Source organism: Solea solea, chromosome 14, assembly GCF_958295425.1.
Source record: "Solea solea chromosome 14, fSolSol10.1, whole genome shotgun sequence".
Taxonomy (NCBI): Eukaryota; Metazoa; Chordata; class Actinopteri; order Pleuronectiformes; family Soleidae; genus Solea; species Solea solea.
In genome coordinates this window covers 12042042-12098772 of record NC_081147.1, presented here as the reverse complement: position 1 = coordinate 12098772, position 56731 = coordinate 12042042, and the positions used below count along the sequence as shown (strand labels likewise).

General features: G+C 39.8%; 3 protein-coding genes across 5 annotated transcripts; 2 read left to right on the top strand and 1 right to left on the bottom strand.

The window, feature by feature from the left end:
- Positions 1–1702: 1702 nt before the first annotated feature.
- Positions 1703–9152, bottom strand: hdac3 (histone deacetylase 3). Of its 2 annotated transcripts, none has more exons than XM_058650494.1 (15): positions 9130–9152; positions 8124–8206; positions 7766–7908; positions 7396–7477; positions 7083–7139; positions 6939–6994; positions 6702–6835; positions 5729–5809; positions 5565–5638; positions 5401–5465; positions 5044–5133; positions 3452–3510; positions 3249–3328; positions 2933–3090; positions 1703–2830 (listed from the first exon to the last, which is right to left on the bottom strand). In XM_058650494.1, the coding sequence occupies exons 2-15, from the start codon at positions 8190–8192 to the stop codon at positions 2761–2763; spliced, it is 1218 nt and encodes a 405-aa protein (XP_058506477.1). In that variant the 5' UTR covers positions 8193–8206; positions 9130–9152; the 3' UTR covers positions 1703–2760. The 2 variants fall into 2 exon arrangements, with proteins under 2 accessions (XP_058506477.1, XP_058506476.1); XM_058650493.1 differs by lacking the exon at positions 9130–9152 and adding an exon at positions 8939–9116.
- Positions 9153–19538: 10386 nt separating this feature from the next.
- si:ch211-159i8.4 (matrix-remodeling-associated protein 5) lies at positions 19539–44721 on the top strand. Of its 2 annotated transcripts, none has more exons than XM_058649312.1 (17): positions 19539–19943; positions 27226–27351; positions 28003–28130; positions 32108–32237; positions 32456–32694; positions 32814–32965; positions 33096–36287; positions 36482–36747; positions 36996–37281; positions 37394–37591; positions 37715–38233; positions 38358–38529; positions 39250–39519; positions 40192–40318; positions 40474–40554; positions 41279–42425; positions 43072–44721. In XM_058649312.1, the coding sequence occupies exons 2-17, from the start codon at positions 27265–27267 to the stop codon at positions 43623–43625; spliced, it is 7548 nt and encodes a 2515-aa protein (XP_058505295.1). In that variant the 5' UTR covers positions 19539–19943; positions 27226–27264; the 3' UTR covers positions 43626–44721. The 2 variants fall into 2 exon arrangements, with proteins under 2 accessions (XP_058505295.1, XP_058505294.1); XM_058649311.1 differs by having other exon boundaries at positions 37391–37591.
- A 930-nt stretch (positions 44722–45651) lies between these two features.
- rab33a (RAB33A, member RAS oncogene family) lies at positions 45652–54069 on the top strand. The gene is made up of 5 exons (XM_058649313.1): positions 45652–45739; positions 47195–47725; positions 50645–50785; positions 52477–52557; positions 52636–54069. The coding sequence occupies exons 2-5, from the start codon at positions 47363–47365 to the stop codon at positions 52858–52860; spliced, it is 810 nt and encodes a 269-aa protein (XP_058505296.1). The 5' UTR covers positions 45652–45739; positions 47195–47362; the 3' UTR covers positions 52861–54069.
- Positions 54070–56731: the final 2662 nt, after the last annotated feature.

The window sequence follows — 56731 nt, the reverse complement described above, 5'->3', positions numbered from 1 at the left end:
GACAAATGAAACCACTTGTTAAAGCCTCACACTGTACATACATGTGCAGTTAGGACAACAGAGGTGTAACAACATATGCACAGAAGCCTTTTAATAGAGTTTGGGGGCAAGAGACATTTCCTCTTCCTTTGAGTACTTCAAAATGTGAACATGCTCTCACTCATTCGTTGGGCTGCTGTGGAAACATGCTAAAGGTAAAGGAAGTCCTCTGTATTAAGTACATAAAACATTCTTATTTTAAAGTAAATATACACGTGTACAAACATACTTAGGGGCAGTACATTCAATTTCTGCAAATACAACGCTCTACATTTTACACGCTGGTTACTTGTTGCCATAGTAATGATATGATTGACAGCTGAAAATGACCTGCATGCTGACAGGACGTTAATGAAGAGTAATGAAATGAATCTGGCCCCAAATGTTGGCACTGGAGGAAAAGGCAGTGATCAACAGAAGCCTGAAACAAGACAAACAGAGCCGATTCGGTTCCTAAAAATCTGAAATTTAAGGATCTGTGTCCCCTTCAGTGCGTTGGTCAATGAAGCTAATTTATGTATTGATGACTAACGATGATGGAATTATTGATAACATTCAAAAAATAAGTCCCTTGACTGTATCCAAATAGACTTTGGTTTACAACTTTAAACACATCAGTCATCAGCATGCAATATAAATGAGTGGAACATGATATAACTTTGCCAAAGACATTCGGGGAAACAGATTCTTATGTTAACTTTAATGACTTTTTAAATGAAATGTTAATTGTACTCAATGTTCAATACTGACGTGGAAAATGTCCATTTAAAAAGATCTTTAACAGGTGACAAAAAACTCACACTGGACTCCTGCTCTGCTCCACCCAAATAAGCTGACTTCACTAGATAATTCCATGGAAACTCGTTCCCTCGCAGTTTGTTCTTACACAAGTAAAACTAAACATCCATCCATCCATCATCTACCGCTTTATCCTCCACCAGAGGGTCGCGGGGGGTGCTGTGCCAATCTTGGCTACATCGGGCGATAGGCGGGGTACACCCTGGACAGTTCGCCAGTCCATCGCCATCTCAGGGCCACACACACAGATAGAGACAGACAACCATTCACTCTCAAACTCACACCTAGGGTCAATTTAGGGGGTCCAATTTACCTAATCCCCACATTGCATGTTTTTGGACTGTGGGAGGAGGAAACCCACGCACACACAGGGAGAACATGCAAACTCCATGCAGAAAGGCCCTTGTTCCAACCGGGGCTCGAACCCGGGTCTTCTCGCTGCAAGGCAAGATTGAAGGTTACATGTCATCATGTTTTATAAAGGTGATCGATTGTGTCACAGCCACGCAGGATACAAAAAAGGTACGTTCTTGACTACTATGTATTATACATTTTTATTCTTTTAATATAGTATTTCTTTGTTCATAGTATCTTAGTAGAGGCTGTGAATCTGTCATTTCCTGTTCTTGGTTTGAGTAGCTGTAACAAAAGCAATTACCCCAGAGGATCAATAAAATATTTCTGATTCTGATATATCACAGGGTGGATGAGTAATAAAGTCTGTGTGACCTTTGCTTTCCTCCTGATATGCTTTTATTCGTGAACTGACTGCACAAATTAATAAATCACGCTCTTGCACGACAGGGTTCGAGCTGTGCTTCACTGGCTGTTTGAATACTCAACACTGAAAACACAGTACAGTATGTGAATGGTTATTTTGTGTTTTTTTATTTATAAAAAAAATAATTAAAAAAAAAGGTTTGGAGACAACAATATCAAAAATCACATTAGTTCTGTTTTTGGCTAAAAGAGGACCGGAGGTGTGAGATGGTACCAAGTGTTTGTACAACAGCATCAAACATAGTCTGACTGTCACTGGTATTTGAAGACAACTACCTCCTTGTGTACAAACAACTTCCCTGCCAAACTACCAGCCACGTCACCTCTATTCCTCTTCTACATTATAAACACGCACTCACAGTACAAACATTCATACATATATATACACAAATGAGCAGAGAAAAGAATGAAAGGTAGTAGTTGCTGTTTGTATTCGATCCAAGTCAGTCACCTCATTTACCATTGTTCACCTATAGAAATCCAAATCTGTGCCAAAGTGGTGAAAAATGCCATTCTCTATGAGGGGTTGACAGTTCAGAGCTAAAAGGTAAATGAATAGTGCTTAAAACAAAATCATAGTAGTTCCCAGATGAGAATCGGAGTAAAATGACACCTCATTACTCGTGAAACATCTCTACTGGTCAATATGTGTTCAATGCTTTCATTGTCTATTGAAAATTTAATGCTGCTTGGAATTTACATGAAGTTGACCAAAATAGTAAAAAAAAAGTGATGTCATTGATATTTTCCCCATTTCCAAAGCATCTCAGTGATTACAAGTGGAAAAAAAGACATTATAAAATCTTTGTTGGTCCACTTTGAAACAGCATCTTAACCTGAAACCTCTATTTATATGAATGGAAATAACGCAGCTGCATTTTTCTGTGTCTGTAAATATGAAAACATAGACTTCTGTGTGAGTCGATTCAAACCATAAAGAAAATGTGTCTGAAAACAGACTCAGCTGCAAACCTGACAGTTTGTTATGAGGAGGCAGCCGTGTCAGAAAGAGAGAAAATGCCTTAAGGTCTTTATGTTTTTCCTTAAAAGATTGTTTTTTTTTTTTTTACATGATGCTTGACGACTGCAGGTGAGACAAACACAAGACAGCAAGCAAACTCCATTTCTCTCCATTCTTTCGGGTCAAATTTCTACATCACTCTCTTTGTCGTTGTCATGTTCGCCGTCATAAAACTCATTTGCTGCCTCTGGTCTGTGGAAGTGATAACAATGAGAGACGGTTAGAAGATTTAAAATACTGAAGTAATGCTGCAAAACACTGCACTCATTTTCAGTCCCATGCAGGAACACTGACCTGGTGTAGTTTTCCTCCGGCCCCCTCTCTTCAGGGTCCTGCTCATCGATTCGTTCGTAGCTCAGTATGTCAGAGGGAACGTCGTGAATCTGGACGCTGGGTGCATGGTTCAACATCTTCAAATTCTCAAACACAGTGTGGCGGATCTGCTCCATATACTGCACAAACACACACACACACACACACACACACAAACACAGTTCATACAACTGCACAGCTGAGGTGCTACAGCAGTATCCTCACATCTTCAAACCCAACAAACACCAATCAGCATTGAATACCAATACCACATCTCTAGAGAGTGATGTCACTTTACCTGTCTGGAGTTCTGGTTTTCTATCCTGGTGCTGACATCAGGATGCAATGTGAAGTCTGGAGCAAAGTATTCAAAATACTCTGGAGGAGCATGGGGAGAAAAAAATAAAATAAAATCACTGCTAACTCACACTACAAAGTGAGGTGTAGCATAGCTTGATGTATACAACATGTAACATACAGATTTATTTAAGTACAACTCACCGCTATAAGGCAGCTCATCGCTGATGGATTCATCCACTAACAGGGACGTCTCAAAAGTCCTACAACACAACAGCACAGAAATCAACTAATAAAAATAATAATAAATGAAATCCTATGGCCTGTAACTGTGTATTAAGATGTCCATTTTAATCCTGTTTAACAGCGTTGATGTTGTGATAACACATCACCAGTACCAATTTTGCAATTGTCAATCTTTTAACACCCAATAGAAATTCCACATTCTACTAGAGGGGATGAAAGGAACTGAAAAGAAATCATATTTATTGTCATGATACAACCGAAATTGCACAACAAAATATCAAGGTAAGATAGAGGGTTGATTCTGACCAGCACACTTGATTCTACATTTTGTGAAAAGGCTGGACAATTAATCAAAATCAAAGTCCCAATTTAAAACACATAACTCCTACTTTAAGTGACCATTCTTGAGAGATTAGAGCAGTGTTTCCCAACCCTGCATGTTTTAGATGTTGCCCTGCTCCAACACACCTGATTCAGATGAACAGCTCATTACCAGGCTTCTGCAGAGCTTGTTGATGAGCTGACCGTCTGAATCAGGGAAACATCTAAAACATGCAGGGCAGTGTTCCCTAAGGACAAGGGTTGGGAAACACTGACTTAGAGTCTAAAGTGGTTAATATTTGATGTTCTAAAGCAGTCAAGCTCGATCCTAAACACAGTGAATACTGTCACAAATTTTAAATCACAATCACAATATTTGTCAGGAAAATTGCAATTAGCAGGCTGTTGTCAAGACTGACTCGCTGTCATTTCTGGTGTGTGGGTGTTAAGCACTTTCATCTCTAATGGTTGCTGTAGAAGCCAATATATGCAACAACTGCCTCCAAAGTTGTTTTTCAACACAATTATGCAGAATCAAAAGAGCTTCAACCAGTGGCAGCTGGTGATAAAAACTTTTTTGAGTTTTAATTAAAAGAATTAAAGCTGACGCGATCAATTAGAGATCAGACATGACGCTCTGTTTGGAGCCGAGAGAGACACACAGAGTGTTGTCTCTTGCTGTGACAGTATGGTGTTTCAAACTAGTTTATAAAGACATGATGGACTCAGTCATCACCTGCTGTGGAGAAGCTGCGTGTCCACACTGACAGATCTGCAGCTGCGCACAAGAGCATGTCCCAGACTCCCAGTAGTAACATGTTTATATCCAGTTATCTGGGCCAGTCCGCTCGGCTGTGGGCAGTCTTTGGGCGCTAAATTTTGCATTGCAAAGGTGTGCCTGTGTGCATGCGTCACTATAGCAAGAGAGTCTACGGTAAAGATGTGCACGCCCTGAAGGAACCGGAAATACGTCACTCGTTGTAAATGAGCGAGAAAACGTTTTTTAAACTACACTTGCAGATTACACATGGTAGTCACAGACTGTATAATGTGTAGCTCCTTTACTTATATTTTCCATGTTTTTATAAATTATTCTAGATGATCTAATTCTTCTGCATGTGAGACTGGTGGGGCGGTGCCCTAGCGCCCTCTATGGACGGGCCACCACTGGCTTCGACTAATGGGATTAATGGGAACTTTCATGTCTCCGGTCTGTGTATCAGACTTACCAGCAGCGAGCCACGTTCCTCACAGTGTATCCTCCTCCTCCCAGGACCAGCAGAGGAATCCTAAAGCTCTTTACAAACTCCACACACTCGCTGCACGACACAAAACCACACACATGCACAGGTTACAAAAAGCCCACTATTATTAGTCTGACTTGGCTGTTAACATGAGCCCAGACAGAACGTACTGACAAAAGTACACATGATAGTTACACATAATGAACAGTCAGACGGTATAAGGTTTATAAAGAATAATAAAATTAAATGTTTTCATCTCATGCTTAAAAAAAGTAATACTTTTCTTGTTTCAGTCATGAAAACCATAATGTGTTTAACAGAGTTTAGAAACAAGACACTCACCCGTGTCCTCGTATACTGAGGTTGAAGCAGCCCAATCTGTCACAGCCCAGAGAATCTGCTCCACACTGAAAACACATTAAAAATATGTTCACTAAGATTCTGCTAATAAATTATTAATTTTACCAAAAGAATATTATTGCATCAGGTCCATATTGTGCACTGACCTGTAGAACGATGCAGGTTGGCTGGTAGAAATCCACCACCTGTTTAATAAGTGGCTGGAACAGCTGTCTGTAACCTGAAAAGGCCACAGAGCAGTAGAATGTAGTTCATACTGTGACCAACAGGCAGAACTGCTATTATTGTGTTAGTAATTTAGTAAACTCACTCTGGTCATCGATGCCATCTCTGAGAGGAACATTGAGGCAGTAGTACCGGCCGCTCTCTGCTCCCGCCTCATACATGTCACCTTCGCATAACACAAGCACAAACTATGTTAACAGATATTCTTTTTAAGTTTAAGAGAAAAAAATAACTTGTATGACTTAAGCTTAGAGCAGGGGGAACCAACTAATATTCAAAGGTCCGCAACATCATAATGCTTAACTTGCGTTATGATTTAGTTTTAGTGTGATATATACTGAAGTCGCCTAGTCGTATCAATGTCTGCATGTAATTGACAACTGACTGTCAAGTCAAATAAAATACAAAAATTCAAAAACATTACAAACACATAAATAAAACACCTCCATCAATAATGGCGTTTCACATTGCTAATTTTAATAAGTGCAATGGTCTCTGAGTATATGTTCACCTTTCTCTTTTTAGAAAGTGCCATGTGCATTTATTTTGCTTTCCCCAGCTCACTCTCCTTCCTCTCTTCTCTGCCTGTCTCACTCTCCCTCCTCACCCTGTCTCCAGCTCACTCTCCTTCCTCTCTTCTCTGCCCATCTCCGGCTCACTCTCTTCTCTCCCCGTCTCCAGCTCACTCGCCTCAGTGTTCTTTTCCTGTACTGTTCACTTATCTCTGTCTTTTCTCTCTGTATCACTAACTTACTTTGCCGTCAGTCAGGATGGTCTGTATTCAGAGTCGCAATGTTTCGCTTGTGGAATGCACACATTTGATTGGCTGAGTAGCGTCACATGGGGTGATCTAACTCCAATGCAATTGGTCTACGAGTTTCCTCGTGTGCTAAACCAGTGCCGTGAAGTCTAGAAAAGCTGCGACTCTTAAAATAGAAGTCAGAAGAAGTCAAAAATAAAAATTCTTTAATAATTTACAGAACACAGATCAGGGTCTGTATAGGACATTGTCTAGCCAGTTGGCAACCCCTGTCTTAGACGCTTAAAACAGCTTATACCTGTTCCTGGAAAAAAGTAGTTTCCATATTTGTGGAAGGACACAGTCATGACACGGTCTGTCAGGTAAAAGGCTTCCTGGACGCCGTCACCATGGTGAATGTCTATGTCTACGTACAAAACCCTTGGGTGGTATCTGTCACACACACACACACACAAATACAGAGTGTAAGATAGTTGTACAGTGAGAATAAAATTCAAGAAGATTATCATGCCTTCATCCAGAAGAGTGTTCTTACTTGAGTAGCTCCAATATACTGATGACAATGTCATTGACATAGCAAAAGCCGGACGCCTACAAACATAGAACAAAGATCGTTATTTAAGACAGAGAGACAGATGGCAGAGAGGACTAACACCATTTTACAGGATGCTATTCTTACCTCAAATTTTTTGGCATGATGCAAACCTCCGGCCCAATTGATGGCAATGTCACAGATCTGGAAAAGACAGGCAAAAATCATCATCAGCCAAATGTCACACTGCATTGGTCGTACCACAGCCATGTTGCTGCTGTGTCCACATTCACACCAACATTTTTAACTAGCAAACTTTCAAAGGAGCAGAGGAAGTTGAGGTGGCTGCAGCAGAAATAATGACAAAACTGTACTTAATCAATGCTTCACAATCTTTTTTTTTAAATCTTTGATTTTCACAGTGGCAGAATCAAAAGCTGTTTTGCATTGAATCTCTTACCTTGTGGTTGAGCTGGGTGGCTCCCTGTAAAGAGGCTCCTGTGTATCTGGAGCAGAATTCAAAAAGACCTGGAAACACAGGACTGGGACAGGAAGAGTTTTGGTCATGTTTTTGTCAGTTCTCTTCTCAGTAACTAGTAATAAACTGGATATTTCTGTGGATGCTAATGTTCTAAAGGGTTAATTACATAAATAAAACTGATTGAAGGTTTTACATTAAAATATCGTGGAGGAAATTAAATGCCCTGAAGCAGATGATGAAGCCAGGGGATATAAGACGACAATGCAATATACTGATGTATCTGTGACAATTCAAGACATTGATATTTCTTTTAAACAAACCATTTTTCATGAGAATCACTAGTACTCACCAGTCGTCTCCCACATTAAATGTGTTGAGGCATTTTGTGAAGCCCTGCATGTTGTTGGGGCTGACCTTCTGCAGAAAGTCTATGTAGTCTTCCGAGTGGAACCTACACATGTCATGCTGAGATGCTTTATATGGCTTAAACATCTGAAAACAAGTAGAGACAAAAAACAAAAACATTTTAGAGCATAACTCTACAAGTAAAGAATGGATTTAGATGAAACTTTGTCATTGCACAAGGAATGAGTTATTAGATTTTGATGGTGACGTAAGCATTGAGATATGTTGAAATGTAGCATTCTTCGGCAGATATTTGAACTCTCTGAATGCTTCCTCTAAAATGTATATACTGAACTGCTCACCATCATCTTCTTGTAGAGTCCATAGTGAAGCACCAGACTGTGTGTCAGAGACAAGCGGTGAGGTTTCATAGGGTGACCCGAACCTGGCAGACATTCACAGTTACTATACAGTTACACAAATGCATTTTGTGTGTGTGTATTACAGGGACTTTAACCCTTCTGTTACCATCCTGGAAAGCAGAGAAATAGAGCTTTTTGCCCATATATTTGTCATTATAGTTGACTCCTGACAAACAGAGTAATCAGAAAATGTCAAGAAAACCTGGAAAAGATGATGTTATCAAATGTCCACAAACCAAAAATGATTTATTGCGAATGATTTATTTGTTATGTGGAGCAAAGAAACCAGAACATATTCACATTTAAGAAGCTGAAAAATCACAGACACTAGAAAATACTCCACAGAAAGAATACGCTATATATGGTTCATACACTTGCAATAACAGTATTACAGTGTTACATGCACAATCAACTTTAGCGCTTCAGTTTTTCGTGTGTATTTTTTTAACGTTACAGCATCTGACTAGAGATAATATGCACAGGAATCATTATACATTATAATACATGTCAATGCAATTGAGAGCATGAAGCGTCAAGTTAGCAGGCTAAGCAAACCGCTACTCTAACATGTATACACATACATTACGCTGTAAATATAAGGCGGTATTGTAAAGTTTAAACTTTATATAGCGCACCGAGATGCACTGAATATTTCATGTAAAAGTAAAACACAACCCTGAAGTGGCTAGAATGTAGCTAGCTTATATTAGCATCATTCCCTTTGTAGGCCTGTTCACTACGACCGCCAAACTCACCGTAATGAAAGTTACCCACGTCTGGGTCATAAAAATAAGATGTTCTGTTGCTCATTGTGTAAAAGTATCCTCTGGCTTTCCTTCCTTTGAAAAATTGTGCGCTTAAAGCTAAAAGACTCGCATTTTTCTGCACTTAGCAGAAACCCGCCATAGTAAAAACAGTGCCGTCTGTTTTCTTCTTCTTTACTTACCGGCAGAGTCGCCACGTTCCAGGCATTACTGCCTCCCACTGGTGCGGAAGTACAACTCCCTTATCGAGTCATAATACCGACATTTTAAGAAAGCACAGGCAGCACTGTGCTTTCACAGGGCCCATACAGACAAACAACCATCCACTCTCACATTCACACCTACAGTCATACAAACGACAGTGAATCAAAACATACACAAGTGACAGTTCTCCCCTTATCCATATGAAGCAGTCTGTTGGTATTACTAAATCATTAAACAATAAACTGTGGAAATCTTCAGTAAATAAAAGATATCATAAGATCTTAGTAATGTTCACAACATCTTTTTATTCAAATATTCAGCCTGTATTCAAATAACTCAAAATTGGACCTATTCAGATATATTCAGATGATCCTTAAAATTTCAAACAATAATTTAAACTTCAAGCATTTTATTTGGTGTCCTGTTGTGACGATGTCCTGCAGGACACAAATGTGGCAAGATGTCAATGAATATTACTATGTTGGTCTTCTTTTTTCAATATCTCCCTTTAGGGGTTGCCCTACTAGATATTGCTCTTATTTAACAATAAAAAAAATAAAATAAAAAAACTCTTTAGTATCAGAAGAGCCATTTTTGATCCCTCTCCACCCAAATATAATTCATCTGGAGCCGTTAAACTGATTTAACCCAAAAACTATTTTAGATGCCATCATGTATAAAGTTTTATAACATTTGTGAAATTTAAGAACTACAAAAAATAAAACTACAAAAAAATACACTGGAGGCCTATTTCGTAATTAAACACAGACCTATTTTTGTGCTTCCATTATTTGTGATGCAGATTTTTGGTTGATGAAATATTAAAACACATTTATTTATCACCTTGATCTCTATGTAAGGTGTTCACTTTGAAATACAAAAATCTTCTTTTGAAGCTACAGGGTGCCACTGCAGGGGGGCTGAAGAGCAAGGTCATCCCTTTGTCGTCCCAGCTCACCTCCTGCACTGGCTCCTCACCTTTCTCCTCACCTTTCTCCTTACAGTTTAGTCTGCAGTTTTAGTTGCAGACCTCTGCACTAGACACTCACGAGAAGAGTAATAGCACACCTCTGCAGCGTCTTATTATCTATAATTACAGTCTCGGATGCATCAGGACCTCAAAAAATTTTGAATCCAGTAAAAAATTATGCCACAAATTCTTGAAAAGCAACACCTGTTGGTTCAAACCTGTGAACAAGATATTGCTGGAGATTTTTCCATAGACCTTACAGAATTTTCCAGATCATAAAATAATGGAAACCAGACCTTATACACGTGGCAGTGAAAAGAAGGTGAAAGGTGGACAACACAAAACAGACATGTTACCTTTCATCCAGAGGATTTAATACACACACACACATACCTATTGTGTGTGTGAGTCAGAGAGAGTCATATCAGATGTGCCCGACATGCCTATGAGCAAATCCTTATGTATACAGGCTAGACAAGAGGGTGTGAGGGTTTCATTTATAAAATTGAAAAAAGCTACAGATCTATAGTTGTGTATGTGCGACATTATTACTTTATATATAACATTTAAAGTTAACGTCAACCTTTTTCACCACCCACATTCTGCTGATTCCCTGTCTGTCTGTAGAGTATAATGCTTTGATGATACATTTGCATTTACATTCCACCATAAGGGCTACTGGGAGTGATGCTGCAAGTACAACAGAGCCATGGGAATACTGTATTATTGACATGGGGGTCGAATAGAAGCTGCAAAGGTTGCTCTGCCTTGTTTTCAAAACATGCTTCTTTCTGAAGTTACTGCAAACATGGAATTTCGTTTCTGCATGTGTGTGAAAGAGAGCGAGTGTGTGATAAAGACGCTGGCATGGATTGTAATTCACAGAGCAACACTCCTCCACGGAATGTGTGTTGGCTCGTCGGCTGTTTCACGTTTAATGTATGTCGGAGTTACTGCTTTCTTTCTTTCTCACCGACCTTGACTCACCTCCATGCTGCTCTGCTTGCAGCTAAATGGCAACCTTTCTCTGGATTGAATGCTTTATGTATGATTTATGATGTACAGTATTTGTGATATTATAGGTACAGCACAAAGTGTGTTCAACTGCAGGTGAGCATGGGACACACTATCCTCAGTCCAGCATGTGAAGGTAAACAACCAACCATGTCCCCATTCAAACCTTCAGGCACTTTCACGAATCGAGATGGCTTTAGTTGGCTTTGGTGTAAGATTTACTTAACATTTCAAACACAACATGCATAGCACGGGCATGTGCAGACATAAGTGCATTCATACACCAGTGACACAGTCTGTCATCTCACATCTTCCTTAAATCCAGAGATTAAGTGAGTCAGTAATAAAGCAACAAAATAGTTCTTACCTTTAAGTTCCTCTTCTTGGCCTCCTGTATCAGGTATGGTGAATATGAATTTAGCTTTCCAGCATGTACCTTTCTACTGTCTCAGGTGCAGCTCCTCCTTTAAAAAAAAATTAAGATTATTATTTAAAATATAAACAAGCAAAAGGGTTAAAAACACACACATAGTCCCATGTAATTTATATGATGGAGGGAGAGGGGCAGGAGAGAAAGAGAGAGAGACAAAAGTCAAGCGTCTCCAGGATCAGGAACCATCCCAGGCAGACCTTTTCGTCCAGGTCCCCAGTAAGGAGACCGCCACCTACCAGCAAGAGTGAGGGGGACCCGTCTACAACTGAATAAAAGATTTTCCTTTCTTCTATAAAGACACAGTGAAGACGTCGATTGATGAGTGTCATATATGCTGTAGATCATCTCTTTCATGATGATACAAGTTCATTCTCCCAAAGTTCACAAGAACTCCATATTCCAAATGCTAACTACTTCCACAAGGCCATCTTGTCAATAAGTCAAGCTCCTCTTTCATCACCGTCCGACTTTGTGTGCGCGCCATTTGATGCTTAGCAATTGCAATTTGCTACAATTTTTTTCCACATCAAGATAATATTTGGAGCTACTCATGTACATTTACATATGTGCACTTTAATGTTACAGGTTTGTTGCACAAAGCATCTGAATTTTTGTTGTTTCTCTAACACAATATTGGTTAAATGTTCATTTCATCCAGTTCAGGATTCATTTCTATATTAGCATAGTGACTCTATGACATATCAAGTCCTCCAGCCTACCATGTAGCAGACATACCAGATCCTCATTTCCTCCTTTGCATACTTGCTATGACTGCTATAGGTGTTGGCTAAGATTTAAATCTAACCGCATGCATGATAATAACATGCTGCTTGACCAGATGACCTGATGGAAGACAGACTATAACAGTATCCACTTGAGCTATATCAACAACATTTGGATTCTAGGTGATTCTAGGGCATTACTGTGAATGAAGAATAATTTGCTTTGTCTGGAATGAACTGGGGAGAAAAATAAAAATATTATAACAACCACAATAATCCATAGATAGGAGTGATGCTAAAAGAAACAATGGAATGTTCAATGGAAAAACTTCAACTGTTTAAATTTTGCCAACAGAGACAGGATTCATCTATATGTGACCTCTGCAGGCTGAGAATATAGTACTTTTCAAACCACTCTCATTATAAATAATCGATTAAATATTATAAATGCACAAGCGTCACAAGAGTCTGTCCAGAGATAGATAGATGCGCTGTAAAAGTGTGAGAGTTGTCATGCAAACCATTGCCAAAAACGATCCCTTCATTTGTGTGCAGTTTGCCAGCTCTGTCATGGGGAGTGAAGCGTTGATGCAGAGCAAGACAGATGTGATTTAGAGCAGTTTATAAAGTGTACTGTTCAGGAGAACAGAATGGATGTGCTGGCAAACTGACACCTCATTCTGTTTCTGTTGAATGACAAATTTATAAATAGGCAGCTTTCCTAGTTAAAAAAAACAGAACTGTGATATGAAGTGCTCAAATGTCAGCAGAGAGGTGAAGAAAGAGCAGACTCCTGTCAACAGACTCCTGGAAAGAAAAAAAACACTTCTCAATATAATCTAGTCTGTTTAATGCTGAGAATTAAAATATGCATATCTGAAGATAGTCTCATGTTTTTAATATTCTCTCCATAAAACCAAATGCAGATCCTGTTGCATTTCCTGAGGCCCTGCAGACGCTAAGAGATATAAAATGTACTAGAGAATATATCTAACACAAAAACCTAACACTTTCAAGGGATACCATAGGTGCGAGTAACACTAAGCTTTATGAAACAAAGAGAAACCTGTTGTAGCAAGCAGGACAGAATACTTTTCCCCACATCTAAAGAACCCTGCCTGTTATTTCCCCCAGGAGAATTTTATGAAAACACGTAGCAATCGCTATATCTCATCTTAAGGTTCATAAGTGCATCCAGGTATATAAAGTATTTCATGACACCCAATCAGCTGTTATTCTCTCCTTGGATAAGAACAAACACATTCTGTAACCCCTGACCCTAACCCACAGACACTGTATGATGGATAAATGTTGGCTCTAGGGTACGTGATGATCATCAGACTCTAATAATGAGATTTAAATTGTTAGAGCACATGCATCCTTAAACTACAGACACAGGTGATAATAATCAACAAACAACCATCCACTCTCACACTCCCACCTACAGTCAATTTAGAGTGTCCAATTTGCCTAATACCCACATCTACATGTTTTTGAACTGTGGGAGGAAACCGGAGAATCCGGAGAAAACCCACGCACACAATGGCGAGAATAAAATAAACTATCATCATAATATAAATTAGAATAAAATAAGAACTCCACAAGAACTCCGGTGTTAAGGTTACATTAAGGTACATTAAGACACCGGATAAAAAGTAGTCTACCATATTAAATTACAATTATCATTTTTCAACCTATAATCATCAACCTTAATTTCATCCCAGTGTTGTCCTGACGTGTTTTATAATCACGGCCAGTAGAGGGCCTTGTCACATAAACGTAAATAATGTCATATTGGAACCTTCTGCCTCACATGCCCACAAGATGTTGCTTCACAACAAAAACACAACAGTGGATCATAAAAGGTTGTTTGCATAACTGATCTACTGAGTTGTTTTTATGGCAGGATAAAAAACAACTCTTTAAATCCTGTGAAAAATGAAGAGGATGTGGTGTAAAGGGACTCTTTCTGAATGGATTTCACCTGCAGGGAGGATAGATACATGCAAAAACACCATATATCTTACTTTGCTCTGAGCTGAATTTTTTTTTATCATTTTATGTTTGACATAAAAGTCAATCCGCACAACATTCCTCTTTTAAAATATGACTATTTTTTTTTTTTAAATAATAAAAACATAGAATAGTGCAAATGGAGAACATAAGTGTTTTATGGTCCATCCACTGATGGAATCTTGGCTCTTTGAAAGACAGAACACAGAAAGTGCGTGACACGCACCAGAGAGAAATAGACGAGAGACACACAGGTCTGAGTTTGCTCTGTGTCTGTTCTCATTGCTGCTGACAAATCGAGACAGCTGCCATGAACTATCTATATACAGTACTGGAGAGCAAAAATGGACCTGAGAGCAGCAAAACATAAAGAAGAAAAACAGAGGAGGAGGAGGAAACCCATGAGAACACGCAACCATGTATCTGCGATAGATTAGGTAGAAACCTGGAATGACACGTGTTTGACTTGTCGTCACAGATATTGCACCACAGTGTTATTCATATGCACTTAGAGGCAAATGTTGGTTTCTGGAGTTTCCATGTGAAATCTATGAAAAGTGTCATTTGATGTTCTATTCTACAGTGCTAAAGTGCTATAGGTGCTCATATACTGCCATTTGAGCAGCTTCCATTTTTGTCTCTTTTACAGTTTTCTGCAATGCTTGTGGCATGTGTTCATGAGGGTCTGTCTGTCTAAATGTTCATTTGACTGAGCTTGTAACTCTTCACCGAGTTACTGCCGATGTCTGCATCTACTGCTACTGGGAGAAGATATCGCTCCCCTGTTAAGAGTCTTTCAATGAAAGCAGCAAATTATCATTTATATCTAAAACATTGAGAAAGTCACAGTGACTGATTTTAGCATGAATTCAAATGCTAAAACTGTTAAATGTATCTGCTGTTCATAAAACGTTAGGAATGCAATCTCATGATAAGTAATTATGGATTAGTCTTTTATGTCAATGTGGTGACCATGAAAGATCAACAGACTTTCTCTGTCAAGTCATTTATCATGTGAATAAATTGTAACACATAAGATTTCTCTTGATCTGCACCAGATGAATCAATACATGTGTAAAAATGTGGCTCTGGTATCTGATAAGTTGAAGTTTTTCTACACTTTACCACGAGCACCACCACTGGGATTTCTGACAATTGAGAGAAATTTCATAATTCTTGACATTCTATTATACAACGTTTGTCTAAAGTAGTTTTGTGTTAAAGGTACATGTCGTAGTATTCCTGGGGATATATGAGCAAAAATCGAATTCACTATCCATATAAGGAACACCTGTGTTATGTAATCGCTGTATAGTAATTATTGTATAATCTTCATAGCGTTTGAATAAGCCATTTATAATAACAGGGTCACGGGCCGCTACCGCAAAGTCGTCCTCAGCAGCGACACGCCATGTTTCTACAGGAGCCACACAGGGTCAAACAAAACGTCGACACCATTTGGAAAGACATAAGTCACTGACCTGCTCATTTGTTGTCCAAGTGGAATTTCTAAACAAACCTTTCCTTGTACCGGAAGTCCCGCCTCCACTGACGGTACAAGAAGCCTGAAAAAATAAATGGTCTGCATTTATTTGACCATTTAAGATTTATGATGGCTTTACACTACAGTTTTGCCATTCACCCATTCACTCACACACATTTTTCTATCACTCATCTTTCATACCCATTCACATGCTGCCTGCACAGCCGTCAGGAGCAACGTGGGTTTAAGTGTCTTGCCCAGGGTCACATGGGCATGTAGACTAGCAGAGCCGGGAACCCACAACCTTCAAATTGAAAGACAACTCGTTCTATCACTGAGCCACCGTCGCGGACATAAAACACACTGATTGCCTAAACTTGCCTCCATGGCATTGTCTGGTTTATAAACTATTAGAGGTGTCAAATATGTTGAACATTTCTCAGATGGTTCTCATAACACTGCTTTCGTTTCTTGTCCCCGTCTGGATGCACCACTCTACAGCCTGATAAAACATGTACAGTAAATGTCCTCGTGTATATTCTCACTTTCCACAAGAAAAAAGACAGACAACACAGGATTGGGGCCCACCAGCTGAGTCAAGACCCGAGTTGAGCCACAGTCAACATGTGTCTAATCTACAGGCTAATATTTGAAATGAAGCCACTCCTCCACTAAAACCATTACAAATGAACGGATGATTTCCTTTCAAAGGGGGATGTGCTTTGAAATATGTTTCTAAACCGACAGGACTGTAAAATAAAGGGGAAATCCTGTTCCATCTCACATCTTGTGAGATGGAAAGAATGACGCACACAAATAGAAATACAGAAATCAAGGTGATAAGCAGTGTGATGGTAATGTTAAGATAGAAATCACAATAAATAAAATAAAAAAATAAAATATGACCCGATAAATTGAGAAAAAGGTTTTGTGCCATAGCAGTAGCTGGAAGCATAATGTTTTCAGGTAGTCCATCCTGCCGAAAGTGATAATGCTGTGATGGAATTCCTTAAAATTTGGTTCACTGGCACTCAAAGATAAACTAATTGGATTTGGGAGGTCAAAAGCAAAAGGTTAAGTTTAAGTTCCCTGCTATAAACCTATGACAGAATACACAGAATATACTGTTTTTGATTAAATGTCAGTTAACAACATTCTTGGGAAGAAGCTTGATCTGATAAAAGCAAGAAATAAACAAAGATGAAATAATTGGGTGCACTAACAAAAATGTAATTCCAGCAAAACAGATCAGCATGAAACACGGCTGTTAAATGTCTGCAAACAGAAAAACAAAAACCTCTGTAATGAAAATAACTTATAACTTATGAAATTATAATGAACTATAAGTAGTTAATCCAACCAAAACAGCAGTATTTTAACCAGGTAGCTCTTATTAGACATAATTCAGATGCCAACAGAGAGCGCAGTGTACGCAGTGAGTAAGAACACATGAAAGAAACCTGTCAAAACAGGATACAGCGCTTGTTATCACTTACGATTACCCAGTTCTATGTGTGTGTATGTGTACGTTTATGTTTTCGTGAATGTACGCGTGTGTGTTCCATTAAGAATGTGGCGCAGGAATGCCAGCGAGACTTGGCACCGTTCGCTGTCATCACTATGAAAAGCTGATGACTGAAGCATGCACGCAAGTGTGTGTGTGTGTGTGCGTGTACATTCAAGCATCCTTGTTGATGTAAAAATAGATCCACAGTTGTCTCCATTTAGAGACAAGGATCAGAAATGAATGAATGAATGAATGAAGGAAGGAAGGAAGATAGGAAGGAAAGAAGGAGGAAAGGAAAACCTTCTTTCTACACCGTGTTCCAAATTATTATGCAAATGATATTTTTCTCGCATCATTTTCGAGTCATCAAGCGTTGTTGTGTTATTGAACAAACTTCCCAATGATAACAGTATTTTTTTTCAAAAATAAAATACAATAAAATACACTGTTCCAAATGATTACGCACAACAGAGTTTCAGATAGTTTTAAAGGTTGTAAAGAACTGAAAATGGTCATTTGTTGGATTTGCAGCATAGTTACTGAAATCAAAAGCTATTTCAATCAAAAACATCTTAGCAGGTCAAGTTACATTTTAAAAAAGGACTCCTTATTTGATAGCAGCTTCACAATTCTTGCATCCATTGAACTTGTGAGTTTTTGTGAGACTTGTGAGACTTTCTGCTTGAATTCTTTGCAGGATGTCAGAATAGCCTGACGAACTGTGAACTGCCTCCCACCCTCATAGATTATTTAGGAAAATCAGAGAAACATATCATTTGCATAATAATTTGGAACGCGGTGTACAAAATAAATGACCTGTTTGTTGCTGTATATATGCTGAATCATACACTATTCAAAAGTTTTGAATACACTATTCGAAAGTGGCTGGAAGCATGTGATATAAAGGCAAACTTACACAAAATCAGCTCAAATAAAGTGAATGATTTACATTTTAAACTGTCAAACCCAGTCAAAGAAACAACGGACTGCAGGCGAAACTTTCGTTCAAAACATATACAGCAGGGTAGGATTAGCTAAAGGATGACGATAAACCATTAATTAATGTAACACAAAAAGTAACATAAACTGAAAAACTCATAAAAAGTTGTTTTTTTTTACAAAAAGGACATTTAACAAGCTTTAGCTTGTAAACCACACATTAATGGCTGCATCTCCTTCTTTGCCCCCACTGCTGTGAAGTACATAAAAGTGATGTAAAAGGTGAAGCACCTCAACAAAAGCGCTCTGTTACAAAAGGCCTATTCATATAGGTTTGTTTAGAAATTCCACTCGAGCAACAAATGAGCAGGTCAGTGACTTAAGTGTTTCCAAATGGTGTCGACAAAAGGAACCTATTACACAGTCAAAATGCACAATAGTTCTAAGACTAAAATTCAGCTCATGCATGCAACCGGCCATGTTATGACAAGCTCAGAATTTCTTTGAGAAAGAAATTGTCTTCAATGCTGTAAACGTCTGTGTCAACACAGCCTAGTTATAGCGCCAGAGTGTGTCAACACTGCAGGTATTATGTGCAGTACCAGGGCTCACCCATTTGCCAGACAACTGGTCTGAAATAGATGACTTTATTCACTGTAAATTTGATCCTGGGAGATCAACTCAACTCTCAACTCAACGTTATTTATAAAGCGCTTTAAGCAGCCGTAGCTGAGACAAAGTGCTGTACAAGAAATAAAACAAAAAGTAAAACAATAAAAATACTAAAACAATAAAAACAATAAAACAACAAAAATGTTAAAACAAAAAAACAATAAAGATATTAAGAGAATAAAAACAATAAAACACTAAAAACAAGAGCAGAGTCTCATGCTGAGTTGAAAGCCAGGGAATAAAAATCACAGGAACACAGGAACAATACTGACTCGCTGCCAACTTTTGTAACATGTGTGCCAGCCTGTATTGCCACCGGCACAGGCTCGACATCTATAGACGGATTATTGTAATCGTCTGATCTGTATTCACAAAACTGTAATGTATCTCAGGAGGGGGAAAAGGGAGCGCGGGTGGGTGGGGTGTTTGTGGAAGCACTGTTAAAGTTGAAAGTGAGTAAAGAAGAAAAAGATAATGAAAGCAGGGATTAAGTGGAGGTATGAAGAATGGGACACAAAGGAGGGCGAAAACTTAAAAAAAAAAGGGGGAAGCGATAATGTTTCATCGGGGAGGGTGGGGAGGTGTTGAGGAGGGAGAGTTTGGCAAAGGTAAAGCAGCAGACGAGAGGGAGAGAGTGCGAGAGGAGAGGACTGGAGGAGGTGAAGGAAGGAGCGTAGGTGTAAGGGGATGGAGAAGCTGCAGCTGCATTCCTGACCACACAGTTACAGAACGGGGCAGGAAGGAGGGAAAGAAGTTAATCTGAAATCCAGATGCCAGAGGGTCAAACTGATACACACACACACACACAGACAGACAGCGCTTCATCCACTCTCTCTTTCACAGACCTCGGGACATCAGTGGCTTTACAAGTCAGCAAACATCCAGAGGACCAAAACATCAAGTGGATACTTTTTACGCCTGTTTTTCTTGTAAATCTCTGACTTTGCACCTGCAGTGAAAACTAAAAGACTTGTTTTGGAGTCTGATTTGAACTTGAACAGCGCGTGGGTTTTTTAACCCCTTCTGTGGGAATTTCCAGGTGAGTCTGTTTTTTTTTTCAACACTCCTTGGGTCGGTGCTGGGTATGAAATTTTCAATTTTCTGTGCAGAACACTAGTTTTGAAAATGGATCTCATATGTCGATGCAACAGCCCGAAAAGTAAATTGAGTGATTTTCCTCCAGGGTTTTGAGTTTAATTCCAGAAATGCGTTATGACTGGTAACTAATTGTCCTTCTTCAGAGCTGTCAGTTAAATCCCATAACTTTGTCTGTGAAGTGACAGTTTTAGATGTCGTATTTGCAACATTTGAGGAGTCATTTGACTTTGAAATCCGATTTCACACTCACTGTCATGTTGTGACAGATGGGGCCAGTGTTGCTCTAATTCATCTGTTGACTTTTTCCACCCAGAACTATTAGGAAAAGTGTGAAATAGAGCTTGTCTTCAATTTGGAACCCATTCTTCACCACCAACAACATATCATTATTTTCAGAGAGCATCTACACTTGAATCCAGGTCCGTGTTTTTTGTAATAGTAAGCAGACAGCAGAAAGTAAACTTTTAAGACTTCCTTTATATGGAGTGTATGGAGTATTTAAAGTTTGTTTGAAAGCCATATGAGCTTCTCCAACCATGTTGGAACACTGACAGATTTACTACCAGGGCTTGGACGGAAAATATGAAGGTTATCTGCCCATTAAAATTGTTTAAAATAGTTTTAAAGACTTTCATCATCCGCCCTTATACTCAGTATACATCCAAAAACATTGTACCTACGTTTTGTGTCTCTAAAAATTCAAAGATTATGAAGAAATGATGTCATCGTGTAACAACCTTAAACAAATGAATATGTCAGATAGTCGGTGGTTTGGTAAAACTCATAGAATATGTTTGTTTGTCAGAAAATTTGTCTCTTAAACAAGCAAAATAACCTTCTGGACACTGTTATTATCAAAGGATGAAGAAAGAGATTTCTGTATGAGGATATATGGACAGCACATGGAAAACATATGGGAATCATATTGTAGTCCTCTCCTGACATGTGTTATCTTGAACCAAGCAGCTGTGACTTGGCTTGCAGTCAGCGTAATGCTTTTGACATTAAGATGTATTGGCCTCACTTAGACATTCTTAAAGGAGCACACCATGTTTTGCGGCAATTGCCTTGGCTTTCCATTCGTTTGGAATAATTAACTGTAGACCCCCAAACAGCTCTCACGGTGCTGCACAATCACACTGGATGTCAGGAACCCAAGACTTATTATGAGTGCTGTCAAACGGTTCAAAAATGTAATTACGATTAATCGCATTAATGTCATAGTTAACTCGCAATTATTTTTATCTATTCTAAATGTACCTTGATTTCTTTTTGAGCCAGTTTTTCTCATTTTAATGCTCTTATCAACATAGAAACGTGGATCAGCTTGCTTTGTGCAAATGTTGTTTTTATTGAGACAATATTTCTGTCACCGCCAGCTCGCAAGCCCAAACAAGTGTGTGCAACGTGCGCGTTGTTTTGTTTCCGGTCTAGCTAGATCCGGTGTGGTGTTGTAGTTTTTCTAACGTTACTAGTTGTTGTTGTGTTAACGCCGTTAATAACACGTTTAACTGACAGCACTACTTATTATCATATTTTTCTTTATCCTTACCTTTTTCCGTCCCCGATTATGCTTATATGTTTTCAGGCAAACACAGATTCCATCATAGGTCTGACGATTGAAGTTAAACCAAAAGTTCAGCCCCCGTGGTTTGCTTATTATTTTGGTGACCCTTTAAAGCTGGGGTAGGAAACATACTGTATGTATGGTGATATTCAGCTGTAATCCCCCCAAAAAACCTTTCAGCGTACTGTAAATCAAATCATGGAGGGAACCAGGGTTCAGCGCCTCCTCTGATGTTTTTCCAGCTATAGCAGCTGAGACGGTGACCAAGCACAGGTGAGTTCAGAGAGAGTGGGCTTATAAACCGTGTTTCCATCATGATACAGTTTGGTTTGGTACAGTATGGTACGGTTTGGAATGGTTACGCCCTGGATCAGGCTTGTGTTTGGACTGAGAACAGTACCTTTACTTGGTAGGCGGGGTGTGCGTTGTGCCTGATGGCTGTGTCAGCGTGATATGTGACGTTTTGACAAAAACACAACAGACAACTGCTCAATTTGAGCCTGTTTCCTTCAGCAAGACGTCAAGCTCTGTATGAGAATACACTGCGGGCATTGAAGAAACACCGACCAAACAGCTGACTGCATACATATCATTGCTCTGGTACCCCAACGGAAGGGAACTGAAAAATGGAATGGTTGGATCGGGTTATTTTTGGCACTGTTCCTAATGGAAACATCGGTCTATGTAGAACCAGGTGGAAACATGGTTCTAGAGGCTTTAGTTTAGCCATGCATTTTATATTTTAACACATTATAAACACAGGTGTTACATGACCCTCCCTCATAATACAACTCAGAAAGGACCTAACTAAACCCAACCCAAATGCAAAAGACATTGTGTCTTCTCTGTCCAAACCCAATGCACTCCAGATGCAGTTAATGTAAGATGAGTTAATGTGAACCTGTCTGTGACATGCGACTGTTATTATAGTTACTGCTTGTTTTCTACATCTATCTGTGCACTACTGAACACATCATTGCATGGAAAAGCAACCTAAAAAGAGTCTAAAAGAGATTTGGACAAAACTGAAAGCATATCCATATCAGTGGAGCATTACAGTTGATTTCCCGGGAAAATCTGTTGTGTATGAAGTGCATCAGTCTGTCTGTCTGTGCTCATCTGGTGAGAAGGACTCAGGACAGAGAGCCACTGAGTTACCACATCCTCATAGTTCTTGCATAGTGGAGCCAGTCATCATGTTTAAAGTGCAGAATAAGAGGATGATTGTAACATGGAGATAAAGCAAAGCCATATAAAGAAAAAAAAAAACAAAGGCCAGTGAACATATGATTTTCATAAGGAGAAAGTCAGACTGTAATGCTCTGGCTCTCTTGATGGATGTACAGCACTTTATCTCTGTCAGGTGCACGTCTGTGAGAGTTACTGAGTAATTCCATAGTGCAGACACATCCTTTTCTCATCTCTCCTCATTTCTCTTTATGTTTTCAATTCTATTGGGGTTATTTTTCTTTTTGGTATCCCCTTCTGTTATCATCCTGTTCTTTCCTTGCACTGTCTCCAGTGTGTTCACTCAGGAGAGCTGGTAAAGCAATTGAAGAAGGACAGCAGGAACAGGAAACTAGCTTTCAGTTGTCATCATGATATCCCTCAAGACTGGAGTCTCACGCTGAATGGACGCCTTTATTGCTCAGTAAAAATCATAGAAGCTGTTGCAGCTACAGTTTTAGGTCCTTTCTGAGTCGTATTATGAGGGAGGGTCATGTAACACCTGTGTTTATAATGTGTTAAAATATAAAGTGCATGGCTAAACTAATGTGGACAATATGGGTTATAGGTGTAGTATATCATACGATCAGTTACTGCCGTTTTTTTTAATGTTAAGTGCAAGTTTTATGATCTTAGACACAAGGTGGAAAAGTCATTAGAGACCTGACGACCCAGGTTAAAGCTCTTGTGCCACAAAGCATCCCGCCATCTAGAGTATCCTTGACCAATGAAGAATCTCAAATAGCTCCTGCACTTACATGGTAAGGACAGGTTTCTGTGGATAAATAAAGAATTATTGTACTATTTGAATCATTATTTCACTTGCGTTGCATTTGTCCAGTGGACAGAAAGACGACTCAGTATGAACACTATCTACTGCTAGAACAAAAAGGTAAATCAGTTATTGGAGGTTTAAAGGTTCAGCATTTTTCTTTTTGCATTTCTTTATTACAATGAAACAAGTTACTTTACATTATTTTTGTCAATTTGGTAATAGTAGCCTGTTTCTTGATCACTCCAGTTGATCCACTCAACTGGAGTGATCCAGAATGAAAAATACCTGCTATTAAATATACAATTTAATCAATATAATATATTTTCAATCATTTCCCTGGGGCATGAACTGTATTGTATCATTTTCAAATATAAACGTGGAAACATTTGTGTGACATTCCAACAATTGTCAAATAAGTTCACACAACGCTGATTTGAGTATTTCAGCTCTGCCTGACTCTCTGTGTTTCTTTGTGTAACAGTGTTTTGTTCTAGTGTCGCGAGATGACATTCCTGCGCTGCGCACAGGAACTTATTAAGTTTACATCCAGACAGATGGAGGCAATAGCAACATTGTGCTTGTAAAGTGAGACAGCTGCAAATATATTGCAAAAAACACAAAGAAGCACCCACGAGAAGTTTAAGAAGTGAATTGCACTTCAAAAATCCAGGTTGTTCAGAACTTCAACAGGATAAAAGCTTCTTGCACCACCCCGGAACTGTGCTGCAGCTGTATACACACAAATGCTCCCCCAGTCAGGTTTTGCTTAACAGTAATGAAAGACACAACATACAAATAAGATGTAATCAGATGATATTTTTGCCTTTTACGATGGTTTCCATGTCAGATTATCAATCCCAGTGGCACGGATTCTTGCCTTGACTTGTTCAGAGGACTAGGACAATACAAGTATGAGCCCTCACTCACTGCACAAGTTAATCTGTAATCAGGGAGGTGGGGCGGGGGGTTGTCAATCATTACTCACCCGGTTGCCTATGTTTTTGTTTTTGAACTTTGTCGTGGTGGAGGAGGAAACAAGTGCTGTTGCCAAAGCTCAATGAAACATTATTCTGTGTCAATATTCCGCCGTATCAGAGTACTCTGTTACCATATTGGTCAACGTCCAGGAGCACATCGTAGGAGAAGTCAGTCTAGGCAGGGAAATGCTAGACTTCTTGTCTGGGTGTCACAGAGTGTTCCAGACACCAAATCTCTGTGCTTTCACTATTGTACACTACATGTTTGTTCAGTGTTTATGACATTCATAGTCAAAATCTCTTGAAAATCAGCCTGTATTTGTGAAATCTGATCCTGGCGTAAACCGAAGCAGAAATGACCCAAAGTTATGTACTTCACCTTTAAGTGTTATTTATGTCACTTTGGCTGCTAACATACTAAGATAGGCAACCTGCAGCCTACGGACACACAGAGATACAAGCATTTAAATCCCAGACAATGATTTAAACACAGCAGGAAAAAGAAAATTCTCAGTCACGCTCACATTCATCAGTGTTACCATGCAAAGCTAACCCATCCCCGTCCTCCATCTTGTAGACCACAGTGCTAAAGAAACTTGACTTTCTTGGTATTGAGACTAACATTTGTTTTTCCTCTCAGCAGCTGCCACTTGTTAGCGCAGAAAAATGAAAACTCAATGTTGGAAACAATTAATCTGAACTAAAGTGTCCCCACTGAAACTGGCAGTGAGGCTGGATGACTTCTTTGTAGGTTAATGTGTTTGTCAGAGCAGGAAGTCCAAACTCTCCCTCACACACACACACACACACACACACACATGCATGCACAGAGAGAGAGGGAGAGAGAAAGATTATCAATTTAAAATGATACATTCCCATTCATGTCCTCTCTCTACCTCTCTCTCTTATGCACACACACACACAGGAACACACAGCTGTTAGGTGAATTAGCCTCCCTCTAGAGTAGAGGAAACAGACATACAAGTGGAAACCAGAAACCCCAAATTGGCCTCTAATGACTTCAAATATGTACGTGTTTTGTTTGCTTCTACCTGCAGACACGTTTCTCTTTATCTTTTGAGTCAGTTGACGATGTGTGTGTGCGGGTGAGAGTCTGTATCAGTGACCGCGGCTGTGTGTGTAATTGACATGTAATGCCCCATAATGAGCATGTTCATCATTCAAACCAACGTCATGCCTGCCAAACCACCTGGCACTGCAGCAAACCACAGCTGCTTGTGTTGAGTGAGTATTTTACACCTTGCAATGCATTGAATTGAATTGAATCATTTTCTATTCCGTTATTTGTTAGCGCTACCAAAGTGTGACAGTTTGAGCCATTAATCCATGATACTGACAGATGATGTTTCTATTGTGAGTCTAGATTTTAACATAATTATATCGAATAGAAGAGGATTTGCATTCCACTAAGTTCCCTTAGGAAAGGTGTCACAACGAGAGGCAGGATACACATGAATGTTTATACCTCTTTGATGTGTTTTATTAACCTGGAGGGCTAATAGTTTAAGTTAAGCTCTGGAGATTTTTTTTACAGTGTTACCTTTTTACTGAGGCCAGTAAATCCTGCCATGTGATTTCTTTCTTTCTTGCAAAATGTTTGAGTGTACCAGCGCAGACTTGTGTAAAATGGTTATTATTGCAGCATAATTTGCAGGTCATTATGATAATTTTCTCTTTCATCGTGTCTTTTCAAAGCTAAAACCTAGTCCTTGCAACATCACGTTAGTTTTTGCCATTGTAATAACTCGGCATGTGTCGGAGGTCAGAGCATGAAAAGTCATGTATGGGTGCAGAAATGTGTATCAGCACAAAGAGTTTTTCAAGATGCTGCGCTTCCGAGTGTGGCTTGTTTTTTTACGAAACAAATGAAATGAACATCAAACAACTTCCCTGTGGTCCAGTTTAAATAAACAGCCAACATAAACCATTCCTGCCGTGTTATTAAATGCAAATTTTAACAAAGGATCAAATGACTAATGTGAAAGGGGTTGCTGGTAGTTATTGAAGGCATGGAGAATTATCACCAGACAACTCCTCAGGCACAGTGTCCAGCACACAACTGCAGACAGACAATTTCAGCAGCTGACTGATCAACACTGTGGTGTTTTGGAACCTTAAAAGCTAAATTTGTCCCTCAGGAGACCAGAAAATGCTCATGTTGGTCATTGCGGCTGTCTAAGCGATGTCGTGTTATCAAGTTTGCCATATAAACTTTAACGTCAGAGCTGTTTTCACACTGTCATGGTGTTTTTGGTCAGTTAATGTGATTGTATTTATTGTAGGGCTAAAAACTGCTGAGTGAAGCCTAAAGGTATTCAGAAAATACCAAGAATTAGTCTTCAATAGATAAACACGTCTAGGACATAATGTGGTTATGGAGTCATCCATTTATTAATACAAATTATCATTCTTCACGTTGCACAATCCGTATATCCACTATTTTAAAGTGCTTATCCTGTTCTGAGTTGCAGGGACTGGTGGAGTATGCACTGGATGAATGCTTGCACTCGTCAAACGTTCATGAATTTATGAGTTACACTTTTACAAGATACAACCCACTACAACAGCCCTGTCGTAAATCAAAATTTTAGGTTTCAGAGTGGCTTTTTAAACACTGTATCTCCATGCATCTAAATCACATCCTTCCTTCCTCCAGGTATTTTAATGGCGTGAGCGGTCAGACAGCCATCCAGTCATGGCGCTGTGGTGCTGCACCAAGATCCCCTGCAGGTTGTCTGCAGGGTGGTTTCCTCTGCTGCTCTCATTACTGCTATGGCAAACGGTAAATGTTCCTTGCAGAAGCACTCAGCTTCGTACAGAGGCCAGTGGTCGTTTGCTTACATCATCAAAAGCTTGACTGATTAAAGTCCCTAACAATTTGACAGTTAATCTATAAAAGAGAGACGTCTTAGCAGTGCCCTGCTTACTGTGAAGGCTATGTGGAAACATTGTAATGCTGCCAAAGTTTACCAAAGCTGATGTTTTAAGGTAAATCACAACAAAAATATTCATAATTTCAAGTAAATATATATATAAAGCTCCCCTTAAGAAATATTCCCCTTTCTGAGTAAATCAGTGTTTATTCTATCTCTTTGAGGCAGTAATGTTAATGCTAGAATTGGGCACAATTAATGTTAACACACCTGGTGTATTTGATAGAAGCCTCAGGTCTATTTATTCCACTTAGTACTGATTTCTTTCCAAAGTGTCAGTTTCCACACAGGTCTGAACTCATCCCTTTGCTGCTCCTTTTCTTATCTCACCTTCTCTGAATTCACCTCCGCTCACTGCTCTTGCATTCTTCCTTCAATACTTTCTGTCTCTGCCCTTTATCTTTCATCTCTTTCTCCCTGGAATTATTCTCCTCCTCTTCACCATTTCCTCTTACTCTGATGGTCCTTTCTTCCCTCTTGTCTCCACTTCTCTCCTGTAGATCTGCGCTGCCCCATCTTGCCCACGGATGTGCAGCTGCCCTGGCGTTAAAGAGGTCCACTGTACGTTCAGACACCTGACCATCATACCAAAAACCTTTCCTAGAGACACAGAGAGGCTCAACCTGGGGTAAGAAGACGCTATACATGTGCAAAAACACACATCTATACAAAGGCAAAGAAGCACTGTTACTCACACAAGCCCAAGGGGACGAAAACTAAACACTCTATGGAATTATGGAATGCAGTGTAGGTAATTTGTCAGAGAAATGTTTTCTTTTTCTTTTGCTTATATCAACACTTGCCTCAGATGACTCACAAACCAAAATGCTGAGCAGAGTGCATTTTGATTAGTGAGATACTATGGCTGTTTTGTTCAGACTATGTTTGAATGCATGTATCCTGCAGAGAAATGTCTTCTCTGAGGGAGAACAGACTGTCAGAATTGAAGAAGCATCTTCCAAACTTCAAGTAGCCCATGGTGTAGTTGATTTGACAAAATCTCCTTTAAACGATTTTTGCACCAGCATTTGACTTGAGAGGGACTAAATCTCATAATCAGTTCCATGTGGGTTTTTGTGCTGTGGACGGTGTTTTCACAGTTTTCCATCACAACAGAGAAATAGCACAGACTTTGTTTTTTTCATAACAAATCGGTTTGTCTTATTGTGCCAGTATTATTTGTACAGACAATGGCAAATTAAGCTTTTCCTTCCATGGCCCCTGGTACTGGAATGACTAAATTCAAACATGTGTCCCTTATAACTCATCAGAGGTAGAATAAAATAAGTAGTTACCGAGAGTTGTAGCTGCTTCAGTTAACGTATAAATCATCCCTTATTATAACTGTCTTTGTTTTATAGTCTGCATTATTGTTTTTCTGTTTAGTGATGGTATTTATTATTGTAATTGGCCATCGCTTACTTGTTGAAGAGATTTTAATCTCAATGTGACTTCCTAGTAAAATAAAGGTTTGAATGAATATTTCAGCCTGCAAGTAATCCATATTAACATTGCAAAGTGGTTAGCAGCTGTACTATTGTTCTCAGGAGGCTTCACATTGGAGCAGCTTTTGCTACAGCACATGATATTTGTGCTAAGTGTAGATCCTCGGCTCTTTACGACTGCATTTATGTGATGAGGCATGTCAGCAATTATCACAAAAGCTTATGGTGCCAAGCTTCAGTTCAGTCCACAGAAGATAAAGTGTCTCCACATGTGCGCCTACGCTATAGGACATATATCAATATGTGAATATGCTCATTCACACAGGCTAGCATCGCGAACTGTTTCACAACAGTGAGGTAAATGTGAGGTCAATAATACCTTACACCACCATCTCAGGTCTGTGAGTGACACGTACCCACAAGAGAAATGTTATAACCTTTTATTTTATTGATTTGTCTTAAACTATTATGAAGACATATTGCTGAGTGGAAACACAAACCAAAACTGATATGAAACACAATACACCAACAATACTGACAACTCATCTTAATGTCATAGTGAATCACAAAATAGCAATCCATTGTTGACATATCAGCAACAATAATGCTTCCTGTAATTTACCATTTGCTACTTTTCTCCCCAAACAGTGATTGTTTTGTCATAATTTGGGCTTTCGTGTTTGCAGGAGGATGCCATTTATAGGTCTGTTCAAAACATCAAACACAAAAGCAAATATTAAAAGGGATGGATAACAATATGCAACTGCTCTAACAAAAGCCATTACAAATCAAGGAGTTTTATAAAAAACAACACCACCATATTCATTGTGTAATATCTCCCCAATGTTTGGTAGCTCTGCTGCAATATCATCATCATCATCATCATCATCAGAGTGTATGTTCGAGCTCTGTCTGCTTTTTATTAGATTTGGAGAACTCTGTATTCCAGCAGCCAAACTTGTTACCCCAAAACATTATAAAAGCCAAACACAGTTAGTCCTCATCCTAAAAGCCTTTCCCATTGTACATAAATCTAACCGCTTTCTTGCTTGTCCAAGAACGTAATCTTTTACAGCCAGGGTATGAAGTATGAACCTGGGTTTACTAGCTCAGCAGTGCAAAACAAGATCAGTGCTTTTGCTTTTATTTTTCACAATACATACCTTTATTTCATGTGCCCATGACGTTTTCTTACATAATTGACATTTTGTCTAAGGTATTTCCTTCATTAGCAGAATTGAGATTTGGACATGAATGAAAACATTAGTGGGCGAACAGGTTCTAAACATTAGGCCATCGTGCCCACTGAGGATGATTGAGTCTCTAATGCAAACTTTTGGTATATGTTCACAACAGGCATGTTTGGATTTACTCTCATTTACTCTCTGGGGTCTGTTTTTCTTTAGTGTGAGGCTGAAGCAATGCATTCAAAAGAAAACCACTCTAATAAATGCAAGGTCGTCTCTTTTCAAAGGGACTGTTCTGCTGATTGATCAGTGAGCAGCATGGAGGATAGCAAGGACCACCTACAGGACACAACCTCCAAAACACAAGGATTTATGGTTGAGAGGAGATAAGTGTTGACATATCCAGCAGTGTGTCATATGTAGACTTCAATGGGGTTTCAATATGTGCTCAAACATGATACAGTGAAAATGAATTATGAGAAAGTGCATAGACAAATCTGGCATTAATAAAGCTGAAATCAAAATAGCTTTTACATGGCTTGTCTCCAGTGATCTCTAAACTCAACAGAACATAAAATACCAAGACTGTTAATTAGCAGTATCTGTTTAGTAAGTTGGTTCACTTGCCAGGAAAACTAGGCTAAGATGCAGGTGAAATGAACTGCTTGTGGTCTCAAAGCTCTTCCTCGCATCATTTGTGACTTACTTAAGCTGCTTTCAGACACACACTGAACTTGGGGGGGCTCTCGGGAGATTAATGTGTGAATGCAAATGCCTCAGACGTTGCTCTGGGAAATTCCCCAGCCTGATCCCTGGACTAATCTCTGGTTAATGTCCCAGAGAGCTCATGTGAGTACGCAGCAGGAGACACTGCAGAGGATCCCCAGAGAGTGAATGGGCAAGGGTCCTGCCTCCTGCATGCTCAAGCCTGGATCCTCCAAAGATCCTAGTGCTGTTGTAGCATCTCACAATATCTCACTGCTTCATTATTTCCGAACATTACTTGAAGTTCATGTCTGAAATGGCTTTAGTTATAGGTGTGCAGCTGCAAGACTAATTTGATGTAATGATTTACTGTTCTTTGCTGTATCAAGTTTCGGACTTTTGTTCAAGTTATTTAAAGACATCGCCTTGAAAAGCTAACATCCAACCTGCACCCCCTGAAAGCACAGGGGTGCAAGGGCCCATGCAGCACTGTTTGCATCTTTAATCAATAATACATTTTAATCAATTTATGCATATTAGCTAAATCCAGCATCTGCAACTATAATGAGGTGCTTTTCAAGGTTACAAATACTCTGTCTTGAAATTTGTTCTGTGGCCGTAAACTCAATACTGCAATGTAGTATATTGTGTTAGGAGTAGGCATAAATACTGCCAGGGTTTAAAGTTACCAGTTGGTAAACCTGTACTAAAAAACATTATATCACATAGCCACTCGTGGCGTCAAAAGACACTGTGGTTGAAAGTGACCTAGATCATTTATTGTGATCTGGCTATTGTATTGGTGGCAATGGAAAATGTAACAATCTCACTTATGTGTTCAGCTGGGTAGGGGATGACTGCACCCAGGGAGTGTTGCATGTTTTACAGCAGAGACTCACCAGAGAATCATACACTCAATTATATAAATTGTGCTGATTTCTGTTGGAAGGTTTGACAAACTTGGATACACTGAATGTTTAACTCTCCCTGTCTCTCTCACTGTGTGTGTGTGTGTGTGTGTGTGTGATTCATATGCACATGGTAGACTTAAAAGAATGAGCAAATTGTTGGGGGTTAAAGGTTGACTGAGGTCTCGCTGCTTTCGCTTTTACCATTCATCATTCCTTCCCTCCAGCTTTTTCCCTTCACTTGAAAGGTCACATCAACCCAGACACACTTGCTTCCTTTCATATTGACACCCACTGTTCTCTGTTTCTCTTCTATTCCTGTACAATAACTGGAGTGTTTTTTTTTCTCTTTTCTGACAGATATAACAGCCTGACTGAGGTGGAGGGGTCTGAATTCAGGCCATTACGGCAACTGGAAATGCTCATGTTGCATGGCAATGACATTAACACAGTCCACTCTGGAGCATTTTACAGCCTAAGATCACTACAGGTATTGTACATTTGAGAGTGTTGTTATTTCCAATCCAAGTCAAAACTACTCTGCCTATCCCTAAACCACATTTTTCACATCCATTCTGTTGCCTTTATTCTACGTCATCAGGGCTATTTTTCTAAGTTTGATTCCATAGATCTTCTAATTTAATAAATGCTTAGAAGAGTTTAAAAGTTAAATAAATGCAAGAGTAACAATAATTGATTTGTTTCCAGATCTTGAAGCTGAGTTACAACAAGCTGACATCAGTGAACCCTGGTTTGTTTGAGGGGCTTTTTGGTTTGATCCGTCTCCATCTGGACCATAACCTCATTAACTTTATAGAGCCATACTCCTTCTCCAGCCTGACCTCACTAAAACTTTTGCAGCTGGAGGGGAACCTCCTCAAAGATATTCACCCCCATACCTTCATAACAGTGTCACTGCTTGGAAGCTTTTGGACCTCTGGACTAAAGTAAGAAATAGTAGTGAACATTAATCTTGCATAAATCTCTGCATGTTAGGTTAGATCTCATGCCCCTGTCCCTCTGCAGACCAGTAAATGAAGAATATGATATGATGTTTTTATCTCAGGCATTTACACCTGTCAGACAATCTGTTGGAGCAGCTCCCTTCCGCAGCATTGCAGACTGCTCCGAGGCTTGAGCTCCTCTCTCTTCATGGTAATCCTTGGACCTGTGACTGTCAACTTCGCTGGTTGGTAGAATGGAGCTCCAAACATGAAGGTTTGTAATTACATTCAAATTAAATATAAATTCCAGTATTCCTTGGTCAACAAATCATTTTTAACCTGGCAAATGTGTAAACTGTTGTTTAATCACTACTGGTCTTCCTCTTACTTCTTCTCTGTCCCAGGTGTAATAAAGTGCAAAAAGGAACGTGGCTCCATTGAGACATGCCCCCAATGCTCTTCTCCTCACTCCTTGAATGGTACTCTCTTCTTAGGGTTAACCCCAAACAAGCTTACTTGTGAACGGCCAACTCTTCAATCCCCTCTCAAACAGTGGGACAATCCCATGTGGGCTGAATCTGAAACAGAGCCGGACCTGCCATACACCAGGGACTTTGAAAAACCCTTGGGCAACTTGACTTTTGTTCTCTCCGACAGCCATGGGAATCAGGCACATGTGGCGTGTAGTGTGCGCCAACCTGTGCATAATACACCTATAACCTGGACTGTAAATCCTCAGTTACCTGGGCAGTTATCTGTCAATGTATCTTTGGCGACTGTTCTTGAATGTGAGATTGATCGGGAAACATTACAAAATCTATGGCAACTAGTTGCATATTACTATGAAAGCCCTGCTATCTTGGAGAGAGGTCAACAAAGAGGAAATGCAACCTACCAGTATGTCCAAGCTATAAATGAAAATTCCCCATATTTCACAGAATTAAAAGGACATTTAGAAGCAGAACCATCATGGCTGCTTCAACCTAGAGTCACTTTGAGGCTCAACAGGCAGCAGACAACAACTAAGAAATTAGTGATGGATTTCACTACTTTAATTTCTAAGGATGTTAATAGAGGGCATAATGATAACAATGACTTCACTTCTTCCTGGGCACTGATTCAAAGAGCAACAGCAGGGCGGATTCAGACAGCAATTGAGGGTTCAAAGGTCCGTTTGGGGTGCAATGTTGCAACTTCCAATCCAGAGATGAAAGTTGAATGGATCCTTCCAGACTTGTCCATAGTAGAGGAAGCAGATACAAAAACAAACATTTTAGAAGGAGGAGAACTTTTGATTTTAAATGCCACACTGTCTGATTCTGGCCTCTATCACTGTATGGTCAGAACCAAATCTGGTGTGGATTTCATGCCCTTGAGGCTCACAATTAAAGAACTTTCACTTAGCCCCACGGCTTTCAATGGGAAGAAAATTGTCAGTGAAAAGGGCCAATCATTAGCTATTCCATGTGACGTAACTTCAGTTCAGCCCAGTCAAACTGTGTGGTACCTACCCAAAAATCACATTCTTCTCCCCACACAGAAGACAAGACGAGCAGAAGTGGTGGAAAATGGGACTTTGGTAATAAGAAAACTGACACAAGAGGATACTGGAGAATACAGCTGCTTAGCCTCAAATCTTTATGGAGTTGACATGCTATCACACAGGGTGGAAGTCACTGATGGGAAGGCTCTAGTAAAGTCTAAAGTACCAACAGAGAGAGTGGGGAAGCTCTTACCAAATAGCATGGACGAAGATGGTTCAGGGGAATATTACCAGGAAATTATACGCCCTTTTGCTACACAATTTCCAAAGAAGGTGAAAACAGAGCAAAGGAACCCCAATGGATTTTCCAAAAAAATTCAAAAAGATTCAAAAAGAAAACCCAATAAATCAGTTAAGGAATTGGATCCAAATCGTTGGGCAGAGATATTGGCAAAACACAATGTTAAGCCAAGTATTACTCTGCCTACAGAACAGTCATTAGAGGACCCCAGCATTATAATATTCAAAACGAGTACTCCAAAAGCCACTACAACAATTCCAACTACTATTGCTACAACGACCAACAACTTACCCTATACTACTACCCCTCCTGATATAACAGTAGAGTCGACAATTATTTCCCTGAACACAAGAGTTGAGCCAGAGACCCATTCTAAAAAAGAAAAAAAAGATGATATTCGTAAATACATTGAATACAATGTAACACCGAAAAGTCTCCCACCACCTCCCAGAATTATAGAAATATCTACATCTTTCACAGACCCTCCAGTAAGTGGAACCCCCCAGCCAACTAATGATTCTGAGAAGAAGCATTTTGGAGCAAGGCGAAGGAACTACAACTTTGCTCCTGGTCAGTCAAGGAGAAGACCCCCTTACAGACGTAGAATACACCCATCAAGGAGAGTTCATTCACACCTAACCCCACTCAACCATCCAGTAAACAGGCCTCAAACAACTGTTCTTCCTACAACCACTACACCGCTGCCAACAACAACCACCACTACTACCACTACAACACCTGCTCCAACCACAACACCTGCTCCAACCACAACACCTGCTCCAACCACAACACCTACTCCAACCACAACACCTGCTCCAACCACAACACCTGCTCCAACCACAATGGAAAACAATGAAAACCTATCTGCGGAGTATCAGACAGTAGAAGATGAAGATGAATACTATGAAGAATATAATTACAAGGATGGTGATAGCTTGGATGCTAAGGAAAATTTAAACAGTGAAAGTCTTCATACTACATATGAACTTGACAATCTCCTTACCACAGTCCCAACAGTTACAGGGATCACATTAAGCAGACATAACATACCTGATCCAAAGACAACCGTCACTCCAAAGATAGATAGCACCACTCATCCAACTGAAAGGACAGTTAAAGAAAAGGAGAGATTTACGGTCAATCCAAAGAAACCTGATAAGTGGAGGGTTGATATCAGAACACAGACTGAAGAAAAGGGCAGACACAATAAAAACCACGAAGAAGAGAATGAGAGGGGGGTAATAACAGAAATGGAAATACACAAAAAACACAAAACAGCCATGGAAGCAGGTGACAGTGAGACAGACAAATCTAAAAAGGAGGGGGTTCTACAGAGCTACAATACAGGGGATAGCATCCTATTAACAACACAAATTAGACCAAGACCCAACACTCGACCTTCAACAGAGCAAAATATACCAACTCATGCAAGAACTTCATCTACCAAAGACATAACCTCAGATTCAACCAAAGGAAGGACAAAAGATGTCACACAGCGTGAAGGTAAAGAGGTAAACAAGTCAAGGGAAAAGCCTGAGATCCACATTTTCCCAATAATGGAACCACTTCATCCCTGGCTCCATCCAAAAAAACAGGGACAAGGGCAACCTACCACTTCCAGGATAACACACCCAAACCAAGATAGAAATACAGCAAGACGAGGTGAAGTCAATCCTGAAAGACATTCTCAGCCTCAGCCTCCTAGAGTCACCCCGACCTCCCACTCGCCTTCACTCTATCATCACCATCATCATTACTACCCCCTCTACCCTTCATGGCCAAGTCAAAGGTCATTTCCTCCTCCAAGGCAAGGTAAATAGAGCTGCTGTGAATTTGCTGTTTTGAAATAGAGAGATAATTAATACAAAGTGTGAAAAGTAAATAATAATGAACTGACCTGACTATCTTATACTGACTACCTTATATTGTGTTTGACTGGGGTTACCTTACCATGTATGGAAGTAAAGTACAGCACATCTGATCAAATGTTTGCTCTCTGTTCCTAGGTCCTGGGCTACAACCTATGCCCACCCATCGATCCTGGTCTCTCACCCACCCCTGGGTTAAAAACCCTGTTGTCACCAACAGACCAGAAATCACGGCTGAAACAGTCAAGCCCACAACTACACCCACTGAAATAACAGGAAACCATCAGTTTACACTCCCTAATCCCCCCTTGTCACATAATCATCATCGAAATCATCATGTTGATGGCAGGACCCAACATATAGATCAAGTTTTTCTGTCAAGGCTAAGGAACAGATACAGACAGGTATGATGGGGGGGGGGGGGGGACAAGTGAGTTTGCATGTTTCATATTAGGTTACACCAACTCAACCAACAGAGGGAGGATTTTTAAATAGATGAAGCAACAATTAATGGGTTTGAAATTGGAATAGTAAATAATCAGTTGGTGCAGCCAGTTTATCTATGGTCCATTTGCTAAAATTGGCAGGTATAATGATTCAGAGGTGCATTTGTTACCAAAATTATAGTAATTTATGATTTTGATAATTACAGGCACAGCTTGATCGCATTGCTCAGCTTGGAAGGATGGTTACACCCAAACCTCGTACAAACTACTACAATCCTCCATCTCCAGTTGCACCAAAACCTAACCCTCCATCACTGCATAGACCCTCCTCTTCTATGCAACCAGTGGCCACTGATTCTGACATTTACAACCTGAATCCACCAAACCCTGCTAAACCTTCATCCTCATCATCCTATGGTTTTATCACAACATCTCATCCTTACCACCCCACCAACCCTGGAGTTCTGCATGGAAGTTGGCGGCCCATTGGAGGTAAGGAACAGAAATAGACATTTTATTCAAAATTGGATATGGTATACTATTTTCATAGGTAATAATAAGCATTATTTCATTTGTTGTTTTAATTTGTCCACTTTGAAAGCAGGACGAATAAGCTCTCGGCGGCCAACAGCTGCCCCACCTTTTCCATGGATGTTGGGTGTTGGAAGTGGAGGAATGAAACCTCGCATCACCACAGTGACCGCAGCCAGTGTGTCAGCACTTGCAGAAAGTGATGTCTTTCTGCCCTGCAAAGCAACAGGGAATCCACAACCTACCATTGCATGGACCAAAGTCTCCACAGGTGAAAAATTTATATAAAAGGATAGACACACTCAATATGCTGCTTTCGGTTCATGGTTTGTCAGATTGATCTAACATCAAGAACCGTGATTAACCATGTTTAATGTATCTATTCCTTTTTCAGGTGCCACAGTCCCAGCCAATACCAAGCATGGTCTCCGTTTTGAAGTTTTCAAAAATGGAACTTTCGTTATTAAAAACATCCAGCTTCAGGATCGAGGCCAGTACCTCTGCACAGCTCAGAATCAGTTTGGATCAGATCGTATGGTTATCACCTTAGCTGTCCAGACTGAGGCGCCAAAGATCCAAACACCGAAGTCCACAGAGATAGCGGTCTACCTCGGGAACAGTTTGACTTTGGACTGCCTTGCTTCTGGAAAACCACCAGCCCAAATTTCCTGGATTCTTCCGGATAAGACATTCGTTCGTGATGTTGGGACGGTTCACACTCCTCTCTCTCCAATATATCTGCTTCAAAATGGAACCCTGCAAATAACTTCTGCTAATTTCTCCACCAAAGGCGACTATAAATGTATTGCGAGTAATGCAGCAGGTGCTGATACAATTACTTATCATCTCCATGTGGCTGCTCTGCCTCCAAGCATCAGTGAGGGACCAATGGATACTATTATCGTTCAGCCAGGTATGTTGAAAAATGTTATACAAATTAAAAACATAGTTAGTCATCATATGGCTGGTAATCAAAGGACAGGATGTTGAAAATGTCAAACCAAGTAATACAGACTAATAATATTCCATCTAACCAGGCAAGAGTGTCTACATCCACTGCTCTGTAAAAGGCGAACCAATGCCTGCTCTGAAATGGATGCTCCCAGCAGGCGTTCAGATAAAACCAACACAGTTTCTGGGACGACGGCTGTTTGTCTTCCCTAATGGGACACTGCTTGTGAAGAATGTTTCACCACTGGATGGGGGGAGGTATTTTATTTGATATTATTCAATCTGTCTGTATGTGTTATCAGCTGGGATTTTGTCATGCATTAGACTTGACTTGACTTACTTTATGATTCTCTTTCTTCATTTGACCAAAACAGTATGCAAATTTGGGTTTTCTGTTCTGAAGTGTGTTTTATAGATGCTGTTAATTTATCATGTGCTACAGAGGTGGTTTGATTATAGGCTATTTAATATAGACAGCATAATTCTAGCACAACATTTTAGACGCAGGTTGTTCAAAGTCTTAAGAATCATTTATGACAAGACAGAGTCAGTGATGGCCAGTGCCAGCTTCCACCGTCTTTTTCAAGAGTTTCTGGCAAGAGAATACTGACTGTTACACTATCACAGAGCAGTTATCACCAACTCAGACAAGTTGATATACACAAAATGTGATCACAAAGAAAAAACATAACACAAACTGATTGACTGTATGTTTGCATTTAACATTGCTCATCATATTTCCACTACTGCAGGTTTAAGTAAAATAAAGCTACTGAGACTTTAAGTCTTAGTCAGTTGTATTTGGGATGGACAAACTGTACATTTCTTGCTGCTTATTTTGAATTCCATGCATAGTTGTTTCATACTGTATTTCAAGGAACAAGCTGTCACTAACATCAGGAAAAGCATGTATTCAATTCACAAGCAATACAATTTTGTAATTCCACCCATAAAAAAGTTGCATCCATCTTTTCACAGATATGATTGTGTGGCCACTAATGCTGTTGGAATGACCAAAAGGTCTGTCCAGCTGGAGGTGAGGGCAGATTCTCCCTCATTCTTCCACCAGCCTGCTCCTCCTCCTCTTCCCATTCCTTCCACTCATCGACATGCTGTGCCATCCCGACAACACTCTGTCTCTGCTATGTATGGTTCTGCTGTCTACCTCCACTGTCCAGAGTCAACCGGATCCACAAGGGGGACCATCTGGCAGCTACCCTCGAAGACCATACTAGAGTATCGATACAGGTAATTAAAATGCCTGCTAAAACTCAAACATCATTCCACACAAAACCCATACAAAACACAGGGGACACCAGGTGAAGCTTGTACTACAAAACTAGATCAATATATCTAGATATATTTTAGTTACCTGGCTTCACTGAGCCTAATAATGATCTTGATTAATCTGTAATTAAAAGCTGTTTACCAAATAACTTATTTAACCCTGGGATTTCCTCTCTAGGTACACATTTGTGTAACATTATAATGGTGAACTTGGTACTTTACATTACATTACATGTCATTTAGCAGACGCTTTTATCCAAAGCGACTTACAATGGAATCAAGTACAATTAGCCAGGGGTGGAATCGAACTTGCGACCATGATGTCTTTGGTACACAAGGTAGGGTACACAAGGTAGGGTCTTAACCACTGAGCCACTCCACCCCAGTACTTACAAAAGACATAGAATGAATTAAGTTATTGTAGTAAGTAAGAATTAACAAGTTTAAATGTAAACAATATGGTTTATTAAAATCCATGTATAAACTGCTAGCTGAAAATATACTGTTCAATAATTTTAGTAAGCATTGTCCAGAAAGAGGTCTGATCAACAAATACAGTGGACTTAAGGTGTGCAGAAGCTTTAAACCTGACTGCTGTAATCTCACTGTCATTTTATCCACATCTGTCTCTAGTCCGGAGAGACCAATTAAAGTTTTCCGTAATGGGACTCTGAGGATTCTTCAGCTAACAGAACTAGATGGTGGAAATTATCTGTGTGTCTTTCAAAGGCCTAATGGGGAGGACATGGAGCTCTTCCAGGTATGAACAGGACAGATAATGACTCTTTATCCTCCTCTTTTAACCATCTCATATGTGTGTGTTTTAAACAACTATTTAATCTTACAAAGTCTACCCTGGCTCTAGCTCTATTACCTGATTATAATTACATGTTATTTATTTATTTGCTTTATCAGGTGGAAGTACTGATGACTGCTCCGAGAATCGAACATGTGAGAACTCCACAGACCAAGGTCACCTTTGGAGACAATTTCCAGGTAGCTAAAGGGTGCTAGCTTAAAATTCATTTAAAATAAGATAGGTTGGATCAAATATTGAAGGGAAGGATTTTGTGTAACCAGTACTTGTATTGCCAGAAAACTGTAGTCAATAGCATTCTTGTGGTGGGAGTTTTGGTTTGAGAGTGTTTTGATATAATTAATCAAGGATTCATATCATAACTATAAGTCCCTCAGGAACTTTTTTAAAGAAACTAAAAGGTTCCAGCAGACCACAGTTTGCTTGCGCTTCAACTGGGGTCTTAAGACCAGGGGCACAAATTAGCCAGATGACATGTAAACAACCAATGGCCACCAGAGGCTGCTCCTCTACAGTCCACCAGGTGTCAGTAATGCAAAGGACTAGAATGAATCTACTCATTAATCAATGACATTTTTATTAAATGTATTCACAGTAAAATGAAAGTTGCATGCTGAGATGTCGCAGCTTTATACAAATCTCAGTCTGTCTGCAGAGGATGGTAAAAACCTTTTGAATCTTTTGGGAGAGTTAGCGAGGTGAAAGTAAAAAAAAGAAAAGAAAAAAGAAAGTGAGCACAACAGTGATGCACTGGGCTTTTCATTGAAGTGCTAGAGCAAAAGGGGGAAGGGTCTTGCAGGTTGAACATAGCTTGAGTCAGCTAAATTCCACATATTCTATGTTGATATTTATTCAGAGCTGGGCCTAGATTCACTATTTCACCTTCCTTGGTTTTCCTTTAAGGTGGACTGTGTTGCATCGGGCCTCCCTGACCCAGAAGTGTCTTGGGGTCTTCCAGATGGAACTTTAATCAACAATGCACTTCAGTCAGATGACAGTGGTCTTCGTAACCGCCGCTATGTTATCTTAGGCAATGGAACTTTACTTCTCCAGCACATGGGGAAAAAAGACGAGGGTGACTATACTTGCTATGCCAAAAACAAACTTGGCAAAGATGAACGAAAGGTCAGCGTCCAAGTGGGACCAAACGCTCCACAGATTAAACTAAAATCACAATCTTTGGTGATAGCGAAGCTGGGAAAATCTGCTAAATTCAGTTGTCAGGCAACAGGTGAACCTACGCCAAGAATCATTTGGATCTCACCACAAAATAAGGTGATATCTGCCTCATCAGACCAATTTTACATAATGGACAATGGGACTTTGGTGCTGAAAAGGGTAAGACTTGCTAATGAAGGTAAATATGCATGTATAGCACGGAATTCTGCTGGTGATGACGTTAAAAACATCAAACTTGAAATTGAGCCACAGGAACCTTTTATCAATGGAATGGAAGGAAAGAGAACCACAGCGGTTTTGGGTGTTTCCTATCAAACGATGCTTCTGGATTGCAGAGTGGAAGGAAAACCTGAACCAAGAGTATGGTGGGTTACTCCCTATGGCCACTCACTCACAGCACCCTACCTTGGTGGTCGCTTCCAAGTACACCAGAATGGTAGCTTGGAGCTGAGAGGAGTGAGGAAATCAGATGGAGGGAGATACATGTGTGTAGCTAAGAACCATCTAGGTGAAGCTTCACTTTTGGTGGAATTAGAAGTGGCATCACTAGCAGAGAAACCCAGCTTTGCTGTTCCCAATATTGAAATCTTACCAATAAAGCAAGATGGTGGGGAACTGATCCTGGAGTGTTCTGCTCGTGGAAAGCCAAACCCAGAATTGACATGGATACTACCAAATGGGACGTTGTTATCCCCCGGTGATAGACTCCAACGCTTCGCACACCATTTGGGTACTGGAACTCTACGGATCGCTCAACCTGTTGCAACTGATAAGGGAGTGTACCGGTGCCTGGCAAAAAATGTGGCAGGACACGCAGAAAAACGCTATGCACTCGAAGCAGGCAGAAAACCAATGATCAGAGGATCTACAGGTATGAAATTACATGACAAATTATTTAAGAAGCTATATACTTGGTATATTTATAAATTGTACTATTTGGTAAATGTCTTAAGATATTTAGAAGAAAAAGAAAGAAAAATGTTCCCATACTTTTTCCCATACTTGGTTTCTTTTCAATGAAATGTGTTAGACGTGTATTTAATGTTATTAGCTGTTAACTTTGCAGTTTAGTTCAAACTTGCAAAATGTTGATTTGGTCAGGTAGGGAACAAATCAATCCAGAATTCTTTTGAGAGACAAATCATGGTGTGGTTTGGTTTGCAATCACTAACAAATTCAAGTACAAAAGACACAATTTAGGAGAATTTCCACTTATCGTTCATGGAGCTGTATGCTCCCCGCACTTACTCTTCACACCCACATCAGACCAATCAAGTTTTATTTTAATCCCACTCCAAAAAATAAATAAATAAGCAATCTACACTTTTAATAATTTGAAAAACTGTAGCCTACCATACAATGTGGACCCAGACACGGTGAGACATTGCTTCTGGGTTTTTTTTCAGCACTTGTTCACCCTTGGCTCACTTGCCCTTATATGTATGTAGCTGCATCTGTCTTAGTATCTGTCATTTCCAGGAAATAATTTACTTTGTCTTAAAATTTCACTTTTCTAGGTGGGATGAAGATAACCTATGGCCTTCACCTTAACTTGCCTTGCACTGTTGATGGCTGGCCACAGGCATCAATCACGTGGACCCTGCCCAATGGCCTTGTTTTGGACAAACCTCAAACCATAGGTCGGGTATCTTTTCTGGCCAATGGGACCCTCCAGCTAAGGCAGGTGGCAACCTTTGACAAAGGAACTTACATCTGTAAAGCCTTTAACTCGTTTGGCTCATCAACACTATCGTATCCAGTTGAGGTGATGGTGTTTCGACCACGCATCATCAGTTCGATGACCTCAATAACAAGTGTAACCCGGGGATCACCAGTGACATTGAACTGCATTGCCACTGGTATTCCTAAACCCGAAATTTCATGGACGTTGCCTGGACGCACAACACTGGTTCCACATAACCGGTACACAGTACAAGGAGGGATCCACATGACAGAAGAGGGCAGTCTGGTTATACAGAACCCTGTGCTCACAAACTCTGGTATTTACAAATGCAACGTTAAAAATGCACTTGGAACAGACTTCAAATCTACATACCTACAAGTCGTCTGAGTGACGACTGCAGCTGTTCTCCATTGGTAAAATTAAAGCAGTATAAGTCTGGATAAGGGATTTTCCTCAAGGATTGTAATGTTATACTGTAGATAAAAGACATTTTAGAGACAGAGTCACGGCTGCCTTACTAAAGGTGGATTGAGATTCCTCAAAAAGCACTTTCCACTGAACAATGACATTGACTTAACATGGATATTTACCTTTTAAAACTGTCTTAATTTTTGTTTTAAGGTATACGGTATGTCTTGACAACTGAACAATTTTGCTTTTACATAACATACAATCATTGTTCTTCATTTAAAGCAAATTAAGAACATTTGTGTTGAGGTATCTAAATGTAATTTTTACCTTTTGTATACATATAGTTATTGACGTCCTGTTATGTTACAGATGACTAGTGACTCTATTTGATGATACAAATTACCCGTGTTGCTGCTCTACAGGGGATATTAGCAAATGCATCAATATCACTTATTCCTCTTCATAACGGTGGAAAGGAATTTAGCTTAAAATACTTACTAGTATGTTGCAAGCCAACAGTTTTAAGCAGGTGAACGACATTAATACAAAACAAACATGCCCAGAAAAAATGTACAATACACAGGAAATCAGTATATTGCCATGTGCTTTAAGTTTAATGCATGGCAGAATGCACGCTGACACATCGAGTGTCAAAAGACTTGCTGTGATCTTCACCAACTCAAATTTGTTTTAATGTTCATCAAACTGATAAACTTGGGTTGATGAAATCACGTTTTTGACAACAGCAAGCTGCTATGACAGTGGTGACCTTTTCAGGTACTGGAGAGTTACAGAGGCCAAAAGGAGCTATCATAACATATTAGCTACACTATTTTTGTTTTTATTTAACTGCCTCTCTATATGACCCATGGCTTATAGAACATGCAGTTATAAGATGAGAGTCAGGGGTACAGATAAAATGTTTTAATAAACTATAAACTTGTGACTGAGATGATCAGAGAATGTATAATCTGAATGTCACCAAGTTGTAAAACCAAATATTTTGTGAAGGTATATTGATCAATCTTGGACATAGCCTTGTGTGTAATAAATTAGAATTTGTGTGAGGTTATACGAGTAAACTGATCCTTACATTTTTCATTAAATCTTCTGCTTCTACTCTTCACTTAATGTCAATGACATAAAGAAGCAAACGTGCATACAAGTTGCATATGAACTTCCTGTGGTGTGACAAATGTGCCACATGCTCTGTGTATCGCAGTTGTTTGGTGTTATGCATGTGAGATTTTGGATTGAGATTCAATTAGATTCACGGATTGTACATGCATCTGTTCTTATCTTAAACTTAGTAAAGCATGACACAGACTGACTGGATCATAGATTAAACAACCCCAACATTAGAACAGGATTGTTGTTTTAATGTGCCAGATGGTGATTTTTCTTTCTACTAGTCAAAGCAATTGCCCATGGAAGAAATTAAACTACAAAATGCTTTAATTCATTATTTCAGTTGCTGCTATCCTGACAACAGCAACCCCATATTTGACATGTGCAAATATATAAATGTAAAACCAGGTTGGTTGGTCCCCATACAACTAAAAATGTGTAAATATGTAAATGCATGCTATATTTCACTGTTGGTTTGTGTTCACCAGAATGTGAATGTCCCACTGAGATTCATCTCTAGACAAACAGGCCTTTAACTGGGGAAGAAGGCAGCTTTGTCAGACACAAGCAGTGGGATTGTTCGACGCAGTTTGTTGTGTGTGTGTGTGTGTGAAAGAGAGAGATTATGTGTGCCTATTTGAGAAAGAGTGTGTATGTCTGTGAGGAAGAGATTGTGTCTGTGTATGAGGGACTGTTTTACACAATGAGTGTTGCACCTGTGTGTGCGTATGTGCACGCACAAGAGAGAGAGAGAGAGACTGACTGAGAGAAATCGGGACAAGTGTTGGTTCCTCTGTCTGCATTTTAGTCTGATGCCAACAGACAGGGACCGTGCGTACATGTCTGTTCTGGACATGTGCACAAGCGTATGTGTGTCTGTGTTTTTCCTGCTGCTGTAAGCCAAAATGGAAGCACAGCAGCTGAAACACTCTGCAGCCTCTTGCACATCTACATTTGGAACAGTAAGTAAAACTGGTTTTGTTTCAATTCTTCTTCCAGTGAAATGTTAGTTTCACTTGGTTGGTCAGCAACTTTGGTGCCAATTAAAACTAATTGGGTGGATTTCCACAAAATTGTATACACATACGAATAGTCCTTGTCCCATGTTTATCGTGATGCTCAGTGGGTTGACATGTTTTTCTTTTTTATCGAAACTGTCGCAGTATCTACTGCATGGATCGTACCGCCATCTGTCACAATCGTGAGCTCGAACAAACCAATGGAAGATGTTTTAAAGCCCCTGTGTGAGTTCTGTGCTCTTTTTATTCGCTAAATCCAAACACTACAGACTTGTCTGCCAGCCAGGCCAAGTGGTATTGATTTCACATAAAAAAAACATCTGGAAAGAAGAGGGAAAAACATTAAGGATGTGCAATAATCCAAAAAAGATAACAGTATAAACAGTATAAAGAGAATAAGAATTAAATATGTATTCCCCTTTCTAACCCTTAACATATACCGTTGTCTCTAAGGTATGTTATTTTACAGGTAATTAATTGCATTAAGGTTAACGTCAATGTGAATTCCTGTTACTCTTGTTATTTATTGTATTTGTATCAATTTGCTTTGGTGGAGAGAATCTGGGCACAGCAAACCTTTGCATTACGGACATGTTGGTTGATGGAATGTGAACATTTGTCCAGTTGATCAGATCAAGTGACTTAGCAGTGTGAGAAAATCTGTTTCACTTTAACTCTCTGTTACAACCCACAGCTACACTCGTGTTGCATTTATTATCAGATCTTCAACGGTATTACATTTTTACACTGCAATTTTAATGTTTGTTTGTTGTAAATGCTATTTGTATTACTATCTGAAATTCTTACAGACTAAAGGTATAATTGGTGAGAAAGGGGACTGTAACAAACAGAGGACACCCATTCCCAAGCGTGTCACAAAACTACAGTAGTCGTCTCGTAACAAAAAGGGATGTTGTTCCTTTTTTTGTTTTGCATAGTGAGCTTTTTCTGCAAACACGAAACACACTCTCAGGCTGGTTCCTGTGTTCGGGTTCATGTAGAAACATTGCGGCACAAGATGGCAGCCTCTGCAAAGCAAGGCCCTTACCTTAGTTATATAGAAAAGGCTTATCTAAGGCTATGAAGACAACTTAGTCAATGTATGCCAATAAACCCTTCTAAACATTACACACTGGACCTTTAATGAAATTAAAGTATATGGTCTGGAGGACAACTCACTTTTGACCTTTTGGTCACAAAACAAAATGGTTTGGGCTAAATATAATGCATTTGATGGTGTATGTTATTATTTCAAACCCTTAACCCATAAAATATTGAATATAGGGAGTCAGTTTGGAACACGTGTGCTGATGAAGTGAGTGTATTATGATTTGATATAATGTTTATGTTGATACTTAAATACACGTTTGTGTATTTTGTAATGCTTCTCCCTTTAAGGCCACAGTCAGCTGTTGGTAGAGAGCGTCGTTGGTGGAGTTGCATCCCTGGTCTCCTCCTTCCTCTCCTCTCCCCTCCCTTCACTCATCCGTCCATCCGTCTACTCCCTCTCCTCTCCTCTCCTCTTCACACACGCACCGCGATTTGCGCATCGCCTCCTCCGGCATAATGACCAACGATTCTCCGGAGGGGGAGATCCGGGCTCCAGGCAGCGGAGGAGGAGGAGGACACGCACAAAGAAACCGCGCGGACGACAATGTCACCATCCTGACATCCTCCATGGATTACCACAGAGCTAGCCGGAGCCGAGCCAGCAGCAGCGGCTACGATGCCGCCGCGAGCCTTACATCCTCAATGGAGCTGAGCATCCAGACGCGGATCTTTAAGATCATCGTCATCGGGGACTCCAACGTGGGCAAGACGTGCCTCACCTTCCGTTTCACTGGGGGGAGCTTCCCCGATAAGACCGAGGCCACCATCGGCGTGGATTTCAGGGAGAAGGCAGTGGAGATTGAAGGGGAGACCATCAAGGTAAAAGCAACAGCTACAGAGCAGCTGGATGTTGATGAGCGGTGTTTCCTCACCTCCCATCCTCCCCCCCATCCTCCTCCCACTCTTTTCTTTTTGTTGATCAGCTGCAGCTCCTAGTCTACCAGGCTTTCAATCAAACAGGGCCTATTCTTTCATCTTATCCCCATAGTATGACAAAGACTACATTTACAATCGTCCACAATAGTCTTTATGTTCAGGTCGCACATATCTACAGTTTAAAATGGAGCCTACTCTCAGTGCATGCAGGAGAAATGCAACACGCTCTGGAGACATTATGCTTTGTTTCTCTCTGAAGGACTGAGAGACAAGAATACAATTAAAATAGAGCATAATATATATATATATATATATATATATATATATATATACATAACACGTAAACACCATCAATTACTGATTAAAATATCCACTAAATATATGGTGTATTTGAAAAACCATCACAAACTGTCAGAAGACGATTCAGGCACATCATGGGTCTCATTATATCAACAAAACAAATGTAGCCCACAGTACTGCAATGTCACTCTGCTAACTGCTGAATTGATGATTTCCAAGATTCAGAGCAAGAAAACACATATACGTATAATTACAGGCTAACTGAGGTATCATGGGAAATGATGTTGACCCAGATGGTTTGAGTGTTGCTTTATGTTTATGTATAAATCGGTGTCTCGGTAGAACAGACCGTCTACAACCTCCAGATGCCCCCCCGAATGCTGACTCACATACACACTCATTGTACTGTGCATTGTCTTACTTATAAGGAATGTTTTGTTTTTTTAATGCTTTAATACGTGCCTTGATTTGAATAGTGCAGAAGCAAGAGAGAAAAGGGAATTTTGTCAAAGAAGAAATTTACCGGTGCAGTATTAGAAAAGCTCAGATTTTCAAAATAAAAGAGATGAGATTACATAAGTAAGATAATTTTAGCTCAGTGACATTTTATCATAGTTGCTGTCACAACAGACTTAAACAGAGGAAACAGTAACCACACTGTAACCCACATCACCCACAAAATATTATCTTTTCTCCCTTGGGCCACAGCCTACATCCCCAGAAATGTCTTCAAAATACAGACTTTTTGATTGATGCTGCTCAAAATCAGACAATAAACAAATGCTGCTAAAAACCCAATCTCCATGGTGGAGGCAGATTGAACCACAGCCCTGCGGTTGTTTCCTGACAAATACTGTGACTGTGATTTAATTTGCGGTACAACTTTTAAATCAATCCTGAGTTCAATAGTTATTGTGTTATAGATAACAAAAAAAAAAAGATGGGGCATTACCACATGAGATACCAACAAAATATGAACTAATATACTAATGTAAGGAGGAGAACTGCGAGATATGAATTGTTTCTAATTGCATTTTGTGAAATTGTCATAGACCAAATAAATCACAGCCTTTGTAATTTGTCAATTGCAGTGTTCCAAATTTGGAAAGAAACATGACTCGTACATTGTCTACAATGGGCTTTTTTTTTCAATTTCACAAATATGTAAAATGAATCATAAACATGTTTTGTAAAGCCAATGTGACCACACAACTCTTGAGGTGCTCTTAAAATATACCATAACTCAGTTCATCCTTGAGTCTTCAAGAGGTTCTTGAGAGTTTACGTTCACAAGAATAAGATCGATGGATGGACAGAGTGACCGACAACCCACACACATACTTCATGTTACTTCACTGTTGCAAAGGCATCAAAACACAAGAGCAGTGCAGATGAATGACACGAGCTGCTGACATGCCTCTCCTCTGATATCCTGGTTTGTTTTACACAGCAATAACAGAGTTCACCACACATCCATTCCTCAACCAGACCTGCTGAGTAACTGATACTGTACCGTCTGACACTGATTGCAGCTGCTTCACAGTGTGACATGCAATAAACATACAGAATTATTTATGGTGCACAGTCTAATGACGCCTTTAAACGTAAACGTGGAGTACTGTGTATTTCAGACACACCTTTGAGGGAGGAATTATATTTTATTTTCTATTGCAATTTCATGGTGGCTCAATTTGGTCTATGTACTTGTGTGTCATCCAGGTTGTGAGCCTTTCATTGTTTGAGTGAAAACCAAGGCTCCCTTTGTGGTGCAGTAGGGCTATTAAGAAGTTTATGAGCTAATGTCACGGGCAAGGTAATGAGGTTTCCATGTTAAATTCACTCAAATTTCAGATTAAGTGTTCTTTGGCAGGTGAATAAAAGTCGCTCATAGACTGGCAACAGCTAAAGCTGTAAGCTGCACGGCTATAAATAGCTAAGAAAAGCAAAAGTGTTGATCTGTGGAGTAAATCTGTTTGTTTAAGTGTGAGTGCACTGCCACTTATTTCTAAGCATTTTTTTTTTCAACTCAGACTGGTCATGATCGATGGATTTGTTGTTATGTTGTGAGCAACATTAATGCAGCATTCAATCTCTGACGCTTAAACGTAAGGTGTGCCCTTGTCACAGCAGACATTTTGATTTGTCAAATTCATAACATTAATGATGGCTGCATTACAACACTGTTTAGCCTTGGCACTGTGCATTCTTTGCTTTGACATTGTCAAATCTCTCCAGTGAAGAGGGTCTCTAACAGATCATTTCCTCGGCAGTGCTTTTAATACACTGCAGGTCTGGGTAGACTCCAAATGTGGTAACTTATTTTAATTTTAACTACACAATAATGCCAGTGTCACTGTATTTAATTTGGGGATACACTGCCCATCATTTACTCGTAGAGTAGACCTGCCAGAGGCCCTTATTAATATTTAAGCAGAACAGCTTATTGTGCTGCAGAGCAGTGCTCTCCTGAGAGCCTGGAGTTGGGAATGCTAGAGCACTATATCCTATTATATATGCTGGAAGACAGATTCATACTATGTCTTACCTCGTCTGTCTCCACAGGTACAAGTATGGGACACAGCGGGCCAGGAGCGCTTTCGCAAATCCATGGTGGAGCACTACTACCGCAATGTCCACGCAGTGGTCTTTGTGTATGACGTTACCAAGATGGATTCCTTTCGAAACCTGCAGACGTGGATAGAGGTTAGTAAGTGGTGCAACACGTCATGTTGACCAAGCACTATGAACAATAGCAATGTCTCCCCATTTTCTAGTTTCTCTGCTTTTTCTTAGTCTATTCATCAGCTGTGTGCTTGATTCTAAGTGAACACTCATTTACTTGAAAGATAATCACAAACAAAATGTGTTTCATGTCTGGACATTGTCCAGATTTTGCCATTGACATATGAGCAGCACAAAGGAGTTGTCTGGAAGATCTAGAGCAGGGGTGCTCAGTACGTCGATCGCGATCTACCAGTCGATCGCAAAGGTAGCGTGGGTAGATCGTATAACGTTAAAAAAAAATAGACTTCAGCCTATCATCCATCCTGTCACTTGATTGATATACAGGGCAGCCAGTCAGCTGACATCTGACTTTTTCTGACACTTAGGTCACTGCGCATGCCCAAACAACGGTGCTAAGTGCAGCAGCAAAACTAACAAGATAGCTAGCGAGTTACCTCCAATTTTTCTCTTAAACTTAAGAAAGGGTATAAAAATGAGTGGGGGAGCTGGACCAAGTTAAAAGACAAAAACGTATCACTTTCATACAGAATGGGAGGATGGCTTTTGTTCACGATGACATTTTCGAAGTGCGTTTGATGATCATTTGTTAGTGTGCTTGAGGCTGGCTGTCAGCAGCTACTGTGCTGATTCCATTCAGTGCAAGTCATCAGAGTAAAGTCAGGTAATGACAAAAAATGTACATAGTTAATTGTGTTGTGTTGTGCAATATGGGCTCATGTGGTTATGCAAGGTACATCAACATACATTGTACATATAAAGAATTCTCAATATATTTATAAATAAATATATGTTTTGCATTTTTGTAGTAGGTAGATCATTTAGACTTGGTCATTTTATAAGTAGCTCGCATGCTGAAAAAGTGTGAGCACCCCTGATCTAGAGAATTCAGGTGACGGGGTGGCACAGGACACTCGTCCCATTTATGGCTGTGAATTATCCAGAGCTTCTCCTGCTGTGTTCCCACAACAGCTCACTCGGACATGATCTGAGGATTTGCCTAGGGACCTGGCAGGAGAATTTCTGGAGAAAGTTCAGAGCGACTTCTGTGGACATTTGCAGACAGTCTCCAGACTTTAGTGTATGTGTGAATGCAGCTCTAATGGCTTATGGAGCACAAAAATCTAATCAGTTCATCTTTAAGTCGGGTTGATGCCTGTTTTGAAGAAAATGGCTCAAAGCAATCTCCAGATATAATGTTCAGGAGAAAAATGTTGTGTGACTAGTAATTGGTTGAAAGTGAGGTAGAAGCTTTAGTCAGTGGTAAAACTTGTTTTTGACATATAGTATTTTAGTTGTCATGTATTCTACACATATTGTATATATAGTATAGTCACAGGTGCTCTTATGGTATTAATGGTATCAAAGGAACCTGAAAAGAAAGATGTAAAAATGTATATAAAGCTATATTTGATTTGTGACCTGTGTGGAGCAGAAACAAAAAATACTTTACATTACATGTACATACAAAATGGCAGACAGTTTTTATGAAAGAAAACAAAAGCTTTCTAACTCAGTTTTTAAGTAGTCCGTTTTTTTCTCCTGTGTTTACCATGTTCTTCAAGAGCACCTGCATACAACTTAAATAAATAAAGAATAAATATGGACAGTCCTCTACTACCCTTTTTTCTCTATAACTTGATCTGTTCCAGGAGTGCAATGGCCATCGGGTCTCAAAATCAGTGCCTCGAGTCCTGGTGGGAAACAAATGTGACCTTGTGGACCAAATACAGGTCAGTGTGTGGAAACAGATGAATATAACCTTGCTAATTTTAACAAGGCTTTACAACCACATCCTCTTGCTTTCCCAGGTGCCCTCCAATACTGCACTGAAGTTTGCAGATTCTCACAACATGCTGCTGTTTGAGACATCAGCCAAAGACCCAAGGGAGAGTCAGAATGTCGACTCCATCTTCATGTCCCTCGCCTGCCGTCTGAAGGCCCAGAAATCCCTGCTCTACAGAGATGTGGAGAGAGAGGACGGAAAAGTGCGACTCACACAAGAGACTGAAACAAAGAGTAGTTGTCCTTGTTGAGGAAATGGTGGAGTGGGAGGCATAATCGAAGGGAGGAGAAAATACTAACTGTACATGTCGAGGAGGAGGAGGACAGGGATAATGGGGGAGTCAGGCTAAAACAAGAGACTTCTTAATTAAGTGCAACTTTTCTATTTTAGAGATCTTGGATGGGTTGAGGTTGACATTAAGAGCAATGTGTTTTCAGAGAGAAGAGTGCAACATGGAGGTGAGAGATGACAGCATGTGCAAGGGGGGGGGGGATATATTGTTCTTGAGGATGAGGACAGGGAGCAGAGAGGATAATAATGATTTAAAAGAGGAACGGGGATTAGGAAGTGACAGATTTACCAATTCAGACTCCAGACAATGCTGCCTTTTAGACTCCAATGAAGAAATACTTCAATAGTTTTTTTCAAACAATAGACACAATCTGAGTGAATATACTTCCTCCAGGCCCAGTGCACAGGTAATCACAACACTACAACAAACACAGGTTACTTGTGGAGCTGCCCTGCAAACCAGCCCTGGCTGGCCGGGTTTGTCACCATTAGATAACTTTTATATTACATTCTGTCTGATTCCTTTTCATTTCCATCCACATACTAACTAGAAGCAGAAATTCCAAACATTTTTCTACTGCCTTAAAACACTGCCTAAGTCCTGGTTTTTTAATGAACCAGTCAGGCAAACATAGCGTAGCATTGTGGTTTTAGTGTTGTGAAGTAGTTTAACAACTTGAAGTGATGTTGGTTCCTTCAACCAAGTAAACACTTTAACAGCCTCACGTCTCTTAATTTGAGAGGATGAAACAGTAGAAAATAATAAAGTACTTGATATGTGCCCTTGACATGTACGACCACTGACTTAAAATCACTGTGAGAAGGTGAGAATACACTGTAAACAACATGGCTCTGGGTGAGGTCAAAGCACCTACAGTAAGACCTTGAGAACAAGGTTTCCTGAAAACAGCCCATCTCGAGGTTGTCAGGCAGCATGGGACATATTGATTTAGAGGCTGTAAGATCCTCTTACCCTTAAGCAGAAGGGATGCATTCTTAAGGCGAGGCTCCTCTTTCTCATCGAATCGTGATGTAACATATCCACTCTCTATATATTTTCAATGTTAACATCCAAAAACATCCCGTCTTTACCACGTGGGACTGCAAGAAAGGCTCTCCCCTTATCTTCAGCATATTTCATAATCTGTAATAAACATTTGAAGGTAAAGCTCTTTTGTCTAAGATGATGTGCTTTCTGCATTAGCACCACTGCCTTCACAGCTACACAGCCTGAACCAGGATGTACAGTGGAAGAGGACTATTATGCTCAGTGTCTGATTGAAGGAATGAGACCAGGAGCTGAGTATGAATGATGCAGACTGCACGAACCACTGTAGAAAGCCATATTCATTGTTGACTGTACAGACATGCTTCACATAAGGAGCACTGTACAACACTTAATGGTAGAGCTATGAAGCCTGTGTGCAATAAGACATCAAACTAGAGGCCTGAGTGTGATGCACAGCAGCGCTCTTACCCTGTCACTGTACCCTAATGTAACACTGTGGCCTACTTCTGAGCAGCGCTATTAATCTATTTGAATACCATATGTAATGAATTCAGATCAGTGAACATTTAGCTTCAGTGTTTGTTCCAAGATGACAGTCTGATAACATTATTATTTTAACTCAATTAGAAATTCAAACACGGCCCAAACAACTGTTTTTCAAATGAATAACAGAGGGTTCGAACAACTGCTACACATTAATCAAATAACTGTAACTGTAAAACATCAGGAAGAGCGGCAGTCATTCTCATTCTACAGCAAATCTGTGACTAAAGGAAAACATTGTGCATTTCTATCATAAACTCAACATATGTAAAAAAAAAAAAAACAATCACTTCAAATGACTAGAAAAGGGGTGTCATTTAGTTAATTACATACTTAACTTATCAATTTTCCCTGAATGTGTTATTTGTTGAAATGACTCCTTCTTTATTTGTTTTGCTTCTTTGACCAGTATGTGCTTTTAAAGGAAGGCCTTGACATTTTAAAACTCTGTCTGCTATTTTCAATAACCTATTTAAGAAAGGTTACCATATATGTAATTTTGGTAACAGTGATGCAGCTGAACAGAGATTAGTATGGGCAGGTTTGAGCTAGCTTTTTAGCATTCTAATATTCCCATAAATATGAACGCTAATGTGGTTTTCAAGACCTGGTGAATGGTGCTGCTTTGTAAAGCAGCACATGTTACAGCAGTGTGAGTAGAGCTCCTCACAACATTTATTTTTTTCTCTCTCTCTCTCTCTTTCTCTGCCTATTATTAGCACACACGCACATTGACAACATCTGTGCAGTCAGACTCATTTAAAGCATCATTTTAAATGTTTTCAGACATGAAACAAACAGATTCATATTTTGTTGCCAGATGTAAACGGTCATACTTAACATTGTCCGCATGTAACCATCAGATGAATGTTGAAAATAGGTCTAAACAGGGGCTTTAGTCTTAAACTGGCGGAAGTCAATTTGCATCTGTCCTCGACCATAACAGCTGCCATCAGAAATACAGTGACACTTGAGGATAAAAAAAATCTTTTTACTGTTTGAATGTAATCAGTTACAAAACAGCAGCCCTTGCTCAGACATTTCTACTGAGTAGATAGCTACAGAAATATTATTTTGCAAGTTCATAAACAAAATCAAAGTTGCCCCTTTAATAAACGATTTACTAGTGCTGTGAGTTGATTTTGTGATGTCATTTTTAAATCTCAGATGACAATGTATTTTGGTTTTAATATTTTACTGTATTAAAGTGGTTTCGTCTCAATTGTCTGTTTTTGCAGTCTCACAAAGGAAGTTCTGATAAAACTGCTGCAGAAGCCTCACTTGTTGTTTCAGAGCCTCATTTTTCCTGAATGCCTCAACTACAGTCGTCTTTGGAGATGATGTGCCCCTTAAGCATTAACATACTGTAATGAAGTTTTCAGTAACTCGTCTGTTTTGGCCATACACTCACTTTCCTGACAAAGGTTTGTTTTTACTGTCAGAGCCTGTTTACTCTGTCACACAGGAACTTCAACTTTTATGCCTGTTTTTTCCGTTCTCTTGCTCTCTTTCTTTCTGTCTGCCTTGTATCTAAATGTCATCCTCCATGTGTCACCATGTTTCTGCTGCCCTCTAATTCTGTTCCTGTCCTCATCAGCATAGTTGATCCCTGTGCCTGTCTCGTATCTCACTGTCAATGCATGTGTGGTTCACTGACCTCCTTCTTTCTTTCTTTCTTTCTTTCTTCATCCTTCTCTCTCTAAACATTTGGGTTTTGGCTGTTCCTGTTCCTGGAAAATGTAATTGTCAAACAGATCGTGTGTCCATTAATGGAAAGAGCAGTTGACTGCTGCTGAGTGCTGAGAGATTTAAATGATTACAAAGCGTAAACATGAGATTTTGGATTTTATGCTAAATAATCCAAATACTACCTCAGTTAAACAACAGGCTGCATTTAAAGGTCTAGTGTGAAAGAATTAGTGACACCTAGTGACGAAACTGTACAACAAACGGAGGACCTCTCCGCTCAACCCTCCTTTTCACAAATGTGCCAGGGAACTAATGTAGGCAACCTTAGTTCCCTGGCTCCCATACCAGTAGGGATGTAAACTCTTTCACAACTCTCTCCTTCCTCTAGATTATGTGGGTGGAGCTGTTTTACTTTGCAAAGTAAGCTTCAACTTCAAAACGTGAAACATACATCCATTCGGGCTGCAGTAGAAACATGCTGACACTAATTTGTGGCCAGGCAACCTCTGTAAAGCACATATACAAGGCTTATTCTTAAGATATGAAAACCAAATGAGTACTATTTTAAAGCAATTATACACTATATAAA

What these genes read in the sequence shown, in the direction of transcription:
- rab33a (XM_058649313.1), top strand. Translation starts at nt 47,363, where the DNA reads ATGACCAACGATTCTCCGGAGGGGGAGATCCGGGCTCCAGGCAGCGGA. An exon ending in ACCTGCAGACGTGGATAGAG is followed by an intron (nt 50,786 to 52,476) that starts GTTAGTAAGTGG and finishes GATCTGTTCCAG; the next exon opens with GAGTGCAATGGCCATCGGGT. An exon ending in ACCTTGTGGACCAAATACAG is followed by an intron (nt 52,558 to 52,635) that starts GTCAGTGTGTGG and finishes TTGCTTTCCCAG; the next exon opens with GTGCCCTCCAATACTGCACT.
- si:ch211-159i8.4 (XM_058649311.1), top strand. Translation starts at nt 27,265, where the DNA reads ATGGCGCTGTGGTGCTGCACCAAGATCCCCTGCAGGTTGTCTGCAGGG. An exon ending in TAAGGAACAGATACAGACAG is followed by an intron (nt 36,748 to 36,995) that starts GTATGATGGGGG and finishes TGATAATTACAG; the next exon opens with GCACAGCTTGATCGCATTGC. An exon ending in AGGACATGGAGCTCTTCCAG is followed by an intron (nt 40,319 to 40,473) that starts GTATGAACAGGA and finishes TTGCTTTATCAG; the next exon opens with GTGGAAGTACTGATGACTGC.
- hdac3 (XM_058650493.1), bottom strand. Translation starts at nt 8,993, where the DNA reads ATGAGCAACAGAACATCTTATTTTTATGACCCAGACGTGGGTAACTTT. An exon ending in TTTAATGTGGGAGACGACTG is followed by an intron (nt 7,478 to 7,765) that starts GTGAGTACTAGT and finishes TTCCTGTCCCAG; the next exon opens with TCCTGTGTTTCCAGGTCTTT. An exon ending in AGATGGCATCGATGACCAGA is followed by an intron (nt 5,639 to 5,728) that starts GTGAGTTTACTA and finishes TGGCCTTTTCAG; the next exon opens with GTTACAGACAGCTGTTCCAG.